At 47.3% G+C, this 71,777-nt stretch overlaps 2 long non-coding RNA genes across 4 annotated transcripts in view; one reads left to right on the forward strand and one right to left on the reverse strand.

The window, feature by feature from the left end:
• Positions 1-9,502: 9,502 nt before the first annotated feature.
• Positions 9,503-14,911, reverse strand: LOC127687279 (uncharacterized). Of its 2 annotated transcripts, none has more exons than XR_007978362.1 (3): positions 14,869-14,911; positions 14,082-14,235; positions 9,503-9,659 (listed from the first exon to the last, which is right to left on the reverse strand). It is a non-coding gene; the product is annotated as an uncharacterized LOC127687279 (long non-coding RNA). The 2 variants fall into 2 exon arrangements; XR_007978361.1 differs by lacking the exon at positions 14,869-14,911 and adding an exon at positions 14,442-14,806.
• Positions 14,912-71,742: 56,831 nt separating this feature from the next.
• LOC127687280 (uncharacterized) overlaps positions 71,743-71,777 on the forward strand; it is a 10,951-nt gene continuing 10,916 nt past the window's right edge. Inside the window, exon 1 of one of the 2 annotated variants that reach the window (XR_007978363.1) lies at positions 71,743-71,777. This exon is cut by the window's right edge and continues 74 nt beyond it. This is a non-coding gene — a long non-coding RNA (uncharacterized LOC127687280). The other variant, XR_007978364.1, reaches the window with a different exon arrangement.

The raw sequence follows: 71,777 nt of genomic DNA on the forward strand, positions 1-71,777 counted from the left end.
CAGAGTGGGTGGTCACCATTCCTCTTCATTTGTAAGCATGCTGCCGCAGGTGGGTTCTGGGATGACATCGGGTAGCGCTGGTGCAAAGGAGCCTGTCCCTGAACAGGGAGAGTATTGCAGGACAAGGCTAAGACTGTCAAGTCCCGGGGGTTGATTGAAGGTTTAGTATTCTCATTACAAAAGCATGGAGAAATGACTTGGGTTTTCAAATGTATCTACTTTCACTCCTTGGAGGAATATCATTTGTTTTGTTTTGAGACAAGGTCTCGCCATCTACCGGAGGCTGACCTGGACCTCACAGAGACCCGTCTGGCTGCCTCCTGAATGTTAGGAATGACAATGTGTGCAGCCACGCCCAGCCCTCAGCTCTCCACTCTTATTTCTTTGTTCTTGGGTAAATGAGGGTCCACTGAGGCAGGCTGAAGACGTTGTTTTGACTTGTGAGCATGGAATACCTTGCAGAGGGCACTCAGGAGGGCTTTGGATATCCGGTGCTACCACGTTCCCCAAGAGCCTGCCCTATGGGAAGGACTCCTGATGAGGAGCAGGTACAGGGACCTGTGGGTGTGCTGAGGTCTCCTCTCAGCAGCCCACAGAGAAAGGACGTTTCGTATCCACCTGGAGATTGCAGAGGACAAGGAGCAGAGGATAGAAAATCACCGAGATTGTTGCGACTCTGCACATCTTCAGAATACCAGCTGAGGCTGGATAGCCCGGCATGCACACTCGGGGAAGGCTAGGACTGCATCCCAGCTGTCATCCGGAGACACCTAGCTGGTTCTGGCTGCTCTGGGTCATCTGGCTGACCCATTTCTCCACTGGTGCCTCTCTCCTTCCCTGGGCACTCGCAGTTTCCAATGAAAGAGCAGCTTCTCTCCTGCTTCCGTTCTGGGCCACGCCCTCATGAGACAGAGGCTGGCGCCGGTAACTATGATTTTCTTCTGACTTTATCACACTCATAAGTGGTGGGGGAGACAGGAACCTGTTATCCGGCGTGGAGGACTCTGCACAGGCAGCCACCTTAAAGATGAAAGCTTCCTTCCATGTGGTTTATCCCACAGCCCTGAGACATTCTCGAATCCTGCCTGAGTCTTGAACTTATCTCTGAAAAAAAGTTTAATATCTAGCCCAGTGGTTCTCAACCTTCCCAATGCTGCGAACCTTTACTATAGCGCCTCGTGTTATTGTGACTCAAGCCATAAAGTTATTTCATTGCTACTTTTGCTACTATTATGAATCACAATGCAAATATCTGATATGCATTGTGATATCAGATATGGATATGGGATATGCGACCCCCTAAAGGGGTCATAAACCACAGGTTGAGAACCACTGACATAGCCCAGTGATTAACTCAAAGTTTTTGTTTGCTTGTTTGTTTTGTTTTTAGTACCTATGATATGTGCACCAGGTCCTGGTACAAAACAATATAAGAAAAGAATACAAAAGTAAGAAGATGGTCCATGGGGTGGGGGTGGAAGGGCCTGGAAGGAAAGACTGAGATTTAGCACAGGCACAGGAGCTGGTTCTGAAACAAGACGGCAGAGGAAAGGGAGCCCAGAGAGGAGGGGCTGTGGGTGACTGTGCCCGTGAGTGTGGAGGGCAAGGGGCTGAGATTTTCTCCATTAAATAAATGAGGGAATGAACCTGAAATTGGCCTCAGTAAACCAGAAGTGGTCAAGTGTCCTAACTGGGGTTTGTCAAGGAAAGTGATGTGTAATTGGGAAAACTGGTTGTCTTAGCACTGCCTGCCTTCCCACGCTTGCCCATGCCCCAGAAATAAGGTCCTGAGGACTCCGGGATCACAATGATTGACTTACTTAGTCAAACAACACGTTCTTAAAGGGCAGCGCCCTTGAACTCCTTCAGCGGTTCAGCAAACAGACACACTTTATTACGAGGTAGTTGCTAAGTACATTCTCTAGATAAGGCTGAAGCTTGTCCTTGCTGTGGCCTTCTGAGTACCACCAATCCTCACGGTGAAACCCTAATAAGCAGCACGTCTGGATGTGACTAATGAGATGAGATGGGACCTTTCGAGCGTAATTAAGTTGAACAAGATCATTAGAGTGGACTTTAGTGTCCTTATGACAGATTAGGACACAAACTCCCAGAGGAGAGAGCACGGGAAGCCAGGACATCCAAGACCAAGGTCCCACAGAGCTGGGATCTAGGCGCGGCCGTCTTCCTGATTTTCAGGTAGTGTCATCACCCTGTGTCCTGACATGGCAGAAAGTAGAGAAAGAAACTCTTCCATGTTTTGATAAAGTCACTATAGCCATTTATGAAAGAGCCCCCCTGTGACCTTCCCAAGGCCCCACCTCCATACCCTGTCTCACGGATCAGATTCAACACACGGTTTTACAGCAGGCTCTATATTAGAATTCTTCTTGAGCTCACTGAATATTAGATAGCACCCCAAATGTCATATCCTGAAGGATGTGGGAGTAGGAGATGGTAGCCCCTGGTGCATATGAGGCCATGATACTGAAAGTGGCTGACTCCTTTGGGGTCCAGCCCCATCATTAGGGTGTGCCCATGTTCTGGTCCACCAGCAAATCTGGCTCTGCCATATCTCAGCCACACATCCAGGCAAACGGCTGCACTCCTTCAGCCCCCAGTCTCTCTGTTTGTAACCTGGGAAGACGCTACATTTCACCTTGCGGGGTTACTGAACAGATGCAATGGAATGTATACACCTGGTACGGAGCTTGGCATGAAGTCTGTTAGCTAGGAGTATTCACTTAGGAACTATATTGAGTAAAAATATTGCCAGAAATCATACAACAGTGTTTATAAAGCTCTTTCGGCTTCTCAGATGAGGAAACTCAGACAGAGTGACTCAGATGGCGTCCAGAAGCCAGAAAGCATGAAAGGGGACTCAGCCATTCAGCCAGTCACTGTACTTGATGTATGCAGACCTCCTATTCCAACTCTCTCTCTCTCTCTCTCTCTCTCTCTCTCTCTCTCTCTCTCCCTCTCTCTCTCTCTCTGTGTGTGTGTGTGTGTGTGTGTAAGTTTACCATGGAGCAGAAAAACAGAAGAGACCTGCAGAGAGCTGATGGTTTGCAGAGTTCCGCATTGTCTGCTGCTATCATGAACACACCAGAGCTGGGCCTAGTGATGTTTCCAGCATTGGGAGGAGGAGGCAGGAAGATCAGGAGTTCAAGGTCATCCTCGAGTACATTTGAATTAGAGGTTAGCCTGGGCTATAGAAGAGCATATCTTAAAATAACAACAAACAAAACACTGTCATAGAAACACCCAGAATAATGTTTAAGCCAGTATTGACACACTCTGGACCAACTACATGTTTTTAATCTAGATGTTTCCTTTTAACATTTTGCTGTGAAATGTAACGCAAGGGACTGGTCCTACCCCTGGGCTCTGGCCACCCTGGCCCTAACCTTGACCTCTGATTGCCCTGGCAAGCTGAGAAAAGACCTGGGGTTAAGTTGAATCTTTGAACCCGATGCTTTCATCCTTTCTTCTTCAGAAACAAAAACACTGGGAGGGGAAAATTTATTTTGCTTCGTTTTAATCTCTTCACTCCTGGTGTCTGGCTGGCTGGCCAGCCAGGCTAAAACAGGTGAACGTGGTTGTTCTTCTTTTGTCCTTTCTTTTGATATGGTTGTAATATCGTAATTATATATTAATTACAAGCTTCCATGCAACTTAATGAAATAGAGAGAGAAAGGTTTACACTCTTTTCTTTAATTACGATACTTGATTAAGGTTGGCCTGAACACTGCTCCCCACCACAACTCACGTTATCGAGGTAGGACTGCTTGTTTCAAAACCAGATTAAGGTTCCTTGGGGGAGATGGCTCAGTGGGTGAGGGTTCTTGCTATACCAGTGTGAAGGACAGTAATGTGAACACCCACTGGTGGCACACACCTTTAATCCCAGCACTTGGGAGGCAGAGGCAAGTGGATTTCTGAGTTCAAGGCCAGCCTGGTCTATAGAGTGAGTTCCAGGGACAGCCAGGGATACACAGAGAAACCCTATCTCAAAAAACAAACAAACAAAAAAAAAGTGAACACCCAGAAACCATGTAAAATGAGGGTACCAGGCCATTTGTACCCCAGTACTCCTGCAGCAAGATGAGACAGGGGAACCCCCAGAAGTTCCAGGGCCAGCTGATCCGGCAAACAGCAAACAAAAGTGTGTGTGTGTGTGTGTGTGCCTGTGTGAGAGAGACAAACAGACACACACATAGAGAGATAGTAAATAAGACAGACAGACACATAGAGATAGTAAATAAGAGAGACAGACAGACACACACATAAAAACACACACAGAGCTAGAGAGACACAGATGGACACACACAGACACACAGAAAGAGAGAGATACACTCCATATCTGTATATGTTATAAAACTAAAATCCAAGTTCTATACAAAGGGGAATATGGCCATCTTTAATCTCAGAGACACAACCTTGGAGGTTGCTACATCACTATTTGGTGGCTGTGCCTGAAGTGTAAAGGCAAGATTTATCCTCTGTATTAAAACTATGACACAGACAGCACAAGGCCGTCTCACTGTGACGTTATTAAGATTGCTATTACTGGGTGAGAGGCTACTGTTAACGGGTAGACCTTTTTGCCTAGTACCCAACACAAACACCCACTACATAGAGATCGCCAGCTGGCCAGAGAGCCACACTAATATCTTACATCCCCACGGCTCTCTGCGATATTTTTATTATATTTATGTGCGTTCTTATTGAGTGTGTGCATCGTGGGCATGCACGTGCCACAGTGTATGTATGGGAGTCAAAAGACAATCTCCTTCCACTATGTGGGTGCCAGGGGTTGAATTCTGGTTGTCACGTGACTTTACCCACTCCTCTCTCTCCACATCTCCCCGTGGCCCCTTTAAGGCTATAAGGATCATTTACATTAATCCTTTTGACTTGATTCTGAAAGCCACAGGACACATGGATAACATTTGCCCGACTTAGAATGAGGTCCAAGACTGCCCATCTTCAAAGCCACAGGGACCAGAGGGAGAGATTGTTATTCTCCACAGAAAACTCAGTCCAGCCCCTCTGACAGGTCCCTGAGACCCTCATGGTGAGGGAAGAAGATCCAAGGACACAAAGAAAGTCAGAGTTAGTCTTGCTAATCGGCCCGCCTCAGAAGAACAGTCAGGTCACAGAGGCATCCAGGAACTGGGAGGTGGCTCTATTGGTGATGTGCTTGCTGAAGCGTGAGAACCCAAGACAAACCTCAGAAGCCAAGTTTAAGAAATAAAAACTGAGGGCCGAGCACAGGCTTGGAGTCCCAGCTAGGGGTGGGGGTGGAGACAAGATGATTCCCTGGATTTGATGGCCAAGAGTCCAGCTGAGGTGCAGCTGGGGTGAGACCCTGGCTCAGAGATACAAGATAGAGAGCAACTGGGGAGGAATTCTGACATTGACCTCTGACCTCAACACGTGTGTGCACACACACACAGCATTTATCTTTTGAATATGAATTTGAGCCATATAACTGTACAGAATTACCCAGAAGCCTTAAAGCCAGATTTAAAAGGGGCAGACATGAGTGTTTTCACAATTTACAGATGACTGCCTTCTTCACCAATAACAGCAACAAAAAAAAAAATGTCTCCCAAGATGTGAGGGATGGAAATGGAGAAGGGCTAGGGGAAGAGGCTTCTGAGACACTCTCCCTCTGACAAGAGTCTGTCATCAGTGCTGTGAAGGAGAGACACATCAGCACTTTGTTCAGATGCCTTAGGAGTCTGGCCAGAAGAGGCTACAACAAACGCAATGTCCTTTTCAGGAATTTGCCATTTTCTAGGAAACAGTGGGGATCAGTCTAGGGCTAAATTATAAATCAAAATGAATGTTAAACATGAATCACGTGGCTTCTGTGGGCTGTGTCACCTTTCTGGGATGTCAGAAGGATCAAGAAAAACGCCAGATTTGGGCGTAGAGGGCGTCCTTTGGTTCCCACCTTTCAGGAAGAGAGTGACACACCCTGGATTCTAGGGTGCATCCTGAAAGTCACCAAAGTTAATCTTCACTAAAGAAATGAAACTAGAGGTCAGGGACACTGTGGTTGTATGGATTCCAACTCAAAGTCCATGCCCTCCCCACCTGTCACAAGGTAGGGCTACTCTGACTTTAGATAGGAACAGGGTAGCTAATGGAGTCTCTTTCTCTCTCTCTCTCTCTCTCTCTCTCTCTCTCTGTGTGTGTGTGTGTGTGTGTGTGTGTCTGTCTGTCTGTCTGTGTCTCTGCCTCTTTAGCTTTCTGTATGTGTGTGTGTCTGTCTGTCTGTCTGTGTCTCTGCCTCTTTAGCTTTCTGTATGTGTTTGTCAATGTCTCTGTGTGTGTCTCTGTCTCTCTAGCTCTGTGTTTGTGTGTCTGTCTGTCTCTCTTATTTATTATCTGTGTGTCTGTCTGTCTCGATCACCCTCTCTCCCCCTCCTCCTTCCCCTCTTTCCATTCCTCTAAGATTTCACACAGATTTCTTGAGAAATCTATCAGTGATGGTTATAATACAGAAGTAATATAACATTTCCTAGGAAACTGAGTAGCTCCATTTGAGATTGAATTGCAAAATATAATTTAAAGCCCACGACTACTTCGAAGTACTGAAGAATGAAGGCTTCCCAATACCAGGCATATGCTCAACCTCTGAACTTCCCACCCAGCTCTCCTGTGATCTCTGATTGTCTGCGTATTAGGAGAGCAACAGACAATCTAGTTTTACCCTGAACAGCAGAGAGCATCATGTAAATGAAGAGTATTTGTCAACCTTCTCATTTTTCCATTAATTGTCATAGGAAATTTTCCTAGAGCAACACTGGATGCTGACAAATTGTATGTGTGTGCATGTTTGTGTGTGATATGTATGTGTTTGTGTTTGCATGCACATGGGTGTAGAGTCTACATGTGCATATGTGTACATGTGTATGTGAAGGACAGAGGATGATGCCGGGAATCCTCAGTCATGCTCTGTGTCCCTTACTGAACATGGAGTTCACCGATAGAGCTAGGTTCTCTCCACCTCCTTCCATCATCCCAGCCCCGGGGACACAGGCACATGCAAGGCAAACCAGTGCAAGTGTGTCCGTCACTGTCTGTTGGGTTACTCGTATACTCTTTCCAAACATCACGTGTCCTCTCAAGTGTCTGCCTCAGCAAAACATACTCTCATGTGTCTGCTTCAGCAAAACATCCTCTTATAAGACAGCTTCCAGAAAAGCATCCGGTGACACAACTAAATCTCCAAAGAGACCAAAAATTTCCACTTCAGTTCCCACTTGCCCAAGGAATTATGTGACCAAGGTACACAGGTATATGAATGAGGATATACACTGATAGTAATTCATAAAGAATTTTAAGGTAATTCATATATATATATATAAACACTATTAAAGATGGAAATAATGTTGTACACTGTGCTGGCTAGTTTTTTATCCACTTGACGCAAGCTAGAGTCATCAGAGTGGAGGGAGCCTCAGTTGAGAAAATGTTTCCATAAGACTGGCCTATGGGCAAGCTTGTGGGCATTTTCTTAATTAGTGATTTGATGTCGGAGGGCCCAGCTCACTGTGGGTGGTGCCATCCCTGGGCTGTGGTCCTGGGTTCTATAGGAAAGCAGGCTGAGCAAGCCAGTAAGCAACACCCCTCCATGGCCTCTGCATCAGCTCCCGCCTCCCGGTTCTTGACCAGTTTGAGTCCCTGCCGTTGAGACTTCTCCCCGTGCACTATGACCCTGGAAGTGTAAGCTGAACCCTCTCCTCCCCTTGTTGCTTTGGTCGCAGTGTTTCATCACAGCATAGTAACCCTGACTAGGACACGTGGATGAGATGTATGCCTGAAGCCTTAGGAGTTTGGCTTAGTGAGAAGATGGCGTCACTGGTAAAGTGCCTGCCTTGAAAGCGTGAGGACTTGTGTTCAGATCCTCAGCACCCACATAAAAAACTGGGTGCAGTATGTGTGCATATAATCATGAAGTCGGGGACATGGAACTGTCCTGGCTAACAAGACTCTGGTGAGCTCTGATTTCAGCAAGAGACCCTGCCTCAAAACATTTCCTGGAGAGACACAACACATGCATCTACTCACTCCAGACAGGCAGCTCACAACAGACCGAAGAACTGGTACCACCGAAGCTCCACTTGGAGAGCTAATAAACTGTACTGTGGTTGCTTACAGGAGCAGAAATGACTCAAAGACAGATGCATCACCAAATCCCAGCCTGCACCGGTGACAGTTCACAAAAGCTGAGAAACTGGAGCCTATTACACAACCTGCAGGCAGCTCAACAGGTTGAGAGTGTCCTTTCTAGGCGACTCAGTTGGTCTAAACCTCTTCCAGGCTGCTCAGATGGTTTCTGCTTCTTCCAGGCAACTGGTCTGGTCTCAGTAACTCATCTCATCTAAGAGTTTTCTTTGTAGCGCAAATCTAAGAGAGACTCTCGGCTTTTAATATTCTATCAGGGAGGGTTCCACTGAATCTGATCAGTTTCAGGAACTTCCTGAAGCTATCTTGGATGTTTAACTTCCTGCTTAAGGTGCTTCCCGCAGGATGGAATGTATCAATCTTTGAGCAAACTGTTAACCATACCTAGTGCTTAAGAAGGTCTTTGGGTCTTTGGGGCCAAGAGAAGTGGGAGGGGGTAGGAGATCTCAGCTTCCTGAGGCACAGCTTGTATCCACTTAGAATCCTTTGGACTGTAAAGAGCAAAGCAGATGGTTTAGCTCAACACCTTAGGATGGAAACAAAGAAGCAGGTGAAAGCCAATTCTAGAGCCCAGGCTGCCTGCATCTCTGGAGTCCCACATTCTGCTCACTTGGGCTTCAATAGAAAAACCTGCTAAGCTGGTGTCTTGTTCTGCAGCTCGGAGTTCATATCAGGACAACCTGAGTGTTGGAGGAGCATTTCTGGAAGCCACCCCAGCGGGAGGCTCCTAAACTCTTAGCAAGCAAACAGAAGCGCTGTACTCCCAACTCCTGGAGGCTCATAATTACGTACGAAGGCAAGTCTGGGTTTGAAATTAATAACTGTGGGACTCAGAAATGATTTCAGTATAAAAAAAAAAAAGAGTGGTTTATTTGTGTTGCAGTAAATAACAGTGCTTAAGGAAAGTGCCCTGTAAACTTCAACAGACAAAGATCTGGTCAGTTATTTCAGTTCAGGCCCTTGGAACTTGGCAAGAGTCAGGAGAATAATAAATCTTTTAAGTCTTAACTGTGTGGAAATCTGTTTTCTTCTTCTCAAGTAGAGTAGCTTTTAAGTATGTGGTATGTTCATCATTGTTTACATATTTGGTACATATATTGTATTCATTTGTGTAATCTTCATGATATCCTTAGGAGGTAGATGCTAAAATCACCCCCATTTCATAGATTAGAAACCCAAGACCAGAGAGTAGTTGGCCAAATAGCAGCATCAGGAGCGAGTTCCAACCTCTGGAGTCAGATCGGCTTTCTTCTTATTCTTTTTCTCTTACAATGTAAGACATCTAGGTTTTTTAAGTTCCCTTTCTTTCTTTCTTATTTATTTAGTGACAGGGCCTTAAGCTATAGTCTCAAATTTACAGTCTTCCCTTCTGTATCCCCGGAGTCCTGGAATTACAGGCTTGAGCCAACAAGTTTGATTTCCTTTTTCATCTTAATTCAGATGCACTGGTGCCATTCCTAGTTTGAATAAATTAAGTAACAGAAAGAGTTATCAGAGATCAACAGTAGACTGAATAGCAAGTCGACGCATGGAGAAGAGACACCAGCCTGCACTTCCCTTTGGGTAAATGAGCAAAGGCGTCCATATTTTATATTCAGGGATGATTAGTATCCATACATTCTCAGGTACTTTATTCTTATTCCTCCACACACTTGTTTTTTATTTAACGTGCCTTGGAACATATTCCATAGTCAGTATTATCACACAAAGATTTACTGAATTCTGCTGGGCATGGTGACACATGCCTGACATCCCAACACCCTTGAGGCCAGTGCAGGGAGCCTCAGAGGTTCAAGGCCAGTCTAGGCCATGTAGTGAGACCATGATGAAAAAAATAGTAGGAGGAGTTGAAGTTGGAAACTTAAGGGTTCTTTGGAAAGTCATTTGGAAGGTGTTTTGCTGGGGCAATGCATGAAGGAATGTTTAGCTGAAGCAGACACAGGAGAGAGAGGATGTTCTGCTAAAGCAAGCACGAGAAAGGTCACTTGATGAAGGATTCTTGGCTAATGACACACATGTATTGGTCCATCTTACAATGCATAATTGAGCTGCATCGGTCGGGATACCATAGAGAGAAACACACCAAAAATCTTCTGGTAATGTGTTGCAGTTTCTTGCTGCTTCCACGAACTCAAATTTATTGTGTGGATTTTTCAGAATTTAACCATCATCTAGTAAAGGGTATTTTAACTGGGACTAAACTTGCTTGTTGTCTTGTTTTGTTGTTCTTTATAAGGGAATTGTCAGGGAATATTTGTCAGCACCTGAAACCTTAAAGCCCAACTCAGTGACCCACTTCCTCTAGCAAGGCAGTGCCTCCTAATCTTTCTAAGTAGTGCCACCCCCCCACCCCGCCCCCCCCACCCCCCCCACCCCACCCCCTATCCCCCCCCACCCCCAATGGCTAAGCATTCAAATATATGTGCCCGTGGAGGCCGTTCGTATTTACACCACCATAGACAGGGAAGTCAGAAAATAACAAATCTACTGAATGAATGTACAAACCAATTAAAATATTTTAAACTGTGGTGGGAGGGAGTATGGGATCTGATTCACCTTGGGTTGACATGTTCGTGACAGAGAAGGAGAAAAAAATCATGTATCCTTTTCCTGTAAGGACCTAGGAGGTGGTCACCATGTGAAGTATTTTTCATATTTATCTGTACACCTAGCATTACACTCCCATTTATTTATTTATTTGTTTGTTTATTGGTTTTTCGAGACGGGGTTTCTCTGTGTGGCTGTCCCAGAACTCACTCTGTAAACCAGGCTGGCCTCAAATTCAGAAATCCGACTGCCTCTGCCTCCCAAGTGCTGGGATTAAAGGCGTGTGCCACCACCGCCCGGCTACACTCCCAGTTTTAAATTACACTATTTCTTTTATATGTGTTAGGTCCACATGGATGTCAGTGTGCCTCTCCAGTCCCCCGTGCCTGTGGAGGCCAGAAGAGGACATCAAAGTCTCTGGAATTGGAGTTACACATGGTTGTGAGCTGCCACCTAGGTTCTGGGAATTGAACCTCCGTCCTCTGGAAGAGGAGCCCAGTGATCTTAACCCTCAAGCCATCTTGTCATGCTGTATCAGATAAGCAAGTAGAACTGAGCCTTACAAAATCCCACCTCCCCTCTTTACACATCTCGGGGACGTGTGTTCCGGATCAGCATAAGATAACTCGACTTCTCCATTCAAGCCTCTTGAGATTTCAGCTTTTCCTCTGCTTCACGCATTTCACAGATTCCCACACAGGCTGGACGACTTAATTAGTGCTAAGTCTTATAGTGATGGGGAACACTGCAGGCTGTAGACAGAGTGGGAGAAAATTAAAGCTTTCAGCTGTGACAAGCTTTGCAGATTAGCCCTGAACTCCCCGTGATGTAAGTTCTGGCCTTGCCCTTTATCCCCAAGAACGGCACAGACTCAAGCGCGTTATTAACTTGTCCGCATGGGGTATGACTTTACTGTGTCCTTTCAAGGCACAGACTGGCAGCTGATGGCCGGCCTTGGTAAAAACTCCTGCTTCCGGGCTAGAAACTGAATCTCCCACTGAGTCAGACCCAGGTTACTCTATTAACAAACTGTGCCGAGCATCTACCCAAGCTTGGCCCTAACCGAGGCCCCATGGGGAAAATAAAGGAAGCATAAAGTTGCGCACAGGCAGACTGGATCACAAAGAGCAGACAGGCTCGCTAGCACGCGGAGGGAGCAATGGTGAAGAAAGCAGTGGGCCTGCATTTGTAGCGTGCTGATGTAATCAGAATGAAGGTCCCGACTGGTGTGGTATGTATGCTGCAGAGCAGGCTGGATTCCACCAGACCCCAGCACTAGGGGCAAGTCACACAATCCCTGATCCTCCTCCCTTCCCCCACAATGTCAAACAGCAGAGGGATCCCCAGGCTTAAAGGAGCATAAGGAAAGAGAGTGCTCTGACAGACTTCTGTGGAGACAGTCTACTCTGTGGGCTCTATGGGACTCACAGTATTTTAATGTGTGACATCAGACAGCTCTTAGAGCAGCGTGGCCCAGAGAAGCTAAAAGACTATATATCCCTGATCTTCCGCTCTCCCTTCCAAGCCCATGGGCAGAGGCAGCTGACCACAGTGGAGTTTTACCCCAAAAATATGATGTTGAAGTCCTGATCCCTGAACTGAAATGGTGATCATGACCTTGTTTAGAAATTGAATCTTTGCCTATATGGACAAGAGTTTCAACATGAGATTATCCTGGACTCTGAGCCTAACAACCAGTGCCCTTAGTAAAAGAAAGGAGAGGGGGATTTGATTTCATGCAAAAGGAACGATTATGAAGGATGAGGAAGACATTGGAGGTATGTAAGCCAGGGGGTTGAAGCTGGGTGGGACAGGCGGGAACCAAGTCCCCCAGACCCCCAGGAGGAAGTCACTGGGTCACCACCTTTAATTTACACTTGTTACTCCCATATCTGTGAAGGAATGCATTTCTGTTATTCAAAGTCACAATCTTTGTAACAATTTGCCATGTCATTTTTAAGGAACAAACACATCACCTGTAGTGGCTACTCCTGGTTGTCAACTGTATCTGGAATGAACTATATTTCAGAATTGGAAGGCTCACCTGTGATCCTAATCTGGAGGCTGGGAGATACAAGTTTCTGACCTGGATCTTGGCATGGAGATCTTGAGGCATAGTGGCTATGAATCCCAGAAGACTAAGACAGGGAGATCTCTGAGTTCAAGGTCATCTGGGATAAAACAAGTCCCAGATCCAGGCGGGGTGGCACACACCTTTAATCTGGGCCACACCTTCTGATGGAGACCTTCTTAAGGACATTGGAAGAAGGAAGATTCACTCTCTCTCTTCCTTGCCTGCTCACCTTGTGGGACTGAGCAACTGCTAGATCCTTGGACTGCCATTCACAGCTGCTGCTGACCATTGTTGGGAGTTGGACTACAGACTGTAAATCATCAACAATTTTTCTTACTATATACAGTCTACCCATAAACTCTGTGACTCTCGAGAACCTCGGTCCAGAGTTGGGTGTCTGGATTCAGTGGGCTGGCTCCAGAAAGAAGTCAGTCTCAACACCGCTGACTCTCCATAGAAGCTCTCAGGAAGGAGCCCAAACCTTAGCTGTCAGAGCAGGGTTTTTAAGTCTCTTTCAGCTCAGGCCTGCAACACCACCTTAGCTAACAGTAGGCTTGTCAATCTCCACACACACACTCTGCAGACTTGGTCTTCATGGTATCTTTTTAGACAATTAAAACTGAGGAGTTCACCTAATCAGGGGGTTTTCCTTATCACATTTCACACTCGCACACTCTGGGCTGGGCTGCATTTGTCATTTCTTTTATATTGCTTACATTTATTCCTTACAATAATGGATATCATTGTTACTCAGTGACAAGCAAACCTTGGTGAGTGACAAGCTGTCTCTACCCTGCTGCTTAGAGACATTCTCGGCCCTTCGGATGCATCAGAACTGTCAAAGGCTGGTTCGGAAACCAACTCCCTTCTTCTCCGCACTGCTAGGCCCTCATTTCTAGCAGGTGTGCAGGTGATGTCATCGGTACTACCGCCCCTCCCCCTGCCACGGCGTTTGGTAACAGCCACAGCAGCGTTTCTCAAGCAATGCTGCTTCTAAACTGCCCAGCCCAGAGCTCAACTGCTAAATGAGAGTCTCAGAGACCGGCTGGCATCTGTGGTTTTTAAGGCCCCTTTGGTGATTCTTCTTGTAAGTCAGACAAAAACGCAGTGGCTTAGAGGCCTGCTTCCCCTCCCCCACTTTGCTAGGGTGGATGCCCTGGCTAGACTTGGGGCCCATCCCCTTTTTACCAGGTCAGTGGGCCAACTTTAGGGTGAAGCAAACAAGACAGGCACTGGAGTCCAGCAGGGAGTGCCTTACCATTCTCAACACTGAAGGGCGCAGCCTGGGGATGAGTGAGGCTTAGAGACACGGCCAAGGCCTGAGTACTGAGCTCCGGGCTGTCAGTTCGCAGAAGTTCCTTTTGCCTGTGGCTACATTTTCCACCAGTTCAGCAGCCGTGACTGATTGCAGTCTGAAGATATAAATGGAAATTTCCAGAAATTAACAGACTCATAAGTTTTAACACAGCCCTGTTTGATATGTCAATGCAAAAGCCACGGTGCTGCCTCAATGAGAGTCGGAGACAGTTTATTCTGGCGCCAAGTGTGAGGGTCTGTGGCCTGGAAACACAGACCAGATCTCCTCACTACCCAAATACCAAATACTGGAAGAGCTTACCTGAGATTTTATTAGTTGCAAAGCAAAGAAAGCCATAAACGGAAGTGTTTACTAAATATATTAGTTGGGGTTCAGGAAGGCCTGTGAGGGCAAAGCAACGCCAGCTCTGCTGTAGATTTCATATACCATCTGATGGTGCTTTTAGGTTTAGGATGTTGGGGTAGACCCAGGCTTGAGGAGGGCGTGGCTTCTGACACACTAAAAATAGCCCAAGATGATTTGACTCTGGTCTTCAACAGTATAACTCTCTATAATCTTAAAGTTCCATCATTTGGCCTTGTGGGAAAAATCTTTAACACCGGCACAGCTCCAGTTCTCTCTCTCTGTCTCTCTGTCGATCTCTCTGTCTCTGTCTGTCTCTCCCCCACCCCTGCCCCCCAGCTTCAGTTCCTAGATCTAAGTCAGCTTTTCCCAATGCTGTATTTACTTTCTGTCAGTCAGGAGTCATCTTGGTCATCGGAGGATCTACTACCTTCGTATTAAGATATTTGCATTGTGGGCAAGTCATGTGAGTGACTTGGAGGGAAAAGGCAAAGGAAATAACCACAAGGAAAGAGAAACATAAGCCAGACTTGCTGAGACAGTAAGAACTGTGTTAAAGCAAAAGAAATCCAAGCTAGTTTTGCTTTCGCACCTCTAACTGCATAAAATCATGGCTTCAGTGTGTGAAAAAGAAATGCTTAATAAGAAAGATAGAAAACTCTGGATCTCCAGCGTGGGGAGGTCTTGAAGCATATATTGCTGGGGGCAGAAGAGATGGTTCATCAGTTGAGAATACTTGTTGTTCTTGCAAAGGACCCTGGTTCAATTCCCAGCACCTACACGATGACTCACCACTGTCCCCAGCTGCAGTTCCAGGGGATCTGCCACCCTCTTCTGAACTCTGAGACCACCAGACACACCAATGGTGTACGTCCACGTGCTCAGACAAACATTCATACACATAAAAAGTGAAATCGTTGTAAATTTTTTAAAAGACGAAACATGTCCTGCCGAGATGGAGAGGGGACAGCTCTGAGTGACACAGACTGATTAAGCCACTCACCTTTTGTTCTGAATTCCTCACCTGTGAAGCAGGGACAATAAAAATACCACATTGTCTCTGTAAAGCTGTAAAAGGCCAAAAATGCCAAATGCATCTAAAACTCCATTCTCTGAGTACTAAATAGAACCGAATCCCCCCTCCCCCTTCCCTTCCCCTCCCCTCCCCCTCCTGGACCACTCTCCCGCTAATCAGAACTGGGCACAGCCATAGCCGCACAGCCAGGTGGGCATAGTCCCTGAATTTCTTACTTCACTGAGAATTTAGAGCCTAGAGTCTTAGTCCTGCTGTTAGAGAGAGAGAGAGGGAGGGAGGGAGAGAGAGAGAGAGAGAGAGAGAGAGAGAGAGAGAGAGAGAGAGAGAGAATAGTCACTTGGCTCCTTTGTTCTGGGCCTGGGTGTAGAACAAAACCTCCGCTAAGGCTAAGCCCGTGAAGCAATGAATCTATACTGATCAGTTATCTCCTGAATTTTATTAAGGTCCAAACTGTAATACTTCGTTCATTGTTCAGTTTGGGTTTTGTTTGTTTTGAGCCAGCATGGTGACACATGCCCGTCATCCCATCACTTAGGAGGCAGGAGAACGGCAAGTTCAGGGGCAAACCATACCTTTTAAATTTAACTTTTTTATATCTTCTAAGTGGCTGTATATAAAGGGTTGTACTTTCTTCTCTCTCCATTTTCTGGAGAATGGCTCATGTCACTATGTGGAAACTGTCTTTCGTTTCTTGGAAGTCTGCAGTGTCCCAGCATGCAGGCAGGCAGTGGTGGATTCGGCCTGATCGCCATTAATGGATACTTTATTGTTGCCAGCCTTTTGCTATGTGTGCAGCAATGACAGTGCCCGCGGCGCGTGAAGAAAGGCTTCTTACTCTGTCATCCAAGATGAGGTTGAAATGCCAATCAGCACAGTCAGCTTCTTCAGTGTCCAAGTGAGAACACTGTGGTTCAGATCTTCCTGCCATTTTCTCAGAGCCACAGAACTTGGTGGTGGCTCACGGGCGCCAGCTTTTGCCCCGCAGCCTGGATCCTTGTCAGAGGGAGTCTTTGAGAACTGGACTTGCATCGGGCAAACCCCTCAGGAAACTTCGCCTACTTCCCACACAGTGAGATTTTAGTGTTTCCTACACAAAAGCTCCTTTTGTGTGCATCATAGTCGTCCAGTTCGTATTCGGACCTCCCCCAGATAAAATGCTGAAGTCCTACTACCCAGTCCTCCAGGGACGCCACATTGAAAGTGAAGTCTGTGAAGAGGTAATGAAGTTAAACGCCATTAACAGGGATGGGCGCTAATGCAACCTGACTGGAGTCTTTATTCTTTCTCAGAGTTTCTCACTTTCTCTTCAAGGATGTAGTCTCTATCTGTTAGCTGGATCGTTCTCATTCACAGAGTTGAACAAAAGATGCTTCAGTTCCACCATCTTAGCCAGAGATCACTGGTGTCCTTACAAGAAGGAATTCTTATGTTGGAAAGAAAGCCAATGTAAAAGGCCCTGTGGTAAGATGGCCACCCTGGGGTAAGATGGCCGCCCTGGGGTAAGATGGCTGCCCTGGGATAAGATGATGGCCACCCAGGACCCGGGGAGAGACACCTGAACATACAGACCCTTTCCTCACAAGCCTCAAAAGGAACTAATGCTGTGATAGTCTCATCGCAGCTCCCGCCCTTTGAAACTGTGAGGAACACGTTTCTACTGTTTGTGCCACGCAGAACCAAGGACGTGTTATGGTAACCCTGCTTATCCTATAAAGGCAGAAACTACGACCTGGCGAGGCAGTGGACCCAGCTGGGACCGGGTTAGCCGCTTCCAATTGTTTCCCTCGGGGTTTCTTCCCACAGCAAGCTTCTCCAGCTGCCTCACCTCCTGCTGTTTCTGTCACCTTCCCTTCAGAGGGGTCCTCTCTCAGAAATGCTTACACAGTTCCGAAGTCTCTGAGCCCTGGATTTACTGCAGCTTTCAGCATTCGTGGAGCCTTCGGCCCCCAGAAGGACAATTGTGAACCTCAGAGTTTTTGCCTCATTGGGCACCCAGTGAGAGCATATCTCCTTTTCTGGCCCAGACTCTTGTGGAGTGTGTTCTTGCTTTAGATTTATCTTCTGCCTTTTCTGAGGAGGTCAATGTGGTATAACAGATGCTTTTTTAATGGCTGAGATCTGCATTTAAGTATATTTTCCTGCTTTGCTGGGTCATTAAGTCTTTAAACACTTCAATATTTTAATGATTTTTATAGTCTAATGATGTGCAGGTTTGGTCACGTTATTACAGCATCCATGCTCCCTTGCAAATAAGATGCCCCAGCTAGTGGGCACTGAGGAATGTCACACAGCTGGCACTGTTCTGAATGGGTCCTTGACTCCATCACAAGCTAGCCTGCCTAAAACAGGAGGGAGGGAGGCTACTCTACAGACACGCCAAATAAATGACAAACAACTTAACAGTGACTGGGTTTATGCCACATTTATCTTAAATTTCTGTACGTCTTCGGGAGGTCAGGGGAGTGGGGTATCCTTGTGAAAGCAGTGGGAGCAAACGTGGCTTGTCTTAGTACACACAATCTCCTGCAAAGGACGCCACGGAATAGGCATCTTCCAAACAGTAGACGTGTAGTTTTCACAGTTCTGGGGCCTGGAAGTTTAGGATCCACACGTCTGCAGGTTCAGTGTCTAGTGAGGACCTGTTCCTGGGACTAAGGCGGCAATGTCTCTGTGTCCTTGCACTATGGGATAGGCCGGGCAAATGGGATTAGGAAGGTCTTTTGTAAGGGCACTAATCCTATTCCTGGGAGCCCCACACTTAGGCTAAGACCATCCTGAAGCTTCAAGATGTCAGCTTCTAAAGGGAGGGTGCAAACATTCCATCTCTTTGTCAGGTACTCAGAAGAGGCTTGTTAGGGATGGGGTGGACTCTAACTCTGTCTCAGCCCCAGTCCAGCCCATGTTCGTCTGGACTGGAGCCCATCTCCCACGGGTGCCACGAGAGCCTGCTGTTGACATTGGGGACAGGTCCAGAAGTAGAGCCTGGTCAAAAGTTCAATTTAAGCTACACAGGGATGCACGGTGAGATTCTGTCTGTTACACTGGTCTGAGTGGTAAAACCCCAGGCAGCTCCCCTAACCAAGCCTCAGCTGATAGTGAAACTCACTTACTCAGATTGTGGGTTCCTTATGTTCACCTCTCTACGTCTATACTGTCCCATTACTGGTTCACAGAGCTGTCATACTTAATTGTCATCACTTTACGGTTACTCTGTCCATTTCTTGTCACTTTTACCACGGTACATGGCAGCAGCCTCAATACCTGGTATTTATCGTATCTGTTGATCCACTCTCTCAGAGGCTCACACCAGGGTGACATTTTTGAATGTTCCCTTCTCAGGATGTGTCCTTGGCGCAGAGTGAGTCCTGCCTGCCCGTGTACGAACAGGGCATAGGCAGCCTGCCCTCGGCTCTGCAGTGCTTTGGGACTGCTTCTGAGCCGGTCACACAGTGTTGCTGTCACTGCGGCCTTGTTATCTGGTTAAGCAAATCTCTTCCACTTTTCATTTTAAAAGTTATCCACTTATAGAGTTTCTCACAAAGAAAGCCAGACAGCACATTGATTGGCTTTTTCTTAAGTGTACAGTTGAATCATTAGTGTAATTAGATCCTTACAAAGTTATCCAATACAAGGCATCCTTTATTAAGATGCTGGATCTGAAGCATAGAATGTGCTCTCTTATGTGCAGATAATTTTATGCGGCCTTATTGGGACTTTAAAATGCTTATAGGCTTTTTGTGTGTTCTTGGTTAATAAACTCCTACGTATCTGGTAATTCATGCCTCTGTTATGAATAGTTTCTTTGGAGTAATACTTTCTAGCAGCGACTGTGGGCGGAGACAGCTGCTACTGAGTTTTGCAGGTTGATTTTGTGTCTGACAGACACACTTGCTGAACCTTGGCAGTTCTAACTTGTTTGAAACATCGTTCTTCTACGTTGAGGAATGTTTTGTTTTTATGCCATTGTAAGTATGGCCCTTCCCCCAACCTCTGCTGCGGTTGGTGGTGGGAACTACAAGTGTGACTCATTGCGAGGTGGAAAATCTCTAGGCCTCTCGATGCTGAGATCTGGGTTCCATGAAGCTCGTGGAGACTTACTGTCAGGCCAGCCAACACAGAGATGGAGAAAAGGGGTCGATGAATGGAAAGAGGCGGAGACACAAGCCAGAGGAAAGAGAACAGAACGGGTGGGGGGTGGGGGGGTTGGTCAGTGGGGACTTGAGAGGCAGCAGATAGTAAAAAAGCCTGAGATTCCAGAGGATGGACCAGATGACCCCTGATCTAGGAATGCCATCCAGAAAAGTCCCTGGGCTATCCCACCTCTAATGTAAGACATGGAGGAACCCTGGCACAGGACACCATCTTAGTTCTGACAGTTGCACACACACACACACACACAGCTAAGAGAGGCCCAGCTCCATCAGAAGACATCACACTATTGGAACTAAGTGATCCAAAACTTCTCAAGCCAAGGAACATCCCCAGATCCAAATCTTCTACACTTCAGAGTCTCAGAAGTCAGGGCTAAACCAGTACTGGCTCCCAAGAAAAATTGATTGAGAACCTTAGCCCACCTATTGATCATCTTGCTTTATGAAAACCACAGCTAAGACGGAAGCTGGCCCTGATCGGAAAACCTCCACGTCCCCTATGAAAACAACGAATGGGGCTACCTCTGCCCCGCAGTGTCTGGGGGCACTGGGGACAGGAGTTAGCTTACTAGCCCTGATTAGAGAGCCAGATTTCCGTGGCTAGCTTAGTGGCTGTGAAATCAGCAGCGAAGAGGGCTTTGTTCTCCCTTGTGGCTCTGCCCAGCGTTGAAACAGGAGCAAAACATTGGTGGAGAGCTTCGCTGGATTCAGCTCAATGCCCGAGGCCCCCTTTGCCTCTTAATTGTTTTTAACAATTTCTGCACACAGGCAATGGAGCCCTGAACCTCCTGGGAGAACCCGCCTTTTTTATGCAAACAGAGCCGAGCTTGGGCAGGCCTGTTCTTGCTGCTGCAGGAAGCAAAAGATGCCTTCAGACCACACTCTGTGCCAGGGCCTGGGGGTCTCCCAAGGAGAAGGGCCTCTCGATGCCTGTGAGAAACCCTTGAAGAAGCCAGACCCTTCTCATGAATATGTCAGAGCCGGGTGTGGCTGGCCAAAGGGAAGACTAGAGAGCTACCCAGTCCAGTTAAGTCCTTTGAACTTGTCAAGTGGGACCCAGATTCCACCAAAGCCAGCGGGTGAGACTGAGCCTCCTGTGAGCCTGTTTCCTGTTACGACCTGTCTCTACACGCCGCCGCCGAGTAACTGCGAAACAACTGCAGTGACTAAGCTTTATAAATAGGACATTGAGAGTTAAAAAGTACAGGAAATTCCCAGAGTCTCCCGTGGAGTCTTATTTTAGGTGCGCAGCTCATAGGGAAGCCAGGGTCTCTCATCCCACACAGGCGGCGCCTCTGCTCTACCTGATCGGAAGGGAGCTGGAGTGGAGGGGTCTCTCTGAGTCCCTGCTCAGGGACATGCTCGGCATTTCTCTCTTGCCTTACTAACTCTCACTGGCTCCCAGGAAGGAAGCACGTTTGTAATTAGCACTTTGTGGATTCACACCCATGTCTGACTCACTCCTGATCAAGAGATGAATCACATACTCAGTTCCCGCTGAACGCAGAATACCCGTGCAACCAGACCATAGGAGATAAAGACAGCCCTCTGAGTGGGTGCAGGATGCCCTGGGCTTTTGGTTATCTTTCCTCTCCTCTCCCCATCATCAGTGACATGTTTTCTGGAAAGTCAGGCCAGTTTAGGATTAGTGGCTCAATGGCTCCTGCTGCTGCAGGGGTTGGTTGCAACAGGGGCGGAAAAGAGCTACTGGCAGCAAGGAGTTGCAGGCTCTGAAGCGGAAGGGCTCAGCTTCTCGTGGGTTTCAGATCGAAAGGCTGTTCAAATATTTGCCCAACAACTCCCAGTGTGCTTTGGAACAAGCCGCGGGAGGAGCCCTCGCTGAGTCACGGGAAGTGCAGGCATTCGACAGCAATGTGGATCCGGCTGGTTTACCAACTCTGGCTTCTCCGGCTTCATAATTATCTAGGCTGCCGTTCACCAGTGACCTGGTGGCTCTGCTGCTAGGCAGCTCAATGCGGTGGCACCTTCTGCGTTTTTTTTCAAGGAACCATAGGAGGCACACTCAGCCTTCCCGCAGTAGCTGTGTCTGCCCACGGTTTTCTGACCTGCAGAATTGTATCCTCAGCGACCAGTGTGAGATTTCTTCCACCATTATGTCTGCGAAGCATCTAAATTCATCAAGTTCAAAACAAACACCCACGCCGGCTGGGTTCTAGCCTTCCCCATCCGAGAATGGCCTCACCTCCTCCTACTGGCTCCTTTTGAAACGGTTGGTTCATCCACGAATCTGCAGCTCCTGCACACAGGGCCCTCCCTAGCTAAAATTGCCTCTCCCCGCTGTTGTCCCGGGGTTACAGGAGGCTCCCAAATCCCCCTTTACCTTCTGAAAGGCAGGGCTCTACTATAGCTTGACTCCCCCTACACCACACACACCTGTCCCTTTCTAATCCTAGGGCAGATATAGGACCTCAGTTGAGTTCATCAGAGCCCTTCCCTGGGATTTTGTTTTCCAAGTGCCAATAGATTTGGGCAATCCTATCTTCTGTAAATGCCAGTTGGAAGACTAGAAAAACCGGGGAAGCTTTGGCCTAGTACCTGCTGTGTAGAAAAATCACTTGCAGCAGAGAAGGAGGCCCTGCTGAGATTGCTACATGTATCTCATAGTGTTATTTTTGTACCACGTGGCACAATTTGCATTTATTTTTCCTCATGAATTAAAATTATAATGAATTGTGTGTGTATAACATACGCATACACCACACACACACACACACACACACACATGTTGTCATTATATTCCAGGCTAATTGTGAACTTGGGCTCCTGCTGCCCAAGGAACCGTTTTAACTTCTCAAGTACAGGGATTACAGGTGTCTACCTGCTGTGTGTATTTCCTACTGGATACTAAACAAGCCAGTGTTTGCTCCAGGAGACACAGTCTCCATGTCCTAAGACTATTTGCTGCATAGACATTCTTAGGACGAGAGCCCATTCTAAAAGCATACTGGGCTTTCTGCTCATTAGACGCCTCAGGTGTGCCACCCATGGAGGACTGTCTGTCCTAATGGACACTAGCAAGTTATCCACCCACATCACAATCTCACTGTGGGGTTCCCCTGCTGTGGCTAGTTGTCCCTTACCTGCAGTCCCTCCACCTTCGGTGGTAGACCCCACCCCACCCCCACTGATGAACACATGCTTCCCAGGTGCAGGTCCAAATTTCTGTCTTCCCTCATAGCGAGGTATGCCTGTGTAATTCAGTTCAGAGCACGGGGTTTCTTTGTGCACAGCTTCAAGGACAGGGTGGGCTAGGGTAGGGGCTTGGGGGAGTTCTGCCTCTTTCTTCTTTCATCCTCCTCCAGGCTTACCACAATCACCTGCTGCCTTGCTCTCTGCAGTAGATAATACCATCTGACACCATTTTGCTCTGCCTGTTGCTTGCCTTCGGTCTTAGTGAGGGTTTTACTGCTGTGAACAGATATCGTGACCAAGGCAACTCTTACAAGGACAACATTTAATTGGGGCTGGCTTACAGGTTCAGAGGTTTAGTCCATTGTCATCAGTGCAGAAACATGGCAGCATCCAGGCAGGCATGGTGCAGGAGGAGCTGAGAGTTCTACATCTTCATCTGAAGGCTGCAAGGAGAAGATTGGCTTCCGGGCAGCAGGAGGAGGGTCTTTTTTTTTTTTTTAAGCAAAACATATTTATTCGAGGGGACATTGTTGCTGAACTTTATTCACATAGACAGATGAAACACTCAACCATGTGAACAAAGACATTTGACTTTTTTATTTTTCTTTTTTCTTTTATTAGATATGTTCTTTATTTACATTTCAAATGTTGTCCCCTTTCCTGGTCCCCCCCCCCTGAAAATCCCCTAATCCATCCCCCACCCCCTGCTGCCAATCCACCCACTCCCGCTTCCCTGTCCTGGCGTTCCCCTACACTAGGGCATTGAGCCTTCTCAGGACCAGGGGCCTCTAGGATGAGGGTCTTAAAGCCCATGCCCACACACACTTCCTTCAGCAAGGCCACCCTACTCCAACAAGGCCACACCTACTTCAGCAAGGCCATACTTCCTAATGGTGCCACTCCCTGGGCCAAGCTTATACAAATCACCACACCGTTCCTCTCTAGAAAGTAAACACCACATATAACGTGGTTACCACAATAGGTTTGCAATGGCCGTTACAATAAGGAACTACTTCTGAACCAGTTAGAGGCTGGCCAATTCCCTGAGGTCCTGCAGGTCCCCACCTCTCTACTACCACAGCGCTTTCCAGGTATCAACCGCCTTATCCAGTTTGGGCTGCCAAGGTAAACTCCACAGACTGGACAGCTTGACCAACAGACAATTATTTCTGGCAGTTTTAGGGTCTGGGAAGTTCAAGATTTAGATGCCAGACAATTGAGTTCTTTCAGATGTTTCTCTTCCTGGCTTGCAGGTGACTGCCTTCCTTCTGTGTTCCCACATGGTGGGGGAGGGGACTTTCTCATGTCTCTGCTTAGAAGGGTATGAGTCCCATCAGCCACGCACCACACCCTCATGACCTGGCCTTGCAAAGGCTCTGCTCGGATCTCATTAGGCCTAGGCCTTCAACATTCGAATACTGAGAGAATATAGCATTCAGGACACACCGCTGGGAGCATCCAGGCCTCCAAGTCTGCCGCTGAGTCAGGACTGTCTTGACTAAGCAGTACAGGTGCTCTGTTCCCAACATGCAGTAGTGTGCTCGTGCAACAGCATACTGTGAAAGCCCACTTACCATGAGAAACTGAACCACTGACTTGTTCAAACTAATGTAGGAAGACGTCCTTTTTCAGATTTTTAAAAAATTACTTTTAGTTGTGTGTATGTGCCTGTGTGTGGGGATAGGGGCACAGATGCCCTCAGATGCCAGAGCCATGGGTCAGACAGCTGTGGAGCTGCAGGTGGTAGTAAGCCACCCAGCGTGGATGAAGGGACAAACACCCGGTCCTCTGCACAGCAGCAAGTGCACATATCCGCTGAGGACCTCTCAGCCCCACCTCTCCCCTCCCCCCTCCTTCTCCCTTGGTCTCTCTTCTTCCATCCCCCTCTCCCTCTTCCCTCTCACCCCTCTCTCAACAGGACCTCACTCTAGCCCAGGCTGGCTTAGAACTCACCGCATAGCCCAGGCTAGACTGGAACTCTTGGTGGCCCTGCTGCCTCAGCTTCCCACATGCTGAGATGACAGATGAGTACCACAACACCCAGATACCTTGACTGAGAAGAAAATGTCAAATTGAAAATAATTATTACAGTGTCTGTACCTGAGCGCAACCACCAAAATAGTTTGTTTTTTGTTAAAAAACAATTCTAAAATATTGGGTTTGGGGGGGGGTGTTTTTATTTTGTTTTCTTTGTTTTTTGTTTTTTGAGACAGGGTTTCTCTGTGTAGCCCTGGCTGTCTTGGAACTCATTCTGTAGACCAGGCTGGCCTCAAACTTAGAAATCCACCTGCCTCTGCCTCCCAGGTGCTGGGATTAAAGGCATGTGCCACCACTGCCAAGCTTAACATATTTTTTTTTTAAACATACAGAAAGTTTGGATAATAAAATAACAAACACTTGTAAACACACTATAATTTTTGTCATCTTTGCTTTTTTGTAAACATGTCCAAGCCACAGCACGTGTGGAAGTCAGAGGTCAGCTCGCTGGATTTGGTTCTCTTTCACATTTGGGCCCTAGGGGCGGAGCTCAGGCTGTCCGGCTTGAAGGAAGGCAGCCTGATGTCCTGAGTGTCCCACTGGTCCCATACTTGCTTTACAGTGGGGACTGTGTTCACCATATAGCATGTGAAATAAAGTTATTATTTATTTATGCTGGTGATACCTGCCTATTATGCATAGCCCAGTTTGAAAGAAAATGCAGACCCTGGCCAAGGGTGGGATAGTCTCCTCTTGGGGGAGGGGTCCATTGCTTCCACTCACACCAGATGGAAGACCCCCTCCCCCAAAGAATTGTCACCTTCATTCTGGAATATGCAGGGTATCTGCACTTGGTAAGGGTAGGTGTCATCACCTGCTGAAGATACAGTGGGCCTCTAGGCTGGGGAGACCACCCTTCTGTCTGTCCAGGGATACCAGGCACACCCCAGGCTGGGCCTGAGCTCTCCTGGCTCCTGACAGCCCCTATCATGGGTCAAGGGCTACGGCATGATATACCGTGTAGCTGACCCCACCCTGAAGACAGAGGGCAGTCACATGGAGGAAGAGACAAGGGAGAAAGGAGGGATTCTGGGCCTCAGAGAGCAGGGAGATGGTGGCTGGAGGTGGGGCCACAGGATCGCAGAGGCCCACGCCCTGTGCAAACAACCGCACACCAAACGTCTCATTGACCCTATAAAACACAAATCCAAAGACCTTGAAAGCCACAGTGCTGAGTGTAGAGCATCGAACCCAGGTGAGTGCTCACCTTCAGAGTGCAGGGCCCTCACTGAGGGCGCCATCTCAGGTTTGTGAAGCCGGCCCTGCTCAGAACTTAAAGGAGGCCAGCCACCCCTGTCTAAGTGGAAAACAAGGGGCAGGGCTAGATAATGCAAGCACCTAGGAGCCCCTGTAAAGTCTCCGGGTTTTAAGCTGCACGTGGTAGCACGACCCTGCAGTCCCAGCACCTGGAATAAGGAACCAGGAGACTCAGGAACCCAAGGTCAGTCTCAGCTGTACAGGACTGCTTTAGGCCGGTAGTACACACCTTTAATCCCAGCACTCGGGTCTCAGAGGGAGGTAGAGCTCTAAATACAAGGCCAGCCTGGTAGTCTACCGAGTGAGTCCTTGGACAGCAAAGGCTATGTAGAGAGACTCTGTCTTAATACAAACAAACAAAACAAAATTAATAAACGCTAAGACTTGGCCAGATGTGGTGGCGTGGCACACACTTGTGATCTCTGGGACTCACAAGGTCGAGGAAGCAAGATCACAAGGTCAAGGCCAGCCTGCTCTAGGCAGCGTGCCCTAGGCTAGCCCGGCCACATAGCATGCGTAGGACACTATTTTTACCGAGGTCGAAGGACGTGGGTAGCGCAGGATATGGAGCAGGAGCTCCCACCAGGTGGCTTTGAATGAAGAACCCGGTAGGAAGGGAAGAGTGGGCGGGGCTGCCAGAGATGAAGACCGGACAGTTTCACGGCCCCACTTCCCCCTTTGGGTTCTATGAGCCTCACTCTGCAGATGCCACTTCTTGGTCACCTTGCTTAGTGTGTCTAACTAACCACACGGAGTGAGCTGAGTTTGTCTCTGCCACCCTAGCAAGATGGCCTTCACAGGTCCAGTCTTTTCCAGGGGACCCAGCTGGCCTTCTTACAGAACTGACAAAGCCAATGAGAGATGAGGGAGCCAGTTCCTCACACCGACATGCCTCCATCTGGCAGGATGGACTGGACTGTTAAAAAGCCATGTCACAGAACAGTAGCAAAGGGGCAAGTCCCATGAGTGACCAGGAGGGACAGTGGTTGTGTCTGAGAGGCCACCCTGGACCTTGGTTATCTCAAATGCCAGCTGTGACTTCACTGCTTGACCAAACCCCTCCCCCTTCTCAGGTCTGAGGACCTTCAGGTGATATTTGCCAAGTATCTCCCGGGGCCTTAGCCAAGTGATAAGAGGATTCCCACTTGGATTCCAGCATCCCTCACACAGAGGCCGCAGCCTCTCTTTTGTGAGCCATTAAGAAACCAAGATGTTTCCAACCGGGACAGAATCCCAGGGAGAGGGAATGTGGAAGCCAGGACTACTGATCAGAACCCAGGGAGAGCTTTGAGGGGTAGGGGCGGTAGCTTTGAGCCCACCACTTGATGAGAGTGGAGGGCCAATTGTGAGGCCTTGGGGAAATGCCATATCATGTGGGAGAGCATTGTGTCACAGGGGTGGAGCAATGGAATGGTAGTTCTGATGTGACTTAGTCACCTGGGGGGGGGGGACACCCCCTTTTGTTTGAGACAAGGTGTCTCTACATAGCCCTAGCTGTCCTGGAGCTCACTATGTAGACCAGGCTAGCCTCACAGTGATCAATCAACCCGCCTCTGCTTCCCCAGTGCTGGGATTAAAGGAGGGGGGTCAACAGGCCCGGCCTGCCCTCCTTAGTGACTGTGGAAGCAGTCATACTCATTTGTCCTGATGCCACCACAGTGCTGAGGAGGTTAGTACAAGGACATTTTTTGTGTAGTGTCTTCAACCTATTAATCTGGGTGACCTCAAAGAAGAGGAGCCTGTAAAAAACAAACAAACAAACAACAAACAAAAAAAACCCTTGCCTTTACGCCACTCCTCCAAATTGTTGAGGCGTTCTCACGGTTCTCCAGAGTTTTCGATTATTGCTGTCTGGCTCCAAGATTGTGCTCAACCGCACTCCTGGCAGGTGTTTAGCTTGGGCCAAACAGCGAGGTATGGTTCGACTTTTCTGTCGGAGCCCACCTGAAGTAAAGACAGCAAGAAAAGTGGTGGCACATGCCTTTAATCACCGTAATCAGGAGGCAGAGGGTGGCGGATCTCTGAGTTTGAGGGCAGCAAGGTCTACCAAGTGAGTTCTAGGACAGCCAGGGCTACACAGAGAAACCCTGTCTCAAAACCAAAACAAATCCAAGATGGGGAAACTGAGTTGCTGAAAGGAGACTGGAGAGTGGGCTGCAGCTTAGCAGCAATCGGTCTGCCGAGCACGCGCACGAGGGTCTGGGCTCCATCCCCAGTAAGGGTGGAAAAAGTTTCTTTAGAACCTTGAGCTTACAAGAATGTGATAGAACTCTGCAAGAAGGCGTTGACGGGGTGAGCTGGCTTCCCACCCGGAAACACCCTGCACCTCTCAGCCTTGTCCTTGCATTTCCTGGGTTATCATACCTGCATTTCTGTGGGCCCCTTCTACCCCTGGAAGAGATGTGGATACGTGGATACGTCTAAGCTACGCTCTCCAGTGGGAGCTGCTTTAGCATTGGCCTCATGATGCAACGCTGTTGTGGATTTGGTCTAATGCTGCATATAGTATGTTAATTTGGTCCCCCAAATTGCAGGAGAATCAGCAGGTCCACAATTAAGACGCTCAGAGACCCTGCCCACAGTTGGTTTTGATTGGTAAATAAAGTTGCCGGTGGCCAGTGGCTGGGCAGAGACAGAGGCGGGACTTTGGGGGTCCCCCCCCCCGCCCCGCCTGCCCCTCACTACCCCCCTCAAGGGACTGAGAAAGTAGCAGGAAGGGTATAAATAGCCTCCGTGCCAGGGAAGGGGTAGAAGCCAGGAACTCAGCCTGAGAGTCCTGCAGGCCTGGGACAGCTAAGATGGAATATAGGTTTTAGTATGTGATGAGCTGGGATTATCAGAAAGCACATCACCCACGTGGAGGTTAGGAAGTGACCCAGCCTTTGAGCTGTTTAAGGCATTTTAAAATATAAGGTTGAGCTGGGCGGTGGTGGTGCACGCCTTTAATCCCAGCACTTGGGAGGCAGAGGCAGGTGGATTTCTGAGTTCGCCAGCCTAGTTTACAGAGTGAGTTCTGGGATAGCCAGGACTATACAGAGAAACCCTGTCTTGGGAAAAAAAATAAGGTTGAATGTGTGTGTGTGTGTGTGTGTGTGTGTGTGTGTGTGTGTGTGTTTCATTCGAGAACCCAGAACATTGGGACCGGTAGTGAGGAGTAGCAAGGAACACCGCCACTGTAGGGATGATTTGAGTAGAGTTATTTGGGTTCAGCAACACACATGTGAAGAATGTGAAGAAAATCAGGTGTGAGGACTTTTAAACGGGTTTCTTAGCTTTTGAAACAAGACACAAGTGCTTACATCTTGCTGTTTGGATGCTGTCGTGTGAAGCCGTGACCCTGCAGCTGCTTCAGCCCTATTAGAATCAGGAGAAGACTCCAGAGACTGTCTCAGGCACACTGACCTTGACCAAAGCTGCCACCTTAACCTCACCAAGTGCCTCTTTGGCTTTGGATCTTCTTGGCGTAAGCTGTGGCTTAGTCAGTCTGTGATTTCAGTTTATAGCATCCTGAAACTGTCGGTACAAAAACAAACAAGAATAAACTGAACAACTACGAAAGCTGAAAGGATGTTAGGACACACGGGGCTGGGCAATAAAAGGCTCAGTAGAAGGCTAAGTGTCTCAGGATACTTTGGCTCCCATGCTGTATCATGCCATTCCCCTGTAACTATAGTGATTTAACCATTCAGTCAGACTAGTAGAGTGTCTGAGCGTGGCTCTTTCGGAGGAACTTCAGCACATAAAACCAAAAGAGACCTGGTTTGTTTTGAAAGCCACCAATTCATTGTACCATAGCAGATCGTCCGTGCACCATTGGTGCTCTCAGGAGCATGAAGGGACACACACATGCCCTCAGTTATGGCAGCAATGGAAGATGGGTAAAGTATTTGGGCTGATGAATAACAGCAAGGGGTAGTGTGTGCGTCTGTGTGTGTGTGTGTCTGTGTGTCTGTGTGTTTGTGTCTGTGTGTGTGTGTATCTGTGTGTGTGTGTGTGTCTGTGTCTGTGTCTGTGTTTGGGTGTGTCTGTGTGTATGGAGGCACAGTCTTACAGGAAACAATCTTCATTGAGAGGGACAAGGCATAGGCACCAGAAGTTGCATGCGTGAGAAGTTCCTGTGTGAGGTTCTAAAAGTCATATAATTATGTTCCTGGGTCTCATTTGAAAGTCTGCAAAGACCTCACTAAAGAGTCAGATGCTTAGGAGTAGGCTGAGCCTCAGCGTCAGTGCTTGACTAGGATGTGTGACAAGACCCTGGGTCCCACCCTCAGCATACCTAGAAGTGTCCCCTGCCTAATTCAATTTCAATCTCACTGATGCCTAAGACTTCTCATCATCCCCACAAAGGATGTATTGATTGATTTCATCATCCCCATCTGTGGAACTCTCACCTTCATGCAACAGGAAAGAGATAAAAGAACCATGAATATTTTAGATGACTTCTCCAAGCCCGGGCCCGTAGTCCCTAAAGTAAGCCCAGGCTCAACTGGGACATCTCAGGAGCACCAGTGTCTGTCTGTGTGTGTCCGTGACTTCAGGATAGTCTTCAGAGGGACCCTCCACATGGATCAGATGCCTGGCTGCCTGAGACTGGCACTCTCCAGTCTAGACACTTGTGTAGATGCCAAGAGGACTGAGTTCTCACAGACAGCCCTGGCTAAAACTCAGACCAGCAGCTGGCTGGCAGCTGACACCAACCCAGATCTCTCAGTGTTCTCTCTCTCTCTCTCTCTCTCTCTCTCTCTCTCTCTCTCTCTCTTTCTGTGTGTGTGTCTTTTCCATTGAGGCACTGTATTTGTACATACGGTATGTATTATATCCAAGAAAAGGAATCCCTTGTATTATCCCTTCGGCATGTCTTATTTTGTTTTGCCTTCCCTTGGTCCATGACAACAGCAAAGGTTATCAATACAAATAAAGTACTGATGAGAATATCCAGCTTTTAGTCTAGATCTGTGAGTTGCAAATCAAGTCTGGGCCGGATCACTCCACACTTGTTTAATCTGCCTGTGAGGACCACAACAAAGTCAACAGTGGCTTCAACTGCTCCATGTTTAACTGTTGCAGTTAGAAAATGGATGGTAACTTTGGAGCGTGGCCAAGAACTTGGCATTTGCTCTTTCCTGCGCTGTTGGTGCTCTCAAGAGCATGTGCGGGACACACACATCCCATTATTTACAGCAGCAATGAAAGATGGCTGAGATATTTGGGCTGATGAGTAAGAGCAAGAGGAAATGTGTGTGTGTGTGTGTGTGTGTGTGTGTGTGTGTAGAGGAGGGTGATGATAATTCAGCCCAAATATGGAAGTTGGGGGATGACTCTTGGAAGTTGACTTTCTCCTTCTACCTTGTGTGGCCAAAATTGAACCTAGGTCATTGGGCTTTGTGGCAAATAGTTTTAGGTTGTACTTTTAATCTAATAGTTCTCCACAAGAGTTCTGATCACCAACCCAGTGTCAATTTGGAGACTGGACTTGATGAGTGTGTTAGTCTGGGAAGGCTTTGGAAGAGATGACTCTTGAACTTAGTTATTATACAAACTTTAGCTTTTTACTGTCTGATGTTGCAGAATATCTGATCACACTGTGGACCCTGAGATGTATTATTTAGAAACCTATTTCTAGTTGTGGTGTGGCTCAGTCCTTAGTACACAGCTTTAATACCTTTGTCTGAATTACAAACATGCCCTTAGTACACACCTTTAATCCCAAACAATGAAGGTAAAATCAGTTTGTAGAAGGAAGCACACAGGTTTGAAAGTGATGCTTAATTGAGTGGCAGACAAAATGATGAATCAGAGAAATATTTGACAGACTAGGATTTGCCCAGCTCCCAGGAGAACAGAGAGGAAAGGGAAGCTACTTAAAAGAGCAGTGGAGAGAGAGAGAGAGAGAGAGAGAGAGAGAGAGAGAGAGAGAGAGAGAGAGAGAGAGTTTTACCAGGAGAGTTTTACAAAGACTGGTGGAAGACGGACTAAGCCAGAGAATAAGAAGGAACCAAAGATTAGGACAGATTGCCAGAGGTAGTTTAAGGCCAGGCAAAGCAAAAAGTCAGAGACTGAGAGAGAAGCCAGCTTGGGAGAGTTGAACCAACCAGCCAGAGTTCAGAAAGAACTAGAAAGGGTCAGCAGTAAGTCTCAGAGGCTGAAAACATTCTAGGCCTAGATTAGATTACACAGAGGCTAGAAGCTTCCAGGACTAGGTTAGCAGACTGAGGCAGTAAGCCTCTGAGATGACCATTGCTACAGATGAATAAGGGTCACTCTCACAGTCTGATGTGCCCAGGATTCACCTAGGGCCTGATTCATCTGGGCTTGGCCTGTGAATGCGCATCTCTAGACAAGCCTGACCACTGGGTTCTATCCCAGCCCTGCAGCTTTGTGTTTCTAACAAAGATCTTATGCTTTGCATGGCCAAGTTATGGAAGGTAATAAGGAGTTCTCTCACTGAAGGGACCCATTCAGAGAGCTCATTCATTCCTGACACCGATAAAGAAAGTAAGGCGTCTGAGTGGACGGGAGGGGTTGTGGGAGAGGTGGGGAGGAGCGTGCCTAAAACAGCATTTGAGAAGGGGCTTGGTGGAGAGGGCCATAGCTCAGATTTATCCCATGAATCACAATGATCCCCAGAGTAGGTGTCTTTAGTGCCACTAAAGTATTGTGAAAACTCCTTTTGAATGAGTTTCTGTTGGTCACACCCAGCAGAATATTGATGTATTGGGTCTGAAGAAGAGTTAAAGTATCTATATTTTTATTTTTTTAATTTGATTTGATTTTTTTTTAAAAAAAGAAACACACTTTGCTATTTCTCTTGGGTCAGCTTCAAACTCCTAAACCCAGATGATCCTCTGTCTCAGCATTTCAATGGCTACAGCTACAGACCCATGCTATTGTGCCCTGAGGAATATGCACTTGAAAGTATTAATTGGTTTTACTTTTTATCATAGGATTGGGCAACACTTTATTCTATCAAATTGGTTTTCTTATTGTTCTCTTGCTGTAAAGAGACCACCCTTTTAAAAAGTTTGTTAACTTCAATTTACTCTTGGAAAGCAGCTGCCGTATAACAAATCTGGCTACCTCTAGGCCACCACAGGAGAAAGCACAAGCTCTCCACAGCAGTCAGGAAGCCATGTCGGGGGACACTGAAGTGAGGGGTGTGGGGACCATGGTCTCTTCCATATGACTCATGTATCAACCTACTACAGGTGAGCGAATGAACCCAAATGATACCCAAAGCTGACAACTGCTCAGCCACCCCTGACCAAAATCCTGACAGACAACAGTCAGGCTAAAGTTGTATTGCTTAAAGTCACAAAATTTAGAAACATGTCTTCTGCAGCAGTGACAACTGTCTGAGACATCCTTCTGTTTCCAGAAGACAACAGCGCTTCCATGGCCTGGCACAAGTATGAACCCAGCAGGTGTTTGTTGAGTTTGGTGGGGTTTTTTTGGGGGGGGGGGTGTATTTTGGTTTTTTTCGAGACAGGGTTTCTCTGTATAGCCCTGGCTGTCCTGGAACTCACTCTGTAGACCAGGCTGGCCTCGAACTCAGAAATCTGCCTGCCTCTGCCTCCCAGAGTGCTGGGATTACAGGCATGTGCCACCACCACCCGGCTACGTTTTTGTTGTTTGTTGTTCTGTTTTAGTGTTTGTGGTACTGCATATTGAACCCAGGAACCATGTGCTCTCAATGACCCAAGCCCACACAGACCTAAACGTGTGAATTCGAAGGGAAAGTGGACTTGTTCAAAACGCTACAGAACATAGGATTTTGGAGTTCAATATTTCAGTTCTGAGTTTTGAGAACATACAGGATATATGCATGGCTGAAGTACAGAGGAAACAAGGTGACTTTGAGTTGGTGAGGTGAGCAGACTGGAGGATAGAATGTTAGCTGAGACCTACATATAAAATTCACCTTTCCCAAGATGACTGCAGGACAGGTGTAGCATGAAAGCCTGGAACTTTCCATCTGAGGACTGTGAGATAGGGGTGGGTCCTGTCCTTGGAGAGATCTAGATTCAAAACGGGCAAAAAGGATTCTGAGAAGGATGTGTGTTGAGTAGGATGAAATGGGGAACTCTGACCAAAGAGATTAGCCTGGGCAAAGGAATGAAAGGGTAGTGTGGGGTACACCACGGTGCAGGGCCTAGGAGAAGGGCAGAGGACAGGTTAACTTTGCTCTGGTCAGAAGTTAAGAACGGCTCTGATGAGGTCACTAGGTTAACTGGCCTTTCCAGATGCTGGTGGTATAAAGATTTGTTTTTTCTGCCCAGGTATCCTGGAGAAGGATAATTCTTGCTGTTGGCAGTAGAGCTGGTGATCTGAGATGTTTGCTCAGGTTCCAGATGAGATAGTGGTGACAGGAGGCAGGGGGAGCTGTGGGTCAGCTCAGTCAGTGAGCTCTAGACTGGCCAGGGGCCTGTGCCACCTGCAAAGCTGTTCCCTGAGCTGTTCTCTGGTGCCCCTGCAGAGTTAGTTTTATGGGGCAGTTCCTCCTCAAGTCTAGAATGGTAAACTGTCCCACATCAAATCTTTTTAAATCCCATAAACAATACATTACATTGCCATTCTTTCATATTACAAGAAGAAAAGATGTTTAACATAAAACCTTTGTTTTTGCTGGGCAGTGGTGGCACCCAAGTTGCAGCTGACAGAGGCAGAGGCAGGCTGATTTCTGAGTTCAAGACCAGCCTGGTCTACAGAGTGAGTTCCAGGACAGCCAGGGCTTCACAGAGAAACCCTGCCTCGAAAAACCAAACCAAACCAAACAAACCCCCCAAAAACCTTTGTTTTCAAATCCCCAGGCAAAATGGCCTTCCTCTCTTGACTCCCTCTACATACATGCCAAAGAGCAGGAATAAGAGATAAAGTCTTCACATACTGCTAAATTCTCGCTGTTAATAACTCAGCAGGCAGAAGTCTCTTTGAGCTATTTTGTTTCTTGCCTTGGTTTTCCAGTCAAATGGAACTTGGCAAAGGAGAGAAACAAACACTGGACCCCTTCAAGGTTGGCAGTCTGGTACTCAGACTGAAAGATACGTATTCATTAAGCCTCAGCCCATTAGCCAGCTCCTTCTTGATTTCAAGTGGCAGAGACCCAGTAGAAACTAGCTGAGCCCAGGCAGAAACTCTATTAGTTCATACCTAGTAGGGGGTGGAAGAAACAAGGAAGGAAGGGAGGAAGGAAGGAAGGGAGGAAGGAAGGAAGGAAGGAAGGAAGGAAGGAAGGAAGGAAGGAAGGAAGGAAGGAAGGAAGGGAGGAAGGGGAGAAAAGAAGAAGAGGAAGGAAGGAAGGGAAGGAGGGAGAGAGAGGGGGTACTGGCTGGTTTTGTGTGTCAACTTGACACAGTCTGGAGTTATCACAGAGAAAGGAGCTTCAGTTGGGGAAGTGCCTCCATGAGATCCAGCTGTGGGGCATTTTCTCAATTAGTGATCAAGGGGGAAGGGCCCCTTGTGGGTGGTACCATCTCTGGACTGGTATTCTTGGGTTCTATAAGAGAGCAGACTGAGCAAGCCAGGGGAAGCAAGCCAGTAAGGAACATCCCTCCATGGCCTCTGCATCAGCTCCTGCTTCCTGACCTGCTTGAGTTCCAATCCCGACTTCCTTTGGTGATGAACAGCTGTGTGGAAGTGTAAGCTCAGTAAACCCTTTCCTCTCCAACTTGCTTCGTGGTCATGATGTTTGTGCAGGAATAGAAACCCTGACTAAGACAGAGGGATAGACAAAGGGAAGAAGAGAAGGAGGGAGGAAGGGAGAGAGGTATGGACAGAGAGAGGAAGGAAGGAGGGAAGGAAGGAAGGAAGGAAGGAAGGAAGGAAGGAAGGAAGGAAGGAAGGAAGGAAGGAAGGAAGAAAGAAGACAATCAGCAAAGACCACTGGGCTGACCTGATTGCAGGTTTGAATGATGTTGGAGAGCTCTGCTCTGACATATCGCCTCAGCTTCCTCCATCAGGACCAGCCTTACCTCAGGAACACTTTCCCAGCTGGTGTCCTCAGGACTCTAAGCTTGCTTCTTGTCAATTTCACTGCTCCAGCTATCAGCTCCATTCCTGCAGCAACATTCTGAGCCTTGGTTCTCATAGAGTACCTGTCTATGAACCCAGTATGGCCAGGAGGATGCAGTGCTCTTATTGGTCAAGACAGATCACAGGCCTACCCCTGGAACTAGAGAGTGGGGTTGAACCCGTTTATGTCATCTTTAGGGAGGTGGGTCTTCAGATTGAAACTGTGCAATTACCAGAACGAGGGTCACAAGACAGGACTTAAGCAAACACTGCATGGTGACCATGACACAAGGGTCAGGCTGTGGCGCAGGCCCGGCTTTGTGGATATAAGGCTGGACAGTCACTCACAGCCCAACTGATATGGATTAATGCTCAGTTGCTTTGAATTTCTTAAGTTTTCTGGACTTTATACTCATATCATTCCCACCCATTTTTCCTGCAGTCAGGTGGTGGCTGTTGCTGAAGCCGTGTTGAAAGACTCTTTGTCTTTACGTCAGTGGCAGACTTGAACGTCCCAGGTTTCTGGGTCACTGGTTCCCTCATGGCATAGTATCTGGTTTCAGGAATAGAGCAGGAACTAGACTCTGATGGTTTCTTGAGGCTTGGAGTAGGGGACCTGTGTGGGCCTGTCTCTTATGTAGGGTCTGTTGGCCAAGCAGCTTCATACACCAGAGTCAAGGAGAGAGGACAGGGAACCATCTCAACAAGGTGTTTCAGGGTTGGAACTGCATGCATGTCCTGGGATACTAAGACTTTGAGGGTGAAGAGTGAATTTTCTCACTTAATTCTCACCAATTTTCACCAGACTCTCAAGACTGTTTGACAAATAAGGAGCCAGGCTAACAGGAAGCTGAGACTCAGAGTAAGCAAGTGACTTGCTCAAAGACACACAGCACTCTTACTGCAAAGCCTATGTGTTTAGTTCTTCTCTACTCTACACTGTGTTGGGTTCCACAGAGAGAAGAGAAATCCTCAAAAGGCTGAGATCCTGAGAAGGTGGTGACAAGGACCCTCCCTATGGTCAGCACAAGTCTGGATGTGTTGATGAGTAGAGCCCGTAGCACTCAAATTATATAATAACCACCTGCCCACCCACATATGGAAGGTATCTTATTTATTTATTTATTTATTTATTTATTTATTTATTTATTTCCGAGACAGGGTTTCTCTGTATAGCCCTGGCTGTCCTGGAACTCACTCTGTAGTCCAGGCTGGCCTCGAACTCAGAAATCCGCCTGCCTCTGCCTCCCAAGTGTTGGGATTACCAGTGCCTGGCTAAGGTATCTTTTTATATGGTCTGAGCTATTGAGCTTAGATACAATCCAAAAATAGTACGTAGATGAAGCCAAAGGTATACTTTCCTTATAGTCATTTAGTATCCAACTGAGTTATGGATTGTCATAGCAAGACCAATATGTTGCTGTATTTTACAATTAGCTAGCTGGGCGGTAGTAGCGCACACCTATAATCCCAGCATTCTGAGAAGCAGAGGCAGGCAGATTTCTGAGTTGGAGGCCAGCCTGGTCTACAGAGTGAGTTCCAGGACAGTCAGGGCTATACAGAAAAACCCTGCCTCAAAAAAACCAAATCCAAAAATTAAAACAAACAAATAAACAAACAAACATTAGCTAATCTCTTATAGCTCCAAATTTATAAATTAAGTTTAACATAAGTATCTATGCATAGGTGTGTGTGTGTGTGTGTGTGTGTGTGTGTGTGTGTGTATGTTGGCTTTAAGACATTGTCTTATGTAGTACAGGTAGGCCTTGACTTCACTAGTAACCAAGTAGCTAAGGCTCACCGTGGTCCTCTGATCTTCTTGTCTCTGCCTTTGAGTGCTGGACTTACAGACATTGAGCTGCTGCTCTTGGTTTATGCACTGCTGGGAACACAAACCCAAGGCTTTGTGTGAGCGAGGCGAGCACTCTGTGGGGTGAGCTATTTCCCCAGTCTATACAGGGAGGGAGTGATGGAGGTTTCCTTGGAGGCCCTCTCAGAAGGCTCAGCTGGGCCCGGCTTAGTTTCTCATTGGCTGTAGAGACCCTCTGGCTAGTGGGGCTTTCCAGAACTCCCTCTTGGAAAGTGAGACCCTTTTTCCTTACAGTTTTTTGGTTTTGTTGTTGTTGTTGTTTTGTTTTTGGGACATGCGCTTTGCTGCAAACACAGCGAGCTTGATTAAAATAGTCCTCTATGCTGCACATGAACCTACAGGTAGTTTATGCCACTATCCAGTGTCCTGGTAGAACAGAAAAGGGCCCTTCTTGACAGGAAACTTCTGTGCTTTGTCCCTCCACAAAAGGATATGGTGAGCAGGGTAGGAAGTCAAAGGGGGCAGGGGAAAAATGAATTTCAATTTAATTTTGTCATGACCAGGTGTTTAGAAGGCAAAACATAAACCAAAAACATGGCTGCAAGTGAACTTGGAGAGAACGATGGAGATGCTGGTTTGCACTCGGGCCTGGGGCTTCAGGCTCTCAGGCTGTTTTGTGAGGACACTGATGATTTCTGCTTGGAGTCCGAGAGTTAGGCTATGCCTTTCCGCCCTGCTGTGGTGGAGACATGGTCTTCATGTTCAGCTGTCCTGAAGGGACGGGGGACCTGTGGCAGAGCTTGCCTAAGTCATCCAAATTAGGATCCCAAGAGGAAAGTCTAGCGAGGTTCAGAAAACTCTGGAAACCACTGTGGTGAAGATGCACGTCCTCCCTTAGAGCCAGAGCATTTTGTCAATGGAGCTGAGCCCTGAGCAAGACAGGCAGGAGGGCAGTTCCTAGCGGAGACTAGAAAGCAGACGGTGAGCTTCTGATGGTGGGATTGAACCCAGAGGGGCATCGCTTGCCCACAATAAAAATGGGGACAGCAAGCCTAATTCTGAAGTCTGGTAACATGACAGGGAGCAGCGATCTTGCCCTGAGCCCCTGCCCTGGCTTTCTTCCAGAGATGGACTGGTTGCGAGTGTAAGCCAAGTGAAGGCTTTCCTCCTCGAAGGTGTGTTTAGCCTGAGTTTCCTCACAGTGACAGAAGCATGACTTCCATGGTTTTGTTTTTGTTTTTTCTCTTCTTCAAGAAACTCTGCTTCATGGATTTTTTTCACCTCACTAAATATATTTCAATAATATTAGATGCAAAGTTATAATTTATTTCCTGAATCTTCTGTTGTTGGAGAATAATATTGCCCATCTGTCTAAGGTATGGTGTTTTGTTGTTATTATTGTTATATGGCAGTGACTAATATCATTTTCTGGATATATTCCAAATAATGGGTAAAACCTATGACCTGTTTAAGGACTTTGATCCTACATCAGCTGAGATAGGCTACCTGTTAAAACAAACACTCCCAAGTCTATGAGGCATAAGGATTTAACAGTATCTGCAAATTCCTTTCTCTACATCTTTAACAATTAAGAGGATGGCACGTGTTTGTGTCTTTTTTCTATAGATTGCATGGAAAGTCATGGCTCCTCCGAACAGATACAGAGTGGCTGTTTCTGATCTCAGAAAGGTTGTCACTAGATGATGGATAGCAGGACTCCCATGCCTGAGTCCTTTCAGAACAGCCGCCGCATTGCTGTATCCAAAGCTGGCTCGAACTTCTCTCTCTCTCTCTCTCTCTCTCTCTCTCTCTCTCTCTCTCTCTCTCTCTCTCTCTCTACTTCCCTCATCAGTCTTCTAGTTCTTCTTGCAGAACAGGATGTTGTGTACAAAATGGGCCACCTTTTTCCAGGATCCAGCCCCAAGCTCTGTGCCCCTAAATCACTTCTGAGTGCAAGGTCACTGATTTGTCCTAGATTAAAAGACAAGTTTAATTTGGGGGCACAGGTGGGGACAGACTTCAGGAAATAGAACTAGAAGGTAAAAATAGCATCCCAGTGTTGACTTGGTACTTTGGCTTTGACCAAATCTCCCAATGTCTTGACCTTGGCATTAGTGCCTCAGGAGAACATTAGTGTATCGAAACCAGCAAGAGTTGAGAAATTGTAATAGAAGCCATAGAACTGTGCGAGATCTGTTCCTTCACGTGAACCGGGTTGATGATTGCTGGCTCGTGCCTGAGCTGTGGTTTCCTCTTGTTTTGAAACATAGTTACTCGAAGATAATGCTTTTGAATGGCCGCTTGTCCACATCTGTGCTGGACTCCCAGATCTTGCCTGATGATTAGCTAGGGCTGGCCCCTTGCAAAGCAATGTTTCCAGGGATGTCAGAAAAAAGAAATCTTCAAAAAGTATACTTGTCCAAGGGCTTCTGAGAACTGAGCCACAGCATTCCCATGGCTGGTGCGTGTTTTCTTAAGAGTGGACAGGTGTGTTGGCCTTCCCTGTCCCAGCCTCTACTGCCTTCCCCAAGAAGCAGCCTCAGACTCTGGACCTCTGGACTGAGTGACTCACGCTCACTCTAGCACTTATAACCTAGAAAAAGAAACAGGAAGTGGTTTACAGAGCCAGGGTGCAGCTCAGGGAAGGGCCTGGGTGGCGTTGGCCTCAGATGAGATGGTAAATGCAGGCAGAAGTGTACTGTAGCAAGCATCTCTCTTGTCTCCTGTTACCATGGTGCCTTCTGGTGGGGTTGGACCACCTCAGTGGAGTTCCTGGGTGCATGATTGTGGTATAGGGGTCATGGCTTCTGGGCCAATGACTCCTTCCAACGTGAGACCTTGTGGGATGATAAGCTCTTCTCTGCACTGGCCTTGGACCTTTGATATGGCTTGTATCAGCCTTATACGTCGAAGTGCTTAACTGGATGAGGTAGTAAATGCCTGTGATCCCAGTTCTTGGGAGGTAGATGCAGGTCAGAGAGTTCTTGGTCATCTTTGGATCTTTGACTACCTCATGAATTCTAAGCCAGCCTGGGTTACACAATCTGGGAGGTATGTTCAAACACCATGAACGGGGAAAGTGTATACCTAGAACACGGTGAACTGGGAGAGTGTATACCTCAGAGTCCATTGTGTCTGACGCCCAGAGAGGGGCCTCCTTTATAGGCTGAGAAACAAAAGTCCATTGTTACCCTAGGTCCCCAGAAGAGTGCTCCAGTGCTGTAGTTAGCACTGTCCTGGGTGTGGTCCTGGGGTCTTCTGCCTGGGGTGGCAGTGGGGGGCGTGGCTAATGGGGACGAAAAGAGCAGAGGGCTAGCCTCCCAGGACACACCCAGGCATCCATTTCTAGTCTCTCAGGGCTGAAGGGTAGCTGTCCACTGAGCCATGCCCACTCCTACCCTCAGAGCCTCTAGCTAGTTCCCTAGCTCCCAATCCTCTCACCGATGTCTTCCCACAGGCTTGCCCCTCTGTGGAGCCTTTCCCGTGCACTCTCAGCACAACTATCTGTAACGGCCTCTTTAGGCCAGTGTCTCCAAGTACCAGCTCATGGAGAAATGGCTGTAGCACAGACTGGCCTGCGCTGCAGCCCTCCAGGATCCACGCTCCCCAGGCCTAAAGGTCTGGTTCTGATAGCACCTGCTGAGGCCAGTCTACCAAGTGAAGGGCCTGGAGACAACCCTAGTCATAGTTGTCCTTTGAATGAAGATAACTTGCTTCCTTTCCAACCTCTTGTGACTTCTGGAAATGATCCCAGAAGCAGAGGGGATCACTAGCCTGGAGAAGTCATTTGAGGCCTAACACATCTCTTTCAGGAGGGATTAGAAGGAGGCCAGATTATCAGGCTATTTCCTCCTGCACAGGCTGGCCACTGTCACAAGCATTACTCTGCTTTTCCATAAGCAGAGGGGCTTTGCTGCTTCAGGAGGCTGTGCTCCTGGTGTCCTTCAGTAGCAGGCAGAGAAGGTCACTTCCGGTCACAGACCAGGCAGGACTGGAATCCACTGGAGTCTCCTCAGAGAGAATGCTGACTCTTTGAGAATGTCAGGAAAGGACAAAAACAGCCTTTACCTCATGGACTTCTCCAAGCCCCTCCCAGATCCTCGGGGTGGGGATGAGGGAGAAAAACCTAACAAACCCCATGATTTGTCTGGAGAGATGTTGATACTTCTGGATACTTCCTTAGCACCCATATCTGGCTGTTCACAACTGTCTATAACTCCAGAGGATCTGACACCCTCTTCAGACTTCCACAGGCATCCCTATTCACATGCATGGGTGTACGTGTACACACACACACACACACACACACACACACACGTTCTCAGTGTTTGAATGGCTGACTCACAGATGACTTGAATACCCACTTCTCATAAACCAAGTGGGGAAAATGCTATCTAGCGCCTCATTCGCTCTCCTGCGAAATCCCCAGCCTGAACATGGGTTTTCGGTTTCTCGGTCAGTAGTGGCTGCCTTTTGCCCGGATCTGTGACTCTGTGGTATCGCTGTGGCAGATGCTGAGGGACAGAGTACAGGGGGTGATCTTGTTTTGTCTGCCAAAGTGGAGATGAATCTTCATGTCTCCATTTCCCAGGCCTGGGGAGCTTGGGGGATTCCCATCTTCTGAACGCTTGAGGCCTCACAGGGCTATCTGGGGGTGCTGTCTCTTTCTCCCTCCTCCCTCTCTTTCCCCCACCATCTCCCCTTCAGAAGGCACTGCTTTTTGAGGGCTCCCCCTCCCTTGCTTCCTCTTTAGGAGGCTGTGATCAGTAGCTGGAGAGATTAAGGTTCCCTGCAGCCCAATTGGAGGAGTTGAAGATGGCAGCTTAAGAGCCATGGAGATTCTGGGCCCTGGCTTTGATTTTGACTGAAGGCTAAAATGGACTGTTTCCTTAAACAAAACAAAAACAAAACAAAACAAAACAAGGCTTCAGGAAGACTCTATGTCTAAAACCTAAAGCAGAGATTCTAAACCTGAAAGTCATGACTCTTTTGGGGTTAAAAAAAAAAAAAAACCAAAAAAAATCTTTCACAGTGGTTGCCAAGTACATCAGAAAACCCAGAGATTTATATTCATAAAAGTAGCAAAATTACAGTTATGAAGTAGCAGGGAGACTAGTTTTATGGACAGGGCTCACCACCGTATGAGGAACTGTATGAAAGGGTCGCAGCATTAGGAAGGCTGAGATCCGCTGGCCTAAAGGCTGAAGAGCTCATACTGATTATTTCTCGATTTTAAGGGAGGTTTGTGAGCAAGACAGGGTGGGGTAGGTAGCTCTCATTAAGCTGAATATGACCCAATTTATCCACAGTGCTGACAGATCTTTGACTTTTCCTTTCTCTCTGGAGCCTGAGGATGAAGTGGGGCCCAGGGGAGGGCAGGAACCTACTTTTCCTCCCACAACACGGCAGTAGGTGGGACTTTCACATCTCAAACCACACGCCTACGTTTTCTGTTTGGCCACCCTCCTGAGCTTGCCCCTGGCTGGAGTTGGCTTTGTGAAGTGAAGGGTATCGAGGGCACAGGAGTCCTCCTCAGGGGCCTACCTGATAGCCCAGCCCATACTCTTCTCCACCCTGGCAGGCACGCAGCCCGGGAGAAGCCGGCCTCGTCTGGTCTCAGCTGGGGAAGTGAGCTCAAGAGAGGTCTCACTGAGGACGTCCTTGAAGCTGTCATCTCAATGGCATCCAAGCCAGTCGAGGCAGACACTTAAGCAACGTTTACTGAGGCCCTACTAGGTGTCACCACTGGAGGTGGTCCCTGTCCCCAGGGAGTTTGCACTTTGACTTTCAGGGAAGGAAAGATGCGCCAACTTTCTTGATGAGAGACAGTGAGGGCCTTAGAGCAAAAGAGGAAGACACCTAATATCGCCTCTGTCCTACACACATACACACTCACACACACACTCACACATATATACACACATACATACATTCACACATATACATACACACATATACATACACAGTCATATACATACACACATACACAAATGCAAATACATACTCACAAACACACAAACACATCTCTGAATGTCTCTGTCTTTGGCTCAAAGCTTCTGCCCCTAGGAATGGTCTCACAGCCCAAAGTCTCCACTGAGCTCCCACAGTGGTTCCCCTGACAAAAGTCCCGGTCATGGAGAGTCTCAGAAAGTTTAGCAGAGTGACTCATCTTCCCTCACTCTGCTCCCCTCCTAAGAAGGCATCCAATACTGGAAATATCAGGCTTGCTTCAGGACACTCAGCATGTCTTTGCATTGTTTTTTTCAAACCTCAGCTGTTTTTTCTGTTTCCGGGAGTCCATAGGTCAGAAGTCAGGACAGAAGAGCAGCAGGCCAGGTTAAAGTCTAACCAAGAGAGGAGTATAACCCTCAGGACAGATTCAAGGTACCATGAGGCCCCACCTCCTCCTCCCAAAACAGGTTAAAGTCTTAAATGCTGGTAATTAGGATATGGTTTCATTTGGAGACAGGGGCCTTAGAGAGGTAATCAAGTTAGAATGTGTCATTATAATTAGCCCTGATTTAACATGACTCATACCCTTATAAAAAGGAAGAAATTTGGTAGCAGACACATGAGGACCACACCCATCTGTGACAATGGAAGCAAGGTCAGCAATGTGTCCACAAGTCAGGGAATGCTAAAGATAGCACAGCATCAACCGTCAGACAAGGAGAGAACAGCAGGAGGCCAATGGCCCCACACACGAGTCCTCAGAAAGGACCAACCCTGCCCAGCCCTGACCGTGGCCTTCTGGCCGATGTAAGTATGAGCTATATCTCTCACCTCACATCTCAAAATGCTCCAAATGGAGAAAACTGGCACGCTGTGCCTCTGAGGAACAGAAAGGTGGCAGCCATTGGTCCCAGAGGATTCCCTCAGCTTCCCTCCAGGATCTGGAGGAATGCAAAGCCGCCATTTCCCACTCCTCACTGGCTGGCAGAAAGTCAAAGAGAGCATCATCTACTTGAAGGCCTAAGAAGGCATCTTTCCAAGAACCAAGTGTCTCATTCTGAAAGGCCGGCAGCACCAGAATCACAGTGTAATCATGCTTACTGTGTGGCAGATACTTCTAAAGGGCTTCATGTCCCAAATCTTTTGGTTAGAATTACACATGAAAAAACTGAGGGAGAAGGTTAACTTGGTTAGCAGCTGATAAGTAGAAAATACAGCTCTTTAACCTGATAGGTCCCTCCCTGTGTTAAGCAGTATACTTCAGGGCTGATGAGTTGCAACTTGGGCTCCATCCACACAATGTTGTGTTAGACCCTTGTGTTGATTGACAGTACCCCCAGCTCATTTCATCTGTCAGTTTGAATGTGCCGTGCTACACAAACTCTGTGTCTGTCCCAGGTGGCTATCCCAGACGGAACTACATTCAAACATAGTTCAAACTTCACAGACATAGACCCCTAATCTCCTCCTAGCCCATTGGGACATCTATCCACAGTAGGCCGGGTGTCTTCTCTGCTACATCCTTTCCTCAGAAAATCCAGTATCCTCTTGCTCTTCACATGTCCTGTGAGAGGCCAAATCCTTCTCTAGTGGCCTTTTTTGCTTGCCTCCAGAGAGTCACATAAGACAAGGGTCTTTCCCCAGAAGCAAGGAAACAGTGATGAGCAAAGTCTGTCTGTGACTAATCAATTCATCTATTTCATCTTTGCCTCCTTTTCTTGGCAGAAACTGGTATCGAGCTGAATATAGAGACTCTTTGTGGTGGTTTGAATTGGTTTGGCCCCCACAGACTCAGGTGTTTGAAAGCTTGACCCACAGGAAGTGACACTTTTAAGAGGGGTGTACCTGATAGAATAGTCGTGGCCTTGTTGGAAGAAAAGTGGGAAAAGGGCTTGGGGTCCTGTGCTTAAGCTCTGCCCAGAATGAAAGAGCCAGGCTCTTCCTGGCTGCCTTGGGATCAGGACATAGAATTCTTGCTCCTCCAGCACCACGTTTGCCTACTTGCTGCCATGCTTCCCACCATGATGATAACGGACTGAACCTCTGAACTGTAAGCCAGTCCAGTTAAATGTTGTCCTTTATAAGAGTCTTGGTCATGGTGGCTGCTCACAGCAATGGAAACCCTAACTAAGACAGTCTTTGTTTCCCTTTCTCTGTGAAATATTCTTCTTTCTTTCTTTCTTTCTTTCTTTCTTTCTTTCTTTCTTTCTTTCTCTCTTTCTTTCTCTCTCTCTTTCTTTCTTTCTTTCTTTTTTTTTTGTTTTTTTGTTTTTTTGTTTTTTGGATTTGGTTTTTTCAAGACAGGGTTTCTCTGTATAGCCCTGGCTGTCCTGGAACTCACTCTGTAGACCAAGCTGGCCTTGAACTCAGAAATCCGCCTGCCTCTGCCTCCCAGAGTGCTGGGATTACAGGCATGTGCCACCACCACCCGGCGAAATATTCTTTTATGTGCACAAAAGCATAAATGAACATTCTTTGGGGCGGAGGATTTAGCTCAGGGGGTAGGTGTTTGCCTAGCTAGTGAGCAAGAAGCCCAGGATTCAGTCTGCAGGATAGCATGAACTAGACACAGGAATCCATACCCATAACCCAGCGATCAGGAGGTAAAGGCAGGAAGGACTGAAAGTTCAATACCATCCTTAGCTATATATGCATTTGAGTCTAGCTTGGCCTACATGAGACCCTGTCTGTCCGTCTGTCTGTCGGATCTCCTGCCTGAGTCCCCTCCACCCCAGCTGACTTGGCTTTCCTCTCGTGGAACTGAAAGGCAAAAGGAAGAAGAAGAAGGAAACCAAAGCACAAAGGCAGTTACTGGACCATGCCTGCTCCTTACCTTGTGCCAGAACCATGTCCTATTCTAAGATAAGGCTGCCTTGAGTCAAGGTACTGGGGACAGAATGGAGGACTGTGGTCACAGGCCTCTGCTACTTCTTCTTCTAGAAGTGCTTCCTTTTTATGATTTTGCTCTTGCTTTGGGGTTAAGTCATCTTTAAGAGGCTGACTCTGGGGCTCAGCAATTTACTCCAAGGAGCCCAACTTGGGGTTAAGTCAACTTTAAGAGGCTGACTCTGGGGCTCAGGGTTTATAGAAGTTCTAAAAGTCCACCCTGGCCCATGATTCTTCCACAGTGAGTGGGAAGCCCAGAAACTTGGGATAAGTGGGTGTAGAGACTGGTTCCTGGGAAAGGAAGTTGTATTTTAATTTTTTCATTTGTCGCAAAATAATGCTTTCAGTTGATTCTTTAGTCTTGGCTTTGTACAGGATGATAATGAACCAGATGTTACTGATACTAGTGGTAAGCCACTAGAAGCTTGCTTATTGAGGCCCTGATTGTTGCTGGTGTGTGAAGAACACACTCATAAGCTTTGCTGTCTAGGAGATGAGATTCTTAACTGGAGCCTAATCTCATCGGGGCAAACGAAACTGACGCTTCTCTAAACTTGTAGAAGGGCTTCATTCGGGTTTTGTTGACAGGACAAATGTTACACACAAAAAAAATGGGAGTTTATGAGGTGATCCACATGGCTGGCCCTGTAATGAAGTCAGCTCTGGCCTGGCAAGGCCTCACCATATCTCTCCTGGAAGGTGAATGTCTCCTATGCATCCGTACTCAAAGCTAAGATTCATTCTCAAAGTTGCTTCCTCTGATTCTATTCTCTCCTAACCCCAACTTGTTGGTGGTTTCATCCCATCAGGATTCACAATACCTCAAAGCATCCTCTCAGCTCTGACCACCTCCCCAAGAGTGTGTATATTCCTGCTTAATTGGTGGGTGTAATTCCCAGGAAAGGCTCAGTTTGGCCAAGCTTCTAGCCTTTGTGGATCTATATTTTGGTTGACATGAAGTCATTTCTCCACCATGGTGGTCCAACCAGGTGTCGACAGTCATGGATGAATCATGGGTAAAAATCTAAAACAACTTTAGTATGTGGAGGTCACTGTTTATGATTAAAGGTCATAGAAGATGAAACCCCTCTGAGCTAGAGAGAGTGGCTTCAGAGGGCACTGAGGCAACCAAGGGCTCATTCAGCCATGACACTTGGGTCACAGGAGAGAAGAGGATACTGAGATGGAGGAACGGGCCTCAAGGCAGATTGTCACAGTGTTTTCAAGTCTCTGTCTCCCTTCCCCATGGAATGGTGCTATATCCAGGCCCTGATGACATCAGACTGGGACATATGAAGCTTTATAACAAATGAAGTGTGACATATGTCAATTTTAGGCAAAAGTTTTGCTACTCATTCGGTGGTAACCCTGTCCTTTTTTGTCTCAATTTCAGAATGGCACCACCCCAAACAGGAACTGACCCATCAGCTTGGGGATCCGGAATGAGAGCAGCCTGGAACACTGCCAGAGCCACGGGCAGCCCAGAAGGGAAACAGATTACACACAAGTAAACATCCATGTGCTGAGCCACTGAGGCTTGGGCTCGTGTATAACCCTGCCTGTCCTAACTGTTATGAGGATCAAGTTCTGGTTTTAGACTCTCAGATAAATAGAAGAGGAAAATGGAGGTTATTGTGATCATACGAAGCAGAGATAGGAATCTGCATGCAGAGAAGAGAGCAGAGTAACAAGAGAGGCTCTGGTAAGAGCTAGCTTTCTTTTCTTTTTTCTTTCTTTCTTTTTTCTTTCTTTCTTTCTTTCTTTCTTTCTTTCTTTCTTTCTTTCTTTCTTTCTTTCTTTCTTTCTTTCTTTCTTTCTTTCTTTCTTTCTTTCTTTCTTTCTTTCTTTTTCCGAGACAGGGTTTCTCTGTGTAGCCCTGGCTGTCCTGGAACTAACTCTGTAGACCAGGCTGGCCTCGAACTCAGAAATCTGCCTGCCTCTGCCTCCCAAGTGCTGGGATTAAAGGCGTACACCACCACTCCCCGGCAAGAGCTAGCTTTCAAGAGACATTTTATGCCCCAGCTTTCAGGAACAGGTTGCACATGACTTTGTTTGGGTTGCCATAGAAAGCACCAAAGACCAAGTCACCTAAGCCACAGACATTTATTTTCTGACAGTTTTGGACAGAAGTCTAGGACCAATGAGGCAGAGAGTGTGTTTATTTTGCATCCTGTCCTCTTTCTGAAGGATTCAGACCCATGTGAGAAAAGGCATCTGCATGGGGCAGGTGGGGAGCTGTTTAAAAGGAGGAACAGCAGGAGTTGGGGAGACAAGATGAAAAGACAATTTGCCAAAACACTCATTGTTCAAAAATAGCACGATAATAACTTGTAAGTGAGTTGTAATTTGGATCACTATGACCCCCCATAGACTTTCATTTGGATGCTTGGCCATAGGAAGTGGCACTATTAGGAAGTGTGGCCTTGTTGGAGAAAGTGTGTCACTCTGGGGCGGGCTTTGAGGCCATATATGCATGAGCTACACCCAGTGTGGTACACACACACACACACACACACACACACACACACACACATGGTTGCTCCTTATTGCTGTCAGATCAAATGTAGAACTCTTAGCAATGGCTCCAGCTCCAGCCCCACGCCTGCCTGCATTCTGCTGTGTTTCCTGCCATGAGGATAAGGGCCAAAACTTGTGAAACTGTCAGCCAGCCCCAATGAAATGTTTGCCTTTATAACAGTTGCCTTGGACATGGTGTCACTTCACACCAATAAAACCCTAATTAAGACAGGAGCTAAAATATTTGTATATAACATATGTGTAAAACATTTATATATATTTATTATACATAATAAATATTATGTATGATATATAATAAATAAATATACATATACAGTCTGTGTTAGTTTCATTTTGCTTTTTGAGACAAGGTCTCTCTACATGGTCTTGGCTGTCTTGCAACTCACTATGTAGTCCAAGCTGGCCTTGAACTCATGGAGGTCTTCTTGCCTCTGCCTTTCAAGTGCTGGATGTAAAGGCATGGGCTACCACTCCTGGCTAGGTAAAATATTTTTCTAAAGATTGACATGAAAAATCAACCAGTGGTAGAAGAAGAGTGAAAACCCCTCTGAGGGCCACATGAACCTACAGGGCACACCCAGAAAAGCCCCTGCAGTGCCAGAGGAGCCAGGCTGTGGCCCTTGAGCCACAGGCCTTTCCCAGTCCTCTGAACACGTCCATTCTCAGGAGTGAGTGTCCTTCTGTCTCTTATCAGTTTCTAACTCTATCATGCCCTGGACACAAGAACCTGGACGTCTCAGTGGATTCCCTGTGTACTCTGATCCAAAGCAATAACAAAGAAAGACAGGAAAAGCCTCTGGTGTAGCTTCCTCCTCTCTCTCTCTCTCTCTAGTATCTATTTTATTTTATGTGTGTGTGTGTGTGTGTGCCTTAGAACATGTATATGTACTACATGTGTGCAGGGCCAACAGAGGTCAGAAGGGGGCATTAGATCCCTCTCCTGGAACTGGAGTTTCAGGAAGTTGTGAGCCACCATGTGGGTGATAGACACCAAAGCTAGGTCTTCTGCAAGAGCAGCAAGTGCTTTTAACTACCAAGCCATCTCTCCAGATCAGGCCTCCTCTTATTGATGGCAATCTCATAGATACCAGCCCCACTCTGAAGTCCTCAGTAGCCTAATTACCCCCTTAAAGACCCTGTCTCCAAGAGCATCGATCCCAGTGGAGGTTAAGGCTTCAGTATAAGGACTCTGGAGGAGCACAGTTTGGTTCACAACAAGTTAGAGTAGGAAATGAATGGTCCGGGTGAAAAAAAAAATCACACTTCCTTATCATCGTTGGGAGTGGGGAACATTTTAGAAAGACATTTGCTTCTAGGCAGAACTGAACTGGACTGAAGGTGCTGTGGTCGGTGATTCTGAAGGCAGAGACAGATGGGTTTTTTATTTGTCTGTTTTAAAGTGAAGCACATTTATGTTTTTATTGTGCATAAGTATGTGTGTGTGTGGATACACACGTAACAGTGCACCTGTGCAGGTCAGAAGACAACTCCCCAGAGCTGGCTTTTTCCTCTCTTGAGAGTCAAATTCAGGTCATCATGACTGGTGGGTAACCCTTAACCCAATGACCCACCCATCTTGATGGTTTTTGCTTTTTGAGACAGGGTCTCATATAGCCTGGGTTGACCTTGAAACTTGCTATGCTCAAGAGGAACTTGACATCCTGAGTTTTCTCCACTCCCAAGTGGGGATTAGAGGCATGCACTAACATGTCTAGCCTTTAACACACATACACACACACACACATACACACACACACAAACAAACAAAAATAAACAAATAAAATAAAACCCGCTTTTTACTATTTAGCTTCCTCCACCTCCTTAGTATTTGGATCACAGATTTGTGCTAAGACATCCAGTCAGTGATGGAGAGTTGAGAGCCCACTGCACGGGGCTGGGATTTGGGTTAGAAAGCTTATGGACACTCTTTTGTTTGGAAACACAGACACACACAGACATACACAACACAATGACTGAAAGCATTGGGAAAGAGAGGTATCTTTTATCTTACATCACGAAGGGAAGTTGGAGCAGGAACTCAAGGCAGGAACTGATGCAGAGGCCATGGAGGGGTAAACAGCTGTATGTGTGCTGGCTTCTTTTCCCTGGATCTCACTCACTCTCTCTCTCTCTCTCTCTTTCTGTCTCTCTCTGTCTCTCTCTCTCTCTCTTTCTGTCTCTCTCTGTCTCTCTCTTTCTGTCTCTCTCTGTCTCTCTCTCTCTCTATCTCTATCTTTCTTTCTCCTTTTTTATTTTTGACACACAGTCTGTCTATATAGTCCTGGCTGTCCTGGAACTTGCTATGTAAACTAAGTTGGCCCCTAAACTCAGAGCCGCCTGCCTCTGCCATCTGAGTGTTGGGATTAAAGGCAAGAACCACCATGCCAGGCTTTCAGCTTCCTTCCTTTCAGCCCAGGACCATCTGTCTAAGGGCGGTACTGCCCACAGTGGCCTGGGCTCTCCCACATCAATCATGGTTACAAAAAAAAAGTCCCATGAAGTTATCTGCAGGCCAGTCTGATGGAATCAGTTTGAGGTTCCCTCTTCCCAGATAACTCTAGCTTCTGTCAAAATCACAAAAAACTAACATACATTTGCAGAGAGAGAGAGAGAACTCAGTGGGTAAAGTGCTTGTCTCCAAAGACCAGAACCCCTGTCAAAAGCAAGATGCAGTGCTGAAGCCCTGTAATCCACCACGGCCACAGTGAGAGAACAGGAGAAGAGCCCAGAAGGAGAAGGAAAGCTCAGGGATAGCCAGCCGAGACAGAGTCTGGTGCATGGCAGAAACAAGAGAGACCCTGCTTCTCCACAGGGCAGAAACCGAGACCAAATCCCAAAACGTTGTCCTCTGATCTCCACACACAGGTGTGCACACACAAATAAGAAATAAATACATTAAACAAACAAACAAACCAAGAACCACCCCACACCATAGCCAATAACGACAACGCGCCATGAGCAGTGGTGTGCACACGGCCCCTGAGGAGAAGGGGGAGAGCTGACAGGAGGAAACAGAATGTCCACATCACTCTCCCAGGATGGACATGCCCAGGGCAAGCCAGACTGTCCACCTCCACTGCCTGCACACCGAGCAAGGCAAGTAGGGCTAGCTTGGGGCCTCAGGAGGCCACGTGGCCTGTGGAATGCATCAACTGTCCCTGAACTGCTGAGGTTTTAATGGAGCAGGTCAAGTTCAATTAAATGCAGGCCAGAGACTTGTCCTCTGTGGTCAGAACTCATCCACGGGTGGCCTTTCACAAGACTCCTGCTCCAGACTCCTGCGAGGCAGCTAAGGTGCTTGCCTGAGGTGGGTGCTGGAAGAGCTGGGGCAGACAGGCACACCACAGCGCTTCTCCAATGCTGCCTGGCTCTTCCTTGGAGAAATCTCCTGACTCCAGCACTATTTCAGGCAGGCAGGAAATCACATGAAGCAGTCATTCCCCCTCTGACCCCACCCACACTGGTGTGTGTGTGTGGGGGGGGGGGTGGTAAGAGCTTGGCTATTGTCCTGGGAAGCTTTCCTGCAACAAGACCAGGACTGTTTTTAACTAATATTGAGAGAAAAGTGTGAGCCTGCACTGAGAAAGACTTGCACTGGATTGGGGGAAAGCTACAGAGCAGACACAATATTTGCATTTTCTCTTAATTGGAGAGTCCACCAAGAAACTAGCCACGCCCTGAGCAGGCTTCTGAGAGCCTGAGGTTCTGAAGGAGTGCATTTGGACATTCCCATGGTGGGGCCTCATGCAATCACAGTGAGTAGTGGTGTCTCGTGCCTCTAGACAGGGTTGCCACCAAATGAGAAGCACTATTGTTCCCTTTGTTCCTGTTGGCAGAAACTGGCTTCTGGCTCCGATGTCTTTATTTCCTCTACATCTTTGTTTCCTTCAGGACACACACACACACACACACTCATGAACAGCTGGAGAAATGAGGTGGCTGGCTCACAAACAACAGACTCTGACAGAGCCTCCCATCCTCCCCAGCTGCACCAAATTAATTTGGCATGATTTTGCATACTTCGAAGCCATGCATTGCAGAGGGCCGCTTCTCCACTCCTGCTGCTGGCTCCTGACCTCGGAGACCAGGCAGCCCGCCCCCACCCCTCCTGGTTTGTTTGTACCTTGTGTTCTTCTAAAAGGAAGGAAACAGCCTTATTTTTGTTGTATCTTTAAAATAGAAGCTCCCCAGAGGTTCTGAACCTACACTTCAAAGGCAAGAGAAAAGCCTTAACCCAGTTCAGCTGTAATCAGGAAACTTGTGCTTTTGGCCACAGATTTCCTGGAGAGGAAGAAAGGTGGATCCTCTTGCTGTGTGCACGTGAGCGTAGGGGAGCCTGCAATTCTGGACCCACCAATGAGTGAGCGTCTCAGAAAAACCAAGTGGGATTGCGTTCTCTTAAGCTCAGCAGCTTAAAACAATGGGCGTCGTCTCTCAGTTCTGCTGGTTAGAAACCTGGCGTGCCTTCTCCGGTGGCTCTGGCCTGTAGTCTCAGCTGAATCATTCACTGAGACTGAAGTTAGACCAAGACTTCCGGGGAAGGATCTGCCTGCAAACTCAGTCATGTGGTCGCTACAAGCTTAGCTCTTTTCTGCCGAGAGACAGCTCCTCACAGTCCAGCCTCTTACTCCCTGCCTGCCTGTCTTCAAGACAAGGTGGTTCCATTCTCCCAGAGTGAGTGAGTCCAGAGAAACAGAAACCAAGACAGTGGCTGCACAGAGTTCTCCCTCCCCTCCCCCATCCCCTCGGAACCCTGTTCTAGGTTGTACACAGCAGAAGCCTGCAGGGTGTGTCCAGCCTTGAATTGCTTCATTTTGTAAGCCAACAGTCATTTCAAGGATAAGGGCTGAAGGAGAAAGAGTTTGCATCTTATTTATATTCAAAAAGAAACCACCATCTGTCAACATATGGGGAAGCACAAACCAATAAATGATTGTGCTTGTGACTATATCAAATCATCCTAGAAACACCAGATACATGCATTTATCTACCACAACAGCGTGCGTGTGTGTGTGTGTGTGTGTGTGTGTGTGTGATGTGTGTAGGATCCATTCTGCCTTTTCACACGGGCTCTCAGGATTTGAACTCAAGTCCTGCTTGTATCGGGACTGCCCTTACTCATGGAGCTGCCCTCCTAGCTCCACAGTCCATGTAATTTATAAAGAAAAAAAAAATGTAGCCGGGCGGTAGTGGCGTACGCCTGTAATCCCAGCACTCTGGGAGGCAGAAGCAGGCAGATTTCTGAGTTTGAGGCCAGCCTGGTCTACAGAGTGAGTTCCAGGACAGCCAGGGCTACACAGAGAAACCCTGTCTCAAAAAAAAAAAAAAAAAAAAATCCAAATCCAAAAAACAAAAAACAAAAAAAAATGTTTTGCACAGTTTGGAGGGCTGCATACTTCAAGGGTTGATGCATTTGGTGAGGGCCTCTGTGCTGCATTGTAACAAACTGGAAGGGTGAGTGTGCCAGCCCAAATTCTCCTCTTGATAAAGCCAATGATCCCACCATGGGGCCTCCTCCACCAGTGAACTCATCCAACCCTAATTACCTCCCGAAGGTCCCGCCTCCAAATACCGTCAACATATGAATGTGGGGATTAGACTTCCAACCTAAGAATTTGGGAAAGCTCTATTGAAGGCCCGGCAGTCTCCCTGGCTGTGGGAGCTGTCTATTGAGAAAGCAGGGCCACTCTTGCTTTCCTCTCTGTGGGCTCAGCACCAAGAAATACCAGCTCCTCAGGGCCAGAGACTCTGGGCAGTGAAACTGTTTTATGCTGTAATGAGTTTCCTCTACAGTCTCAAGCATTCCCTGTTAGCTCCAAGTCCTCGTGACTCTGTGTCATCTCTTGGCACAATTAGCAATGCCTGAGCTATCCCCAGGCAGCATCCTGTGAGCTATCCCAGGAAGCATCCTGGGTGTCTGTTTACAAATGCTCAGATTCTGTCCTCAAGGTCTGAGCCTCGCCTTCAAGGAAGTTTCCAGTTCCATGAATCTCATTTTAAAACATTAACAGAAGCCTGCCAGGCCAGGAGCAGAAGCGTCCGAGTCTACTTCCAGTAAAATGCCGAATGCTGCGCAAAGGTCAGAGGCCTGAAGCTAAATGCTGAGAAAGCCATCGGATTATCTAAAGCCGGCTGTCTGCTGTCATCTGAACTGAGCTGAAATCACATTAAATTGGGTTTTGGTGTTGGGAGTCTTCAGGCTCCACTGCCCAGACCTTACTTAGACAACCAGCCTTAGTCACGACCATTTGCCAACACTGATTGTTTACGATGTATAGTTCCTGCAAACGGGCCTTCCCACCTGGCCATGCTCCACCAAGCTTTGATCCTCCCCTTCCTTCGTCCCCACTTTTTTTCTCTTTGCTCCTCTTGCCTGATATAATCTCAAAGGGGCCTTCAGTGAATCCAGTTTGGAGAGTTTACTACATTCTTACAACCAAGAGTACAAGAGATAAATGGAGTTTCAATGTGGTCTAGCTCAATTTCTCCCAAAATTCAGAAATCTTCAAAGGCTTATTCCCCAACTGACGACATTTTTAGGATGACTGGAAGACTGGCCTGAAGCATCCAGTGCCCTTTGGAATCTCTGCTGTCTTAGATCTTGTCTCCACATTGACTCTTAGAAATTACCCTCTCCGAAACTTAAGGCGACTGATTTTTGTCTTCTTGGGCAAACTAGATGACAACTTCTCCTCTGTAGTGGCCTTTCAGATATTTGAAGAAAAATGCTACAAGGCAGGGTGATGCTACCACCAATGGACACAATTTGGCTGAGTCCCAGAACTGCTACCATTGGTAACGTATGATTTTGAGTAAGCTTCATCTGTAAGCAGATAATATGACCCATCCTACAGTACAATGGCCAACTATTGTGGGACTGCCTCCCATACCCACACCCAGTGACCTCATACTGGTCCCTTAAAATTGGCAATCTATAGGACTAGAAAGATGGATCAGCAGTTAAGAGCACTGGCTACTCTTGCAGAAGACCCAGGTTCAAGTCCCAGAATCTACACGATGGCTAACAACCATCTCTAACTTCAGTTCTAAAGGCCCTGACACCATCTTCTGGCACAATTGAAGGTATATAGACATATGTGCAGGCAAACATAAGATAAAAATAAAATATACATTTTTCAAAATTTGGAAATTTAGGAGGGGGCCTTAGAGATGACTTAGTGATTAAGAACATTTGCTGCTCTTACAAGGACTGGGATTCAGGTCTCATAATCTACATGTCAGCTTATGACTGTCTGTAACTCCAGTTACAGGGAATTTGACACACTCCTCTGATCTCTGTAGGTCCCATTTATAGTGCACATACATATAATCATACACAGAAAATAAAATTTAAATTAATATTTGTTTAAAATTGGTACTGTGGCAGTATTCACACCATGGATGATGGTAAACGGTACAAATTAGGAAGATCTTCTGGTTTGGGTTTTCTCGTACCACTAACTGTAATTTGGCTTCATTATCAAGATCAAGTAAGACAGTATACGTAGCTGTTCTTTGTGAACTCTAATATTAGTTATTTTGATAGGCTGTTATAAACCAGCCCCCAGCAGTGACACCCCTGAATTTTCATGCGCTCACTTTCCCCACTGTCCTTTTGCTTGTTTTGGGACTTACTTGGTGAAGTAGAAAACAACAGGAATTCTGGGTACAACCCTAAAGCAGTCTCCCCAACTGATCTGATGCCCTGAGAAGCTATGTTCAGTCTGCCTTCCTGTGGCTGAGAAGCCCGTAGAGGACAAGGAAGGAAAATGAGGAAGAGCCTGGATGTACCACAGGCCTCAGATGTGCAGAAACCCACACTAGGCAGAGAAAAGCTCCCTGGTCCCACTGTGGAGTTATGAGCAAATGGTTGTTGGTAAGACGCTAGGTTTAGGTGTGGTTTCTACACGATGATAGATGACTATTACAGTTATTATCAGACCCCACCAAGCCTTTTCTTGGCCAAATTAAACTCCCTGGTCTCTGGTTGGCATCCTGGTCCTCCATTGGAGGGACTCTGTGGCCAGTTCTGAGATGAGCCGGTACTGTTCCCCAGGGCATGCCCGGTGTGGAGGCTGTGGCCGGCAGCCCAGGAGTCTGGATCCTGGCTGAACATTGCAGGCAGAGCGGGACTTTTGGCACTCACAGCTTTCTGTGATCTCATCCAAAGCCTCTTCAGTCAGCTCAACCCCCCCGGGGCTGTGAAACTAAGCCCTCCCATTCTAACATCATTTTAAGGAATCTCAGTATGCATTTTGTAGCTTTGACCATTATCCTCCCACTTTCGGTTTATTAGTTCGGTCTTTCAAAAGCAGGATTCAAATTTGTTTTAAAGTTTTCCAACCGTAGCATTTCTGCAATGGTTTGAGTGCTTTCCCAAGTCCATGTGTTAGAAATTTAATTCCCAGTGCAGCAACTTTAGGAGATGGAATCTTCGGAGATGGTCTCAAGGGTTCTGTCCTCTTAAATGGCTTCATGTCTTTATAATGGGAGTGGGTTTACTATCACAAGATTTGTTTTCTTGTGTGTGTGTATCTCTCTGTGTGCTTGTTTGTAATTTTTAAAGTGTATATGGGTATTTAGCTTGTATGTGTCTGTATACCATGTGCATTGTAGGTTTGGATTCCCTGGAAACTGGAATTACAGATGGCTGCGAGCCACTGTGTGGGTGCTGGGAACTGAAACCACATCCTCTGGAAGAACAGCTAGCCGTCTTTTGTTTTGTTTTGTTTTGTTTTGTTTGTGTTTTGGATTTGGTTTTTTCAAGACAGGGTTTCTCTGTATAGCCCTAGCTGTCCTGGAACTCACTCTGTAGACCAGGCTGGCCTCGAACTCAGAAATCTACCTGCCTCTGCCTCCCAGAGTGTTGGGATTACAGGTGTGCGCCACCACCGCCTGGCACAGCTAGCCGTCTTAACGTCCGAGCCATCTCTCCAGCCCCTTGTCTGTGTTTTCACATGTGTGGGGATACTGATGTGGATGCAGGTAGAAGTTAAAGGATAACTTCTGTGTATTGATCATTGCCTTACACACCAAATGAGACAGGGTCTCTTTGCTGCTGTGTAAACCAGGCTAGCTGGACCACAAACCTCTGGAAATTCCCCAGTCTGCTTCCTATGTCCCAGTAGAGGCACACTGGGGTTACGGTTTGCTCTACTCAACCCAGCCTATACATGGGTTCTGGGGATTGCAGCTCAGGTTGTGGGGTGCATGCAGCAAGAGCCCTTATACACATAGCCACCTTCCTAGCCCAAGAGTGGGTTTCTTATCAAAGCAGATTTGAACATTCCCTCCTTCCATTTCTTCTTCCCACATGATTTCTTCTGCCATCTTATGACACGAAGAAGACCTTCACCAGCAACTAGCACCACATTCTTAGACTTTTCCACCTCCAAAAGTATCAAATAAGTCTCTGCTCATTGTAAATTACCCAGTCTATGGTGTTCTATTGTGGCAGAATAGAAGAGAAAACTAAGACTGTTTCTTTCCACGCATACACATATTCTCTCTCATCCAGATCCATGCACATCCAAACACGCACATGTGTACGCATAGGGCAGAAGGCAGAGACCCATGTCAGCTTTCATGGCTGCGCTGGCATCTGCCTAGTAGTCAGGCCGCAGTCCTGTGATCACCCACTGTCTTCCTTCCCAGCCTTATCTCCCAGCAAATCCCCCTGTAGTAGAAACCACAGTCCTCGTGACATAACCAAGTAGGATTTTTCTCATCAGACAAGGCCCACACTGCTGCCAGCTGCTTGAGGAGTCCCTTCATCCTTTAGGGAGTTCCTCTCAGGTGAAGGCAGGTCCTCGACTTCACTGCCTTTCAGGATAAGCTAGAAGGAAGCAGAGCTAGAATATATTTCAAAAACAAAAGATGTTTGGGAGAAAAAAATAAGATGGGGGGGGGGGAGGCACGGGCACAGCCTTCTCACAGGGCCCTTGCAATTGAGTGTCTTTGAAGTAGCCATGTCTGCCATCTTAGTGGCTCTCAAATTCAATCTCAAAGGGAAGAACCCTCCTCCCTTTAACAAGTAGGATTGGAGAATGGCTCCAGACTTGACTTGGGTGGGATTACAGTCTGATAAAATAAAACCAGGAACAGCCAGGGTTGCATGGGGTGGGGGCAGTGATGGCATGTCCTTTACGGTAGGTAGGCGGTTCTGAGGAGATTCCTAGGAACTTCCAGTTGAGTCTCTGGGAAAGGCAAAGGTCATACATATTCAGGCCTGAAGTATAATGTGTTGCTATTGTTTAATTCTTGCTCGAACAATCTCTGCATAGAAAGAACACTGCTTCTCCGTGAACCTCAAATGTTGTTAATTGTGTTGGGATTCTTGGTTGGTGAGAGGCTTCAGTCAGACTCTGGGGTGAGGGATCGGTCCTCTTACCTTCCCCTGCCCTGGTTATCTGTGATGGCTTTGTCTCCTGCCTCATTCTCAGCTTCTGTCCTTCCATTACTCTGTCCTTCATAACTGCTTCATGACTTCCTGTGGTAGCTCCACTACCAGGTGTTACATCCATGACCCACATAGGAAGGGAACATCAGGAAAGGAAAGGGACACACACTATACACTACAGAGGGACACACTATACACTACAAGCATACATACTGCATACTATAGGGACACACTATACACTACAGGGACATACACTAAGCACTACAGGGACACACTACACACTATAGGGACACAGACTACATACTACAGGGACACACAATACACACAACAGGGACATACACTATACACTACAGGTACACCCAATACACATTACAGGGACACACAATACACACTACAGGGACATACACTACACACTACAGGGACACACACTACACACTACAAGCACACATACTGCATACTATAGAGGCACACTATACACTACAGGGACATACACTACACACTACAGGGACATACACCACACACTATAGGGACACACAATACACACTACAGGGACACACAATACACACTACAGGGAAATACACCACACACTACAGGGACACATTACACACTATAGGGACACACAATACACACTACATGGACATACACCACACACTACAAGGACACACTACACACTACAGGGACACATACTACACACTACAGGGACATACACCACACACTACAGGGACACACACTACACACTACTGACTGTTTCTCTTTACTCAGAAAACATCAGCTTTCGCAAGGCCCTGATCAGGAGACATCAGATCACATTCATTGGCAGAAATAGGCCCTGTGGAGGAGACACAGCCGTTAGGGAATCTGGGGAAGTAAATATTTGTAACTGGGCACACTGCCACTTTGGGGGGGCGTGGAAAGCAACTGAAGTTCTGTTCATCAGAGGGAGATGGCAGCTGAATAATGAGGGGCCAGTGTGCTTGCTGCACTCTCCCCCGCATACTACGCACTGTTATCTTTATACTCCCAGACACATGCCACCTTAATTGAAAGAGAAAATGAGATGTCGTAGATCGAAAAGCAAAAGTCACATGTTCCACTTCTTGCGGTATAAAAATCCTCTGCTGCGTGATTGATAGTCTATCAAGAACCTATCTCTCTAATTCCTTCCCTGAATTAGCGGCTTGTTTGAGTCACTAATGTAGCAGCTGATGCTCTGTCCCCAACTCACACCCTAAGAGGCCCACCGGCTTCCAGCCTTTCCCTCTTAGAATGTAGTGCTATAGATGAAGAATCCTGATTAGCCTCCCCATCCACGGCCACCAATTAGCACTTAAATTACTCCAAGTTTTTCTTTGTATATATTTGTTTCCTGCATATGTGTTCGCTCATGTGGAGGTCGGAGGATAACTTTTGGAAGTTGGGTCTCTCCTTTTACCGTGTAGGTTCCCGGTATTGAACCCAGGCCGTCAGCCGTGGCAACAAGTACCTCTACTTGCTGAACCATCGTCGTTGCTGAACCTGGTTGGCTTCTTGAAGATGAGAGGCTGAGAAGGTCAGGCAACAATCAGAACCAAGCAATAGATGCCAAGGGAGGCAAAGTTTGGTACTCCAGTGCTATCCCCGCCTCTGTTGACCACAGCTCGGGGAGCACCCAGGAAAACAATTCACACCGTCTTGAGCAAATGAAATGACTGTTGCTCTAAGAACCTAAGTTTAGATAATTAAACAAGTAATTCAGAGGAGCGCTTGTGAGATGTCCCCTGTGCATGAATCTGACTTATAGGCCTTGTTCCTAGAATCTCTACAGGGAGGCCTAACAGAGTACCTTGCTCCATCCAGACAGTGTGCCTTGTCAATTCTGATTTTGTTTTAATGTACTTATTATAATTATTAGTAATATATGCAGTGTGTGATGGTAGACACGTGTGCATGGTATGCATTGGGGGTCAAACAGCAACTTCAAGGAGTCAGTTGTCTCAGCCCCTTTTGGGCGTTGTGGGGATGGACCTCAAGTTGTTAGGTCTACAGCAAACACCTTTTCTCTCTGAGCCATCTTTGTCAGCCCCAGATCTTATTGTAGTTTTTAAGGCAGGGCTCAAAACTTATAATCCTCCTACCTCAGCCTCCCAAGGGGTAGAACTCTAAGTATGTACACTCAGATTTTATTATATGTTCCATTTGCTGGTTTCGTTTGTTTAGGGTTTTTTTTCATTACATTCATTTATTTGTGCACATTTGTGTGTGTGCATGCACACTGCATATGTACATGTATGCAAAGACACACTGCATAGGTAAGGGGACAACTTTTGTGAATCGATTCTCTCCTTTCTCTATGTGGGTCCCAGAGATTGAGCATTAGGTCTTGTCTGCATGCATCTTTACCCACAGACACCACTTATGGGCCCAGTTTGTCGAGGGTTTTCTTTGTTTTGTGGTTAGTGTTTTAGATCGAGTCTCACTCTTCAGCTCAGATGAGTCTGGAAATCACTATATTGCCTAGTCCAGCCTTAAACTCATCCTTGAGGATGCTAGGCCTATGGAAACATAACCAGCTAAGATTTTAGTTTCTCTTTAGTCTTTGAAGAGCTTGGTATGGTAGTATACTCCTACAATGCTAACACTCAGGGGACACAGGCAAAAGGGCTGCTATGGGTTCAAGGCCATCCTGGTCTACATAGTGACTTCTAAGCTAGCCAGTGCTTCAAACTGAGACTCTGTATACACACACACACACACACACACACATATATATAAAGGTCCATATAACTGAATAGCTTTGAACTGCACCTCTTTAAGTTTCAACACCAGAATTTTGCCAGTTTGGGTCTCTTTCTGTTTCTTTTCCTTTGCATTTCATCTTATACACTGTTATCAGTTTGTCAAAAGAAACCGGAATCCCCTCAGTCCCTGTTCCCCGCCAGCCACTCCCATGCCCTCCCCCACCCCTCCCTCTGCAGCTCCCCTCAATAAAGAGCAGTTCTTCAGTTTTACCCTGAATAACCAAAGCAAACCTAGGGAGAGTCAGGGTCTGAGTAACTGTCAGAAGAACAGACCCGATGCTGTCGCAAGTGAGGGCCAAGGGCCCTGAATGGCACGCATGCTAAGAGATTGGGTGATTGCTCATTCTTACACAGCTGACATTTTCTAGAACTTTCCATGTGACGCATGACTGGCTGATGACTTAGTTCATCAAATCCTAACAAACAAGAAACTGACCTTAGTCTCACTTATTACGGCCTCTCCCTTATCTATCTTCTGCCTCTTCCTCAATGTAGCCCTTGCTGGCCACCAACTCCTGGCATCCTCCTGTCTCAGCCTTCCTCTCACTTAATAGAGACAACAAGAGCAGGAGAAGACCCTGTATGTCCGGCCAGACTCTGATGTCTTTGAGGTGGCAGCAAGCCCAGCAGCTGCTCTAGCCCATGATCGACCCTAGAAGCTCCTGATATGGCAGACACGACAGCTGCCTGCCTGGTTTCTTTCTCTGGGAACCCACTCATCTTCTGATGGATGCAGTAAAGGAGGAACTGTTAGTTACAGGTCCTATCTCTAGTCCCTCCCCAAACAAGCCATCATCAGCATCTCAGTGCTTGGCCTACGAGTGGACACAGGCAGGCTGTGAAGGCCATGCTCTGCTGCTCCCCAGAGCTGTGCAGCACAACCCCAAACACCCGGGTAATCCAGGCAGAAGCATGGCTTCTGGAGTCAAATGGCTTAGGTTCAAATTCCATCAATTAGTAGCTGTGTGGCTTTTGGGGAGCCCCTTAATTTCTCTGTGTCTATTTTCCCCCTTGTAATAAAGTAGTAATGGCCTCCACTCATATAAAAGAGATCAAATAAATAATGTTACCTGCTTAATCAGTGACCAACTACACCAGTGACTTAGAAAGAAAGCAGCCTAAGGTTGGTGACAGCCTCCTCTGCCCCGTACCCCTCCTCCATAAAGATAGATACCTTTCCTGGACCTAAGTTTCAGAAGTAGAGAAAGAAAGTGCTTTTGTCTGGTGAAATTTCTAAACTGGAGTTTGAGTGGCCATGATCCTCACCACGGGACACAGGCATCTCTGGTGAAGAGATGAAGCCACTGAGCAGAGATAGGCGGAGATGAGCAGGAGAGAGCCAGCCGGGGTGGCCACTTCCGCACACCTGCAGTCCTTCCTTCAACCCCACACCACCTCAGGCGTCCTTCCCAGGGTCACAGGCCTGCCTGTCAGCTGCTCTTACTTGTAATTGTTTAAAGCAGGTGAGTTTACTCTCGTGACTGACAAAGCCCTGGCTAGTCCAGAAGCGTGGCAGCAGAGGCACCCAGAGTCGGGAGGTGCAAGTCTGGACAGTCGCTCTGACAGTGTTAGCATGTAGAATCCTCCTTAAGGTCAGCAGTATTAGCACAAGGATGGTGCCTGGTCTCCACTCGAGGGAGTGTGGGGACCTTCCAGGTACACTTTGTCTGAACAACACTGCCCATTCATCCGGGAGGCGCCATCGTGAGCTCTCCTGATTTTGTTTCCCCCAAAGAAGTCATAAAGTGAGTCTCTCAACATATACCTTGAATCCATTTTTTTTTCTATAACTTTGTACAACACTTCGGCAAACCAAATCTGGTGGCAGTGTTTCCCCTTGGGGGCAGGAACTAAGCTTGGGTTCGGTTAGTCAAGTTTCCATGGTCCTGACAAACATTTGAGGTGAACAAATTATCCGGAGGAAAGGTTCCTCAGGCTCCGGGTTTCAGAAGGATCCTTCCATGGCCTCTCGGCCTTCCGCTTTGGGCCGGTGCCTGCACAGGACTTGGTGGTGGAAGTCTGTGGAGAAGATAGCAAACAGAGAGAGGAAGGGGCTGGGGTCCCAGTATCTCCTAAGGCACACTCCAGGGACCTAAACTCCTTCCACTGGACCACAGTGCTTTGTGTGTCTATAGATGATGTGTGCATGTCTATAGATCATGTGTACGTGCACTTATGCACATATACACATGTGCATGTGTGTGCCAGAGGTGGGTGTTGGATGTCTCATCTGTTATGATTTCATTTGTTTGTTTGCTCATTTGAGACGGGGCCTCTCACTAAGTGTGGAGGTTACCAACTTGATTAGACTGGGTAGCCATCAAGTCCCATGGATTCTCCTGTCTCTGCCTCTAGCTTTCTCATGTGGATGTTGGAGGTCTAAACTCAAGTCCTCATGCTAATATGGCGAGCACTTTACGACTGAGCCAGGTCCCCAGCCATGACTTCTAAATGTTTACCACCCAACACAGGCATTCGGGAGACACTCATGACTCAAGATACAGCCAAGCTTCCTCTGTGTCCCAGGCCTGGGCTCCCGGTCTTAGATGCAGCCTCTGAATTCACCCCAGATCTGGGTTCCCAGATTTCCCTGCCACAACCCCCTTCTGAAGTCAGCCTGGACATAAAGGGTGGACCAGCCCCTCCTCTCTAATGCCCTGGTGAGGCAGAGTCCAGGGCTACTCCAGCTTTTGTGGACAGAGGTAAGACCAAGTGGTGAGTCTCTGAGACACTCTCAGAGTTTAGGAGGCGAGGGTCAGTTCCAGGCAGAAGCAGAGACTTTAGACTCCTCTCAGAAGAAAGGAGGTGGGAAGCACTGTGCAGGGGCAGCAGTAAGTCCCCTCCCTTCAGTGGGAGCACGGAGGACCCAGCAGCAGCTCTGCCAATGTTGCTGTGTTCCCGCTTTTTTCTCCTGGTGACACTGGGTGAGAGGAATCAGTACTTGAGAGAAGCCAAGGACTTCTGAGTGACCACCAAGCCCACCATCCTCTTGTTCATGAAGTTAAAGTGTTTCTGGGATTGCAAAGGAAACTGACTAAGGCTGAGCCAGAGAGAGGGGGAGGGAAGGAGAGAGTGTGGGGGAGCACGTAGGCCCCAGCCAGATGCTGAGGCTACGTCCTCATAATCTTCAAGTATATGTACACTGAGCACTTGGGCAACAGACTGTTCTCTGTCCCTTTTCCTCAGGTTGGCCTGACTTAACCCCACCATCCCTCAGAGCTGACCTCGGCAGGTGCTTACAGATGCTGTGAACTAAAGTGGAATGAGAAGCACAGGGGGCGAATACAGCTGCTCTTGCAGTCAGTGCTAACCTTGGTTGCCCAGGCCTGTCCTGGCGTCTGTGGGAAGGGCCATTTGGTTCACAGGATCAATGGCCTTGGTTACCTGGAGTAGGAATGCTGAGCTTCCGTTTCTTCTATTTTTTGAAACAGGGTCTGGCTGTGTAGCCCTGGCTGTCTTAGAACTTACTATGTAGACCAGGCTAGCCTCAAATTCACAGAGATCCGCCTGCCTCTGCCTTCCAAGTGCTGAGATGAAAGGCATGTGCCTCCTCCTCTTTCTCTTCCTCCTCCTCCTCTTCTCCTTCTGTGATCCCTCTCAAATTCCTGACCTCTTCTTTAAATATTCATGAGACATGTATTCATGTACGTGTATACATGTCTCATGAATATTTAAAGAAGAGGCATACACATATCCTGCCAAGTCCATACATACTAATTGCTTGTACACATGTTTAGGACTGACCATTTGGAACTGGATAGGATAGATATCAGGGATCCATCCCTGGAGAAGACAGACTCTCCATCTCTCAGCAGCCACCGATTGCCTGGACCTCTTCATCTAGGGATCAGGCCTTGTGAAGTTTTCTTTGTCCATATTGTCACAGTGACTGGTAGTGGATGCAGATCTCATTTGAGCAACCATATTGTTGAGATTTCAGAGGTTCAATTTCTCTGTCATATCCAGAAGACCCTACATTACAGTAGGTGTCCTGGTCCTCTGGGTCTTACAATCTTTCTGTCCCATTTTCATGATGTCCCCTAAGCTTTGCATATAGAGGTTGTATTGCAGATGTGGCCTTAGGGGCTGGGAAGCTCACGATCACTTATTTCATGATCTCTGCATTTCAATCAGTTGTGAATCTCAGTAGTGGCCTCTGTCTAATGCTCCTTTGATGTGAGGCACAGCTACACTGATCTGTGGGTAAAGGATAAATATTCAGAACGCAGTTAGGAATTATAATAGTTTAGTTTATGGCATTAGTAGTTTCTCCTCTAAGGTCCATAATCTCTCCAGCCACAGGTAGTTGGGTAAGTTTACACTCGCAGGCATGAATTCTCTCCTATTGATTGGACCTTAATGCCAGTTAGGCAGCTGTTGATTGTCTAAGATAAAGCTACCACTCCGGAGACACTGAGGGCAGCTTACCATACTGAACACTGTTGTGGGTCATAGACTCACAGCTGCGCAGTACTGTTGATTGCCTGCCTCTCTTGGCTGCTTTCCTCACACTTTTTAATCCCAAGAGAGTTAATCCTCAGTGGGGAGGCTTCCAGGCCTGTACCAGTTCAATTCCTCCACATACTGTGTCTGACATGTGTGGTGCCTTCAGCAATGGTCCTTACCCTCAGGGTCTGGGAGGCAACCAAAGGAATGCCAACAGCTTATATTGTTTGAAGTGTCTCTTAGAGCCCCATCAACAACTAGAAGTTTTTCATGCATGACGTTAGAGCTTTTATGAGTGATTTCAGGGGAAGCATTATCATCCAGAGAAAGCTATTAATTTTTAAATTTGTTTTTGTTTGTTGAAATAGGGTTTCTCCATGTAACCTTGGCTGTCCTGGAATTCACTTTGTAGACCAGGCTGGCCTCCAACTCAGAGATTCACCTGCCTGTACTCCCAAAGGCTGGGATTGAAGACGTTTACCACCAACACTCAATTGATCCCAACATCCATTAAGTCCTATGATCCTTTACAAAGACCAGTGCTGTACCTGAATTAGGGTGTCTTTTTAAGGTGTCAGATCAGAAAGAAACAGGATGTTTAACATCGTGAATGTGACTCTGAAGGTTTTCGAGTGGTAGATTGAGAACTGAATCCCAGTTCCACCTGGTGGCGACTGTGTGAGCTTGAGAGTTAAACCTTTGTAATCCTTGATCCCTGAGAGTCCATGTCTGCATGGCCAATCTGACTGGATTTAGAAAAACCTAGGAGATTGGTAAGGTAGCCCTGTGGGTGAATCTGAGTGCATTTCCAAAGAAGATTAACTCGGGAGGAGCCCACTTTGGTAAGGGGTCGTTGGGGGTGGCACCATCTTATAGACTAGAGGCCCCAAAGGAATAGGAAGGAGAAAAGGAAAACACCAGCCAAGTGCCAGCACCCGCTTCTGTGTTTCCTGGCCCCCCACACCACAGGTTTCATCACATCCTTCCTGCTGTAATGGACTGAATCCTCAGCAGCCACAGCAAAAGAGGTCCTGTTTTAACCTGTGTGTACAGGTTTTTGATCACAGCTTTGAGAGGAGTGGCCAACCCTGCCTCCTGACCTGTGAACAGAGGAGCTTCCCCATATCGCTGTGTCACTGAGGATGGATTGAGAGTGATCATATAAGTCACTTCTGGGAAGAAGAAAAACAAAGATTTCTGGGGGTGTTAGTATCAAGGTCTGCCCTGTAAGAGATGGGAGAAGAGAGGGTCAGCCTCTGAAGAAGGAAGGAGTCTACTTCTGAGAGAGGAGGAGGAGAAGGGATAAAGGAAGAAACAGGGAAGGGTTGAGGGGGCAGGACCACGATCTGAGAATGTCAAAGCCCATCTCTACCTTCAGTTCTCCAGCCAAGCACTCTCCCAAGCAACTAATCAAATATTTGAAGACCCTACATTACAGTAGGTGTCCTGGTCCTCTGGGTCTTACAATCATTCTGTCCCCTTATCCATGATGTCCCGTAAGCCTTAGGCATAGAGGTTGTATTGCAGATGTGGCCTTTGGGGCTGGGAAGCTCATAATCACTTATTTTGTGATCTCTGCATTTCAATCAGTTGTGGATCTCATTAGTGGCCTCTGTCTAATGCTTCAAATATTTGAAATTGATAGTTGCATCCCTAAATTATGTTATGTGGTATAACTAAGGTTCTGTGGTATGGTCCTCACATACTTTAACATCACTGTCCTCTAGGAATCCTTGGTGTTAAAGTGTCTCTTAAAACATGGGAGTCAGGTATTACCTGTCAGGTAACAAGACAGCTACATGACTCCCTAGATACATGACTATTGACAAAGCATGAGATAGACTCACTGAACTTGAAGCCCATCACAATCTCTAAGTCAATTGCATGCATGCCAACTGGGATGCTTCTGCTTTGGTGACTGTTTTCTTCTTCTCATCGTTTAGTATACAACTCTGCTTGTATTCCTTCTAAGCTCCGTCTTTACTAAGACCCACAGTGCCAATCTTCCAGCTTCCTTCCCCTTTGTCCCAGAGCAGGAAGTTACATTCAGACCTGTCAGGTGACTAAACTCTACTGACATGAGTCTTTGTTGGCTAGATCCAGGTGGCTCAGATTTCGGTTGTGCCGATGCAAAGATCCGCTGGTCCTCATGAATGTAGCTGTAGGATGCCAGGAGGATGGACACTAATCTGAGCCACGACAGGTGAAGCTTTGATGGTGAAGGCGGTGCCTCTCGAGCAACCAAGACACTACTATCAGGAAAGGTCTGAGTAACATCTGTTTGCAAGTGCCAATCATTCTTGGGAAATGCAGCTAATTACATAGGAAAGAACCTAAGTGCAAACCCTCTAGATAGCAAATAGAGACAAGGATTTCACAAGCCAGGGACTAGCGCTCAGTAAACATTGAGGGAACACAGGAAGGAAAAAAAAAAAAAACGGGCAAACGAATAAATACAAGCTAGCTACATGTGGGCAGATTCGAGGGCCTCACATTGCTGAGCAGGGTGGAGGACCCCACCCCTGAGGAAGGGGGTGATGGCTGCCCAAAGTGCAGCCAGGAAGACAGGGGCTCCCAGCCATAGGGGAGCTGCCTTAGATCTACAAACAGAGCTTCAGGCTTCAGAGATCCAGGGCCTCCCCTGGGCTTCTGATGTGATCATTTTCCCTGGGAATTTTTTTTGGGAGGGGGGCTGAATGTCCTTTATCCATCACTCCTGAAAACAAAACAAAACAAAACAAAACAAAGATAAATTCAATGCCAAGTCAGCCATTTTGAAAAGCCAGTCACATCACACTGACCTCTCCAAGAAAGATTTGAGTAAGACCCAGTTCCCAGGAAGCTGCTTTAGCGCAGACTGTGGGTGGGGGACACAAAGACCACACAAATGCAATTGCTCCACTTTGGGGAAGGATAAACTGAGGTAGGGATCAATGAGAAAGCAGGAAGGGATAGGAATTAGTAGGAGGTTCCAGAGCTGTTGTTTGCAAGGACAGCTTTCACCTGTGAGCCCCAAGCTCCCAGCCCCCCAGCCCCACCCCCTCCACCCCACCCCCACACGAGTGATGATACACTGTCTCCTTGTCTTCTGAAGGACACAGACAGGGATTGGGAAATTGGCCTCTTGAAGACACTTCAGTTTTAAGTGCAGGAAGTGAGGAAATGAAATGCCCTACTTTCCCCCACCCCCACCCCCTTCTCCCAAGCCTTTCCTTTGTTTTTAGAAATTCACATGACACAAGCAACAGTTTTGAAATAACTCTTCTTTTCTCTGGTAGATTAAACTCTCTCCGTGAGAGAAGGAGCAGTATCTTTTCTCAGCGACCTCCTCAGCGCTTACATCAGCCCTGTGTGCACAGTAGAGATGGAATAGATACTTAATAACACTGACGCTGATGACGCCTCTTACCTGGGAGACTGAGCACTGAGCCAAGCACCTGGCTGAGCACTCCCCAGTGTCAGCCAGGGATGGGAAGGGTGTTTGTCACATGGCTGCTACCAACCAGTGAAGGTGGATGTGAAATCCAGTTACGGTTCTCCAGAACTTCAGAAGAAGCTCAAACAACCCTGCCTGGACCGCCACCACTCAGCTATTCATAAACCCCCTCTGTGGTAGTGACACACATCAGGAAACCCCTCCTCACATCGACAGGAAGAAAGCTGCTATTGTCTAGTCTCAGCCAGACGGGGGTCAACTAAGGACAAGACTCCCTGGAAGCTTCCTCAACTGGTTCTGAGGCCTCGCACTAATGGAAGCCCACTGTTCTTGTGGAATTGACCTGGGAGGTGACCTGTGAGTGGTCAGGACAGATAATAATAGTGAAGGTGTCCCCTGAGGTCCCAACCGGTTTCTCAGCATTCACAGCAGGGAGGGGGAGTGTCTACCCAGTTGTCTGAATTGTCTCAATCAATCTTCCTTTTGCCCCGGGGGGTTCATAGGTCCCACCAGCCATGGCGTTAACCCTGTAAGGATCTTGCTGCACCACATTAGGTTATCCTGGTAATATTTACTACTACTACTCTTCCTCTTTCTCCTCTTCCTCCTCCTCACTCTCTTCTTTCTCTTCCTCCTCCTCCCTCTCCTCTTCCTCTTTCTCTTCTTCGTCTTCCTCCTCCCTCTCCTCTTCCTCTTTATCCTTCTCCTCTTCCTCTTCTTACTTCTTCAGAAAGGGGCTTCTGATAACTACCCGGCATATAGAAATGAGATACCTTTTCCAGCCTCCCTCACGCATGGTTCCCTGTCCAGATGTCAGGAAAAGGGGTGTGTGGGCAGAGAAGGGCGTCCTGTCCCACAGAGAAGGCGGGTGGATATGTTCAGTGCTAAGGATAGTGAGAAAGGAAGATAGAAAGTTAGAAAGATACTACACTGTTGACAGCTACAGAAAGCCTCCGTCCAGGTTTTATTTACCTAAGAAGACAGTAGATTCTATCTCATTTAAATCATGTTGGTAAGGGAGTGGAGTCATTAAGAACTGAGTCTAATTCCCACCGGCACCTGGGTAGGGCGTGGCATTGCTTGTCCCACAGAAGCCACTGTAACCTGAAGACATGAAGACCTGTGGAAACAGAACGCCGAATCCACAAATTGTGGGCTGGAGTCTGGATGGCCAAGCCCGAGATCACTGCACTAGCAGGCTGAGTGGAGGAGAACTCAAGTATGGGGAGAATTCTTAGGGGAGTACTCCACTGTAGACTGAAACCCTGAAAGCCCACTGTGCCGGCAAGCTTTAGTCAACTGGACACAAGCTAAAGTCCTCCGAGAGGAGGAAACCTCAGTTAAGCGAATAAAGCCCGTAGAGCATTTCCTTAATTAGTGGTTGACACAGGAGGACCCAGCCATTGTG

Source organism: Apodemus sylvaticus, chromosome 6, assembly GCF_947179515.1.
Source record: "Apodemus sylvaticus chromosome 6, mApoSyl1.1, whole genome shotgun sequence".
Lineage (NCBI taxonomy): Eukaryota > Metazoa > Chordata > Mammalia > Rodentia > Muridae > Apodemus > Apodemus sylvaticus.